Raw genomic sequence first — 70,454 nt, forward strand, 5'->3', positions numbered from 1 at the left:
AAGCTTGTGGTCATGAATTTAAAGTGACAAATTAGCTCAGGTGTGTCACATTTTCCTGCCATATTCAGATGCTCAGAAATAGAGGAGGTGGATGATAAGATCCAACCAGGGCTGGGACTTAGCTAGACCAGGGCAATGGAGGGAAAGAGGAGCAAGGGCAGGAAGAAAGGATAATGATGGACCAGGTGGATAAGGAGAGAAGTCAAGACAGGAGAGTGGTAGGTAACCGATAGTGAAAAAGCAATGGAGGTCAACTGATGGCTAAAATGAGGTACCCAAGTTAAGTGGACGAGAAAGACAAGAGAAATGATGGAGATGGGCACAGTTACTGCTAATAAGACCCACGATGCTACCAAGGGAGTGCAGGGCTAAGGGGAGGCAGAAGCGAGGACTGCTGACCGCCTGGCCAAGAAACAGACAAGACAGAGCATTTGCTGGTTGTCCTTGTGGATGCTGGAGTCACCCAGAAGGAGGAGAGAGGTAGGAGTGGAGAGAAAGACGATAAGCCAACGCCAAGGCTGCTGGTGAAGGCCACGCCCAGGAAGTCAGCAGAAAGAGGGATGGCAGAGCTGGTGACGCAGCCCTGGGAAGAACTGTGGCTCCTGAGAAGAGGGAACTCAAATGGATTGAAGGTGGCATGCCTACCACTGCCTGGCTGCAGATACAGAGACAGAGCTGAAACCACCTGTGCTTGCGAGGGCTACAGGGGGAACGGTAAGAGGAGTCACCTGGTTCCATTTCAGACAAGGAAGTCAAAGGCACTTCCAAGAAGACTGCCAGGAGAAAAGGGCCTGGCATTTGCGAACCCTGAGTGGGAAGGTTTGATAAGAAAGAGAAGTGAAGGTCTAGGTCAGAAGTACAGAGCATCTACAACAGCACGGGGTTAGAGTCTCGGTAATGACAGATGGCCTGGGAGCCCTGATGCAGCTGTGACTAAAATATTACAAGGTCTGCCTACAAAACTAGAGAGTGAGGCAGCCTCCACTTTAGCTGTTTCTCTCCTTTAATGAAAATAAACCCATCAGGCTGGAAATTACACACTCATATGAGTCTGGGTAAAGTAGTTCCTTCAAAAGATTTCTGCAACTATTCCATTATAGGGCTCTAACTACATTTGGAACTTGTGTTTTATAATGGCTTTCAGAGTCAAGTATGAGCCAAAGCAAATAAATTATTTTATTATACCCAAATTGTGTTACACAGCTGGTTCACCCACCAGGTTAAGCAGTTTGGATTCCAAATTTTTTTTAGTATTTCCAAAAATCAAAATCATCACTAGACATGAAGACGCAGCACCACTAAAGCAATTAAGAAAACATGACATGGGTGCTAAAGGCCCTGCAAGGATATCATGCTGAGGGGAAGAGACTTTAGCTGAAGTCTATGTTCTAGAACCTTTGCTGAGAAAAATCTTTCTTACCTCACTCAATAATACATTCCCCATGGGAATGAATACAATTTACAAGAATAATTAAGTGAAAAGTACCTATTGACCTTAGAGCAGCAGGCGCTTAATACTGCTGAGAAAACCAGAGGCTTTCCCCAATACTTTTCGGGAAATACAAGAATGGAGGAAGGAAAACTACTCTGGTGTGGTCTAACGTCCGGTGTTCGTTCAACCAATGTTTAACAGTCACCTCCCTGATATGGAAGAGGAATCGTGCTCTGCTCCGGGGACAGGGAAGGGATGTAGTCCCTCCCTCCAGCCTGCTTGCCAGCCTATCATGCCAGCAAGTTAGCCATCAGGATTGTGCAGACTATGCAGACTTTTTTCCTCCAAAGACCATCTCTGTATTACTGGAATATGGCTGCTCTTTAAAATGCTACATTGTAGCACTTGTATCACTGAAAGAAAACAGGGATGCATTCCCCCCCAGATGTTCTGCCAGGAAACCAAGTCACACCAGGGACAGAAAAGCTCCGCTCAGTGAAACCAGGAGCTTGAGAGGCCTCATTAGAGCTAAATGAAGTAGCAGCTCCTCTCCCGTTCAGTTCAGGCCTTAAAAAAAGGGCACAATAAAAACTCTATGGCTGCACACGATGGACTGGGAATCCGAGATCCTGTCTCAGAGAGCAGGCACAAAAAGATAATTCTCAACCAAATCCAGATTTACAAGCTCTAAAGAGAGGTCACACATAGTCTTACCGTTGCGAAAAACTTTATTAAAATCAAATCCTTGGCTTGCTAGAAAGTCAATGCTTGAGCTCTGAAACGAGTAAACAAAACATGCATTTCGGTGATGTTCGTGGCAGGTGTATGAATAGAAGCAGAGAAAGAACTCAGGCAAGTAAACAAAGGCAACCAGGCAAGGAGGCAGCATGCCAAAGGTCAGAGGACAAGGCATTTCTACTACACGGCTGCCAAATTATCCATTAATTCACTTAAACTATCTGGGCTCTTCTCCTTTATAGCCTATAAAACAAATATCCTTCGTTTCACAACATTTAAGAAAATTTTACTTAGTGAACATATATTCTCCCAATAGGCAGGAAACTCCTGGTGGCTGTACTGACTAGGAGACTATAAATAAAAATTAAATGTATTTCTATTATCTCACCCCAGGTTCAGGTTTAAGGTAGCAAACATGTGCAAGTTATAAGGTATCAATATTCACTTCAACTTAGATTCTGAAAGCCCCAAATCTTTTCTTTCTTTTTTTGGCCACGCCGTGTGGCATGTGGGATCTTAGTTCCCCGACCAGGGATTGAACCCGCACCCCCTGTTTTGGAAGTGCAGAGTCTTAACCATTGGACTGCCGAGGAAGTCCCAAGCTCTTAATTGGATGTTCTTTATATTCAAGATCAAAATAGAGAAAAATTCCCAGTAATGAGACTTATTAAATACATATCTCAAGCCTAGGGTAAGTCAAAATATATAAGTAAATGTTAGTAAAAATATTAATTAAATAATACTACACAAGAATGGGAAAATTTTCACAAAGTTCTTACTCAACTGACTGAAGAGTGGGAAACATCACTGTAGCTTCTCTAATTTTATTCTTGTTTTAAGTCAGAACATTAGAGGGCAGCACACTTGAGTCATTTTAATCTGACCCCTTATAGAACTACCTTCCTGACCTGTACTTGACATTATACCATCAGTCTAGGCTGAGGGACGCTGTGACTAGAACTGTACCAGTTCTAGTAAACTCATTACCATATTCTCTTTAGAGATGCCACTGAAGACAAGGTCTTCTTCATTAGCGATTTCTTTATGATAACAGAAGGGGAAATGTTCTGAGGTCTCTAGTCTGAGGGAAGCTGAACTTCTCCTGAGCTCTGGCCTATTTCGATCCTATGGGCCACAGATTGACTGTGTGTTCCCCCTATTCTTGGCTGGTAGGAAGCTCAGAGACAAAAAGGTGAGACTTTCTTTGACACATATTCTGTGTTCTAATCATAACACAGTAATCATATCCTCATTTTTCTTTTCTTCCAACTTTTCACTTACTTATCTTTTTAATCTTATGTTAAAAGGTTTCATATACTGTATATACTTACATATATATATACTTTTTACCCAACACAAATTGTTTTTAAAATATGATGAGATATAAAAACGCAACCTTACCAAATACACACACACACACACACACACACACACACACACACACACACACACGTGTGTGGGTTACAGGCACATCATTTTCCATCATGTCCAGGTTTCCTGTGGTTTCAAATAAGCAACCAGTCCCCGCCCATATCTTCCTTCTTTATCTTGTTCTGAACAAGACCCAGTGACTTCTGACTTGGGCCACAAGCCTTTTTATCTACCATGCCTGAGTATTCTTATAACTCTGCCCACCTAATATTCCATCACTGACAGAGGCACCAAAAGATGGATTATGGAAAGGCATTTTTGTCCCTGCTGTCACTAGACTCCAAAACATCCTAACTTCCGTCTTTAAAAATCCAGAGTCAGAGATTCACCTATCCCCTTTTTGAAGCTATTTACTTTCCACTCAAATAATACCCTCTAAGTTGCACCAAAAAAATGTACTTTATGCCACTGAACTGAAAGCCTCTTAAAATGATAAATTTTAGGTTATGTATTTTTTACCATAATAAAGAAAAAAACCCATATAGAAAAATGGTACAGACGAACCGGTTTCCAAGGCAGAAATAGAGACACAGACGTAAAGAACAAACATATGGACACCAAGGGGGGAAAGCGGCCAGGGGTTGGTGGGGGGAGGGTGTGGGATGAATTGGGAGATTGGGATTAACATATATACACTAATTTGTATAAAACAGATAACTAATAAGAACCTGCTGTAAAAAAAAAATAATAAAAGAAAATAAAGAAAAAACACTTTGAACCAACAAAATCTATTTGTGGTTTACTAACCACTATCTTTGGTTTGTCCTAAATTTACCATTTTCAGGATTCAATAGATGAGCACGGCTACTTGGGAGGACAATTTGAGGCATCTATCAAAATGTTAAATATATAAGCTCTATGAGTCAGCAATTCCCCTTCTAGGAAATCTATCCTATAAAAACATTCCTACATATAACCAAGACATGCTGCACATAGACGCTGACTATAGCATTGTTCAAAATAGGTAACCACTGGAAAACTTCTAAACTCCAATTAAATAAATTATAACATATCCATACTATGAAATATAAAGACAGTGTGTTAAGTAGAAAATGCAAGTTATATAAAATATGAATATTATGATCCTGTGTATATTACAGAAAAAAGCTAAAATTATGTATATATATGTAGATATAAGAGTATAAGAGTATATGGACATAAAAGGAGTGAAATGGGGAAGGAAGTGGCATGTGGAAGACGGGATTAAAAAAAGAAACTCGTTCTTTACTCTATAGACAGCAGCAGAGTCTCGATTTTTCACAACCATGTATGTATTTTCTTCCATGAATTCGACTACAGATGTTCGGTCAGAAAAAGGAAGTAGAAGAGAAGAAAAAGAGGAGGTGAAGACAATGCCAATTCCATGCAGTTCTGCTGTCGCCCCACTGGACGGGCACGTGCTCCAGGAGTGTGCCTGGCTCTCAGGCAGCTCACTCCTCCATATCCCGCCCAGTGTGAGCAGCTCACTATGTATACAGATGCTTATTTTTCAAAGAGCATATTATTTTGCCCCCAAATTCTCCCTGCTTTAAGGGTAATAAGAGCTTTTCAAGATTGATTTTTGACCAGACACAATTTTCACCCTACTTGCTGACTCCAGAAGCTAGTAAGTTCCTTGTAAGATGTACACTGCTGTCATCATAGAATTTTAAAGCAAAATCCACCTTAGATGGAGGACAAAAGAAAAAAATTCAAAGATACTATCATTTACCATATCCATACAATTCACAAGTTTACTTACTGAGTCTAAACCTCTTCTCTGCCTTTGCTTTTCCAGAATAGAGAATTGCACCATTTTTATCCCATTGTCCATTTTAGTCTCTGGCCTGTCTTCAAGTCTGCGATGTCTTTCTTTGTTTTAAGGAGGGGCTGGCTACTATAACTGCATTAAGTGTTCCAGGTGTAGCCCCAGAATGGCTTTGTACAATGGGTAGGGTTCTTTTGATCTGTTTCCAATTCATTTCCTAGAATAAATGTGTTTGTGTTGGTCTTTTAGAACAAAGCACCATCCCCAAGGTGTCTCATTGCCACTGTCTGCATTTGTTTGATTAACCCCTGGCTAAAGCCATGGAATCTACTTTAAATAATTGTCTTTTCCTGGTACTGTTGGAAAACTACATCCATACAAATTTCCCAACTGAGCCTATTTTTCTCTCAGTGAAAATCTACAAATACTGTTTAATTAAGTATCCTATACTAAGGTGACTGGTAAATAGCTGTTAACTGGTTGCAGGGTAAAGAAATATCAACTATGGTTTATTTGCTAATTTAAGAAAAATTCAGGTTTACAAGACCAAAATTACCTTCTCTTCAGCCCTAGATATACACTTAATGCTCAATTTCATTTGTTTATATCCTGCCTTATTACAGAAGAACCTGACATGACTCAGTCACTCAGAAGCCTACCCTCCAGGCTTTCTTAACTGCATTACTACTTACATGCAGGAAAAGGGAAAGATGGGAAGACTCAAAGGAACTAATGTTGCTACGGGGAGAGAAGCTCAGGCATAAGATCATAACGGAGAAAAGGCCAACATTCAGCTTTCATCACATATCCATTAGCTATACACTTATACACATTCACTTTATCCATTGTATCAGATTATCAAGAGAGCAGAAAGGGGAAACTGACATTCACTGAGTGACTACTAGATCAGCTACAACTCCTAATAGGGTGTTCTAAAGGGGAACCTCCTTGTGTCCTTACCTTGGCTCATAAAGTCAGCCCTCTCCTCCTCAGGAGGAAACAGTGGTCTTTATCTACCCTCTCTTTCCTAATTGGTGAGCTTGGGAAAAGAAACTGAACATATATAGCTTAGCCCCTTTTGGGCTCTCTCTTTTCAAAGAGAATATACACATACCCTCCTCTTCCAGAAAATAAAGCTCTACCCTTGGAGATGGGTGCAATGAGAATGGGGTGGAAAGAAGCCTGAAGGTCCTGATCTGTAGGTTCAATTCAGGGGTAAGACATTAAAAATTCCCAAAAGAGTCACACTATGAAGCCATGGTCTCAGATTCAGCTTTACTAATGATAAAGGTCATGTTCTCATTTCCATCTACCTGTCTCTTACATCTCATTCCTTAACTCATTCTAAAAGGGAAGATGGGAGTGTCATTAACTTACAACCTTAAAACTGAAAGTCAGAGAGGTGAAATGATTTGCGCAAAGTGCAAAGTTAGTGGTAGAACCAAATTTTAGAGAGAATTCTGATTCCACATTTCCACACTGCCTCATCAGCAATTCATAACAGAAAAAAAAACCTCAATTATACTACTAACCTGACAAACAAATTTGACATCTGGTGAAGATCTATTGAAGGGTTTCGGGAAAACATAGAAGTTAAAAGACTTTGTTATATACCTGGGGAAAATAAGATAAAAGGAGACTTAGGGCGTTACATTACGCCATGACAAAAGAATTCCCACCACGTATTAAAACAACCTACTTTGAATCTGTGTAGTCATACTTAAAAGTGCAAAGTCCAAACTGAAACAGCAAAAAGTCCATGGAATGCTGGAAAAGGGAAATAAAATATCTGTCAAAACAGTGCTCTACAGTCGACATCAGCAACAGTATTCTCAATCAGGTAGGTTTTCTGATTACTTAACTTTGGAAGAATACTTCCAATTAGAACAGATTACAGATTATCTATCAGACGCATTTTTTAAACATCTTTATTGGAGTATAATTGCTTTACAATGGTGTGTTAGTTTCTGCTTTATAACAAAGTGAATCAGTTATACATATACATATGTTCCCATATCTCTTCCCTCTTGTGTCTCCCTCCCTCCCACCCTCCCTATCCCACCCCTCTAGGTGGTCACAAAGCACCGAGCTGATCTCCCGGTGCTATGCGGCTGCTTCCCACTAGCTATCTATTTTATGTTTGGTAGTGTATGTGTCCATGCCACTCTCTCACTTTGTCACAGCTTACCCTTCCCCCCCCATATCCTCAAAGTCCATTCTCTAGTAGGTATCAGACGCATTATTAATTTATATACATTTCTTAATATTTTTCCCAACTTAGACACCTATCCACCATCCAGAGTAGCATGGTAAACCTATTTCCAAATGATTAAAATAACCACATCACATTTCCTGTAAATCAAATTAACACTGAAAATACTAAACCTTCCCCAAAATGTTTTCCAGCAAACAATTATTTTTACTGTTTTTTTAAATACCACTAAAATATCATTTTATAACTGGGGCTGAGACATTAATGAACAAGTTTAATGATTATATTCCTCTATAATTCAACATATGCAGGACCAACATAGGAAAAAAAATTTTTTTCTAGCACATCCACGTACCTTTTTAAGCTTCTGATACCTTTCTTCCGGAGTGTCAAAACCATTTGTTAATGCGGTGACCGAGGGTCCATCACTGATTCCTAGATTTTAAGAAATAAAAGTTTTTAACTTGTTAATAAATGCTAATGGAAAAATGTCAAGTCAACTATTCAATGGCGCTATAATTTCATATTTTTATGAATTAAAATTAATTGGAAGTGCTCCTTTCTTCGCTTTTTCAAAATTAGCATTAATTTCACTGGCTACCAAGCTAAACTCTATAGTAATGAATTTAGAGATGTGAATGTTTCAATTTGAGAATGGACAGTTTCAGTGTCTAAAATAGATTTCAAATATAGAAAACACTATAGAGACCTCAACAAAAAACTATTAGAACTAATAAAGGAAGTCAGTAAAGTTGCAGGATACAAAATTAATATACAGAAATCTGTTGTAAATTTCTATACACTAATAACAAACTATGAAAAACAGAAATTAAGAAAACAATCCAATCTACAATTGCATCAAAAAGAATAAAATACCTAGGAATAAACTTAACCAAGAAGGTGAAAGACCTGTACTCTGAGAACTATAAGACATTGGTGCAAGAAATTGAAGACAATGGGAATAAATGGAAAGACTGTGCTCACGAATCGGAAGAATTAATACTGTAAAAATGTCCATATTACCCAAAGCAATCTACAGATTCAAAGCAATCTCTATCAAAATACCTATGGCATTTGTCACAGAACTAGAAAAAATAATCCTTAAATTTGTATGGAACCACAAAATACCCCGAACAGCCAAAGCAATCTTGAGATGCCACCTCACGCCTGTCAGAATGGCTATTCTCAAAAACACAAGAAATAACAAGTGTTGGCAAGGATGTGGAGAAAAGGGAACCGTCGTGTACTGTTGGTGGGAAGGTCAACTGGTGCAGCCACTATAGAAAACAGTATAAAGCTTCCTCAAAATATTAAAAATAGAACTAACATGTAAGCCAACAATTCCACTTCTGGATATTTATAAGAAAACAAAAATTTTTTCTTCAATAATTCTAATTCGAAAAGATATATGCATCCCTATGTCACTACATCATTATTTACAATAGCAAAGACATAGAAGCAACCTAATTGTCCAAAGATAGATGAATGGATAATGAAGATGCCATATATACACACATATATATATAATATACACACACACATACATATAAAGAAATATGACTCAGCCATAAAAAAGAATAAAACCTTGCCATCTGCAACATGGATGGACCTAGAAGGTATTACGCTAAGTGAAACAAGTCAGAAAGAGAAAGATAAATACCATATGATTTCACTTATTGGTGAAATCTAAAAAACAAAACAAAACAAACAGAACAAAACAAAGACACTGATAGAGGGAGTAAACTAATGGTTGCCAGAGGGGAGGGGTGGGTGGAAAGGCCAAATAGGTGAAGGGGTTTAAGAGATACAAAGTTTCATTTATAAAATAAACGTCACAGCATAGGGAATATAGCCAATAATATAGCCAACAATAACTTTGTAGCTAACAGATGGTAACTAGACTTAGCATGGTGATTTCATAGTGTAAAAAAATATCAAATCACTGTTGTACACCTGAAACTGATATAATTGGTCAATTATAATTCAGTAAAAAAAAATTAGGTTTCGAAACAGTCATGATTTAAGAAAACAATCTCTATGACTGAATAAGTTTTGCTGCTTTCAAAGACTAATGCATACTCAGACATCAACAAATACGGATGTGCATTATTGTTAGAGTCTTGCTCAACAGTTTGGAGTAACAACTACACAACAGAGGTATACTCACGATCAAGAGACAATTATTTGTGGTGAAAACTCTTAGCTTTCCAGGAAATTGACTCCAACTAGAAACTGCACGCTTAATTAAAGCCAAAGATTACCCCCAGCATGGAGTCCTTTAGAAAGAGCTGAAGTCTTAGAAACATGTTAAGCTTGTAGCAAAAGCGTCATCTATACCAAAAGTGGATATCTTTGATCCAAAAAAAGAAAAAGAAAAAACCTTGCAATTATAACTGTTAGTAAAGTATTAGACACACATGCACACCCATGCCAAGGCAGGCAATGAACACTTCCACTAACGCCTAAAGGAATACCCTCATTTATCTGAAAAAGTCCGACCCTAAAGTCGGTCACAAAGGACAAATATTGTATGATTGCACTTATAGGAAATGTCTAAACTAGTCAAATTCATAGAGACAGAAACAGTGGTTGCCAGAGGCAGAGGGGAGAGAGGAGTTGGGAATGATTGTTCAATGGGTACAGTGTTTCAGTTCTGAAGATGAAAAAGTTCTGGAGATGGATGGTTGGAGATGGATACACAAAAATGTGAATGTATTTAATGCCACTGAACTTTAAAACGATAAATTTTATGTTATGTGTATTTCACCACACACACAAAAAAGCCTGACCCGAACTCCCAAGCTATCTCACACACATCCAACAGTTTTTAAGCAGCACCAAAACCTTAATCTCCATCTGCAACCCTGAGAGGTCCAACAACCACAAACGCAATCACAAAACCCACCGCACCTTTTCCGTGCTTTCGAAACGTTTAAGACGTTTAAGACGAAACGTGGAGACCCATGCAACTTGCCCAAGGCTACAAACAGGGAGGAGCGGCCAGCAGGCAGAAGTCCGGGGCAAGGGAGCAGGGGGTAGGGGGGCAGGAGTTTTGGCTATACACTGCAAGGTGCCAGCCTCAAGCTTGCAAGCGAGGAATACCTGAAAACTCCCCATCGATGGCGAAGAAGTCCGCCTCCTCTATGGCCTGGTACACTTTGTGGAGATTACTCTTAAAATCTGCGGAGAAACCGAGAAGAGGCTCAGAACCGGTGGCCTAGCTGCTTGCCCACGGGCTACTAGGTTGGGAAGGAAGGAGGGCCCGCGGAACTCCTACGTCTCCTAGGGCGGAAGGACAAGTCCCTGAGGGGTGCACAAACAGGGGCGGAAAAGAAGCCCCGCGGGGGCACAAGCCTGAGAGGGATAAGGCCCTGGGGGTACCCGGGTAAGAAAGACGACAAGGCCCCGAAGGGTGTATGGGCCAGAGAGGAATAAGGCCCCCCAACAGGCGCAAAAGGGGAGCAAACCCCTGAGGGGCTGCCTCTGCCCCGGGCCCCGCCAAGCAGACCAGCCGTGTTCCGGGCCTAGCAGGCCGGGTGAAGGGGGCCGCGGGTACGCGGGGAGGTGCAAGGCGGACACGCACTGCTCCTGATTATCTCCATTTTGCAGAGTGGCCAGGCCCCCGGCCCCGTCCGGCCCGCCTCTGCCGTTCCACTCGCGAAGTTCCACTGCCAGCAGCTCAGGCAGCAGCAGCGGAGACCGCGGGGGTGACTTCCGGAAACAGCGCGCGCCGGCGCGCCGTCACGTGTGCCTGCGTTATGGAAGGGGCGGGGCCAAGGCTGGGTTCCTTTCCCGGGACACAGGAGGGGCGTGGCTATCGAAGTCCTCCAAGGCGTGGTCTAACTGGTGAGGACGCGACTTGGACAATTTACTTTATTTATTTATTTATTTTTGGCTGCATTAGGTTTTCGTTGCTGCATGCCGGCTTCTTCTAGTTGCGGGAGCGGGGGCTACTCTTCGTTGCGGTGCGCAAGCTTCTCACTGCGGTGGCTTCTCTTGTTGCGGAGCACGGGCACTAGGCACGTGGGCTTCAGTCGTTGTGGCACATGGGCTCAGTATTTGTGGCTCGCGCGCTCTAGAGCACAGGCTCAGTAGTTGTGACGCACGGGCTTACTTGCTCCACGGCATGTGGGATCTTCCTGGACCAGGGCTCGAACCCGTGTCCCCTGCATTGGCAGGAGGATTCTTAACCACTACACCACCAGGGAAGCCCGGGCCATTTACTTAAGAAGTTTGCGTGACATGACATCCATCCAGTTGATGAATAAATATTTCTTGAGTTCCAGTTATGTGAGAGCCACCCTGAAAGGAGTGGGGATACAGTGAGGAATAGAAAAGACAAGCTCCCACTGGAGCTTAACTTGAGGGGAGAGGGGAAAGTCAGGCAGGAATCGAACTTGCCACTTGGAAACCCAAAGTTCGCTGTGAAGAGAAAGAGCAGGGTGCTGCAATAAGAATAATGGAAAAGAGGGTTACTTACAGAGGTGATGGGGAAGGCAAACCTGAGACCTTTATCTACTGCACTAGCTACTGGGAATACTACGGTGGGCAAAACAGATTAGGTCTTGCCTGATGGAGTTTTATGTTGATTTGTGGTTTGCAGTTGATTCCCAGAGCCTGCGACACTGCTGACACGTCGAGATGCTCGATAAACGTGGGTTGAGTGAATGAATTCACCTTGGTCTTTCACAAAAGCCTACTATGAAAGTTGGTTAGAAGATCTGCTTTCAAAGGCTAGCTCTGCCATTTATTAGGTCTGGAATTATTCAATCTTCCTAAACCTCGATTTTCTCATCCACTAAATAGGGCTGAGGATCAGTGGTGATAATGTATGTGAATTGTAGAGCACTGTAAAAATAAATGTAAGATATGATCAGCGTTCTGACCTGCTGTCACATTTCCCTGCATTCACACCTTAGGTTTGAGAGAAATACTGAGTATGAACCACTTGTGCTTTTTGAAAAGAAGATAACCATTTTCCCCAAAAAGAAAATATTAAGAACCCAAAAGAACAAGTAAGAGTGTGACCATATTTTCCCCACCAGGTGCCACAAGTCCATTTTCCTCTACTCATTCAAAGGAAATTTATATATAGTTAATTAGGCCCACTATTCCTAGTGTGAGCAGCAGAGAGTAAATGTGAAAACCAATATGACAAGTAGTCAAACATCAAACTTGAAATGTCTCTCTGCCTTCTAGTATCAGCTTTAAAAGTCCTAGATGGAAAGTACTGGTCACATATGGCCACTTAAATTTAAATTTTAAGTAATTTAAGTTCAATAAATATGAAAACTTACTTCAAAGCTACAGTAATCAAAACAGTGTGGTACTGACATAAAGACATAGAGACTAATGAAATAGAAAGCCCCCAAATAATCCCTTGAATATATGGTCAAATGATTTGCAACAAGGATGCCAAGACCATTCAGTGAGGGAAGGATACTCTTTTCAACAAATGGTGTTAAGAAAACTGAATATCCACATGCAAAAGAATGAAGTTAGAACCTTACCTAACACGGTATAAAACTTAATTCCAAAGAAATCAAACATCTAAATGTAAGAGCCAAAAAGGGTTTTAGAAGAAAACATAGGGCAAAAGCTTCATGATGTTGGATTAGGCAATGAGTTTTTGCTATGACACCAAAAGCATAGGCAACAAAAGAAAAAAATCGATGAACTGAATTACATCAAAATTTAAAACTTCTGTGCATCAAAGGACACTATCAGCAAGGTGAAGAGGCAACCCACAGAATGGGAGAAAAAACTTGCAAATCATATATATGATAAAGCATAAATATTCATAATATATAAAGAACTCCTACAACTCAAAAGCACAAAAACAAACAATCCAATTTAAAAATGGGCAAAGGACTTAAACATTTCTCCAAAGAAGATATAAATGGCCGACAAACTCATGAAAAGACGCTCAACATCACAAATGCAAATCAAAACCACAATGAGATATCATTTCACACCTATTAGGTAAGAAATTGGAACTTTGTGCACTGCTAGTGGGAATGTAAAATGGAAAACAGTATGGTCCTTCTTTAAAAAATTAAAAATAGTATTATCATATAATGCAGCAACTCCACTTCTGGGCATACACCCAAAATAATTGAAAGTAGAGGTTTGAATAGGTATTTGTACACCCATGTTCATAGCAGCATAATTCACAATAGCCAAAAAGTGGAAACAACCCAAGCATCTATCATCAGATGAATGGATAAACAAAATGTCACGTATACCTACAATGGAATTTTATTCTGCCTTTAAATGGAGGGAAATTCTGACACATGCTACAAAGTAGATGAACCTGGAGGACATTTGCTAAGTGAAATAAGCCAGTCACAAGACAAACACTGTATGATTCCACTTATAAGTGGTACCTAGAGTAGTGAAATTCTTGAACAGAAAGTAGAATGGTGGTTACCAGAGGCTGGGGAAGGAACTATTGGGAATTGTTAAATGGGTATGGACTTTCAGTTTGGGAAGATGATAAAGTCCTGGATGGTGGTGATGACTGCACAACAATGTGGATACAGTTAGTGCCACTGAACTGCACACTTGAAAATGGTTAAAATGGTAAATTTTGTTATGTATCTTTCACGGCAATTTTTTAAAAATATACTGATACCTATTGCCAGACTATCCTCCAGAAAATAAGTCATACACTCCTGGCACTAGCACAGAACATTACCAATCTTTTTACTCTGCCCATTTGATTGCTAGAAAAAAATAATCATCCCAAATGATCGATTTAACAATCTCCAGGCCAGTAATTTAAAACAGGCAATCCTCATGAATTCTTAACGAACCAAGACGCTGGGAAAAAAGAAACGTGGTGATAAGAAAGTCATTTTAATTCCGATTCTTCTTAATACTGCAAATGGAAATGTAGCCATGGTTCTCTGATTTTCTGCATAAATTGTAAAGGCAAAAAAAACTTGTGGCGAGTACAGTAGGGTCTTGTAATATAATTTTAATTTCCGGGCAAAGCTGTTTCCTGCAGATACAATAACAGCCACTCTGGAGGATCAAATACACACAACAGCCTCACCTTCTCGTTGTAAAGCCCTGGCTCAAGGTCTGTGCATCCAAGAGTAAGGGGCGGGACCGGCGGTAGTACGCCTGCGCGGACCTCCCCGGCCCAAGAGTGGCCGCTCTAGGCAGCGGGGAGGGCGCGGGGTCGAGGGGGTTAGGGAACGAGTGCAGCCTCTCCTCTATGGTCGCGGGCCGGGGGAACTCTCCTCCGCAGTTAGTGTAGGTTACTTCCGGAAGTGCAGCCGTTATCTCTTCCTTTGCTTACGCTGGGGTCCAGGCGGGCGTCGATGGCCAGTTCGGCCCCGGGATGAGCGCGGCGGTAAGCAGCGGTTTGGCGGAGGATGGCCAGGGGGCGGCCCGGGCTCGATTTGGGGGCGGGGTGTGGACCGCGGATGTGGAGGACGGGTTCCGAGGGGTGCACGGGCTTTCTCCTCCCAGGCCCCGGTCCTGAGCAGCCGCGGTCCTGGCCTCGGGGAGTGGACCCCCGCTTGTCCAGCTTCTCCATCCCTTCCCGAGAGCCCACCTCGGCACGGCCGGTCTCTTGGCCTCACCTGTGTCCCCTCCAGGGTCAGAGTCCGAGCCTGTAGTTCCAGGATCTCCCTAGGGCGAGAGGGAGGGGGCGTCGCTTCCACACACCTTGGAGGGAGACGACCGTGCGCTCGCCCCCGGGAGCGGGGGTCGCAGCCTGCGACAGTGCGTACAGAATTGACCAGGCTTCTGATAGACGCCAGGCTGGGCTTCAGGTCTGACTGGCCGGGCCCGTTCCGGCCCCAAGGCTGAACGATTGCTCTAGTTTTAAAAGAGGGTAACGGACGCACAGAAAGGGGAAAGTGAAATCCCGGAGTCACAGTCCCAGCTCTTGTGATTCTGAGCTCACGGCTCAGAAATCTGGACTTATGCAAAAGGGAGTTTAAAAGCAGATAGCTAAGGTATGGGTTACCTTACCTTATGGGTAACCACCAGTAGTTTTTGATCACTTTCTGAGTCATTAGGCATCTCCAGTGTTTCATACAAGATAGGTCGTTGAATATATGCCACAGAGCAGACACGAAAGAGGAGAGACCAGGACACACTTCCCTGTGTGCTCTTATCTTGCCCAACACCACTCACAGGCAGTAAATCACATGGTCTCAAATTGCAGGCAGCTAGCTGCCTTTGCCCTAGTGATTTCTGACCCTGTCTAGAAAGAAAATCTGTCTATTTGGAGTTGGAAAAACACAAAGTTTTATACAGTAAGAGCCTGGAAATGCTTCTCTTATGTTAATGAAAGCCAGTTTCCGCCACCTGCAAGAAGTACATATCATGTTCTGTTTTATTTGCCGTTTCTGACCTTTGCCTTGCTTACATTTGGACACATTTCTTTTTATCTCATAATCACTAGAAATGGGTGGTCCCTCTTTGGACATTTGATAATGTCTGTAGCGTTCTGCTAGTGTTTATAGTGGTGTCCCCAGAGGTGGACTGGGGGGGGTGCCAGAAATTGGGATTCACCCAAGCACCCTCACCCCTATTTCTCTTGTGAATATTTCTGCTTATTTATCTCATGAGGAACAGCATGCTCACCCTAACAGCCACAAGCTGGAGTTCACATGTTCCAAAATGCAGTGATGTCAGATTCTAGTTTGGATTTCTCAGCTTCGCAGTGGCCCCTCTATGATGTGGCCTAGACCAACGTAGAGTTACGAGGACAGGCTTTATGTCAGACCATCATTTAAAATGTAGCTCTGAATTTCCTGGTGGTCCATGGGTTAAGACCCCACGCTTCCACTGCAGGGGGCATGGGTCTGATCCCTGGTTGGGGATCCCGCATGCTGCGCAGCATGGCCAAAAAAAAAAAGAAAAAAATTGTGTTGTTGTTGTTTAAAAAAACAAACAAAACCTGGCTCTGTCCTATACTAATTAGGTCTCCATTTTCTCATTAGTAAAATGGAGATGATAGTAATAATTATCCCATAAGATTGTTGTGCCTCTCACATTATATAAGGGCTCAGTAAATATCAGCAATTGTAATTATTCTCTGTTGTCGGGTAATTTGTAATGAGAAGAAATAATCTAACTAGAGACCCATCTAAAGCCAAAATCTTTTTATTCTTGCAGTGAACATCTCTGGTAAGAAGTGATTGAGATCATATTTTTCAGGCCAGAATCCCAATAAATTAGCTCTTCAAAGGATTATTCCTAAAACGTTAGGTATGTATTATAGTCACAATCAGTGTTTTGTTGAGTGAAGAGGTAGAACCATAATTATATAACACTGAACCAAACAGCTTGATAATTACACTTTCTAAAGAGTTAACAGTCATCACATAATGAAGTCTTCAGAAGCTAAGGTATAAAAATTCTTAAACTCAGAATTAATGCAATCTTCTTTGATAAACTCAATAAAAATTATTATATTAATTTTCTTAAATGTGAGTTGAGTGATTAAACAATGAAATAGTTTACAGCAGTGCCCCTGCCTCCTCCTGGAGAATAACCCTATGGATAAATCCACAGAGAAGCACTTGACCAACAACTTTCCTTCCAGGGACAAAATAGCCAAATTCATTCTAGGGTCTTCAGTTACATAGAATTATTGGGACAGTATATGTGTCCCAGCCCTTTATTTTTTTCCCATGGATTTTCGGATGACTATACCATGTCAGTTAGGTATTTCTTTGGGAGAACATACATAGGGTCATGGTGATAGATATCTTGTGATAATTGTTTCCTATCAGACCTAACCCATGAACATTCTAGAAAAAGTCAGCTGTACAGTTTGTTCATATGTGCATATTCATGTCATATTTCACATGTTAATGCTAAGATTTTATGCCATTTCTTGACATTGCCACTTTAGAGATGGTATGCTCCTCTGAAAGTAATATCTCTCCAGGTGTTTTAAAAGTTACATGGTTGGGACTTCCCTGGCGGTCCAGTGGTTAGGACTCCACGCTTCCACTGCAGGGGGCACAGGTTCAATCCCTGGTCGGGGAACTAAGATCCCACATGCTGTGTGGCACAGCCAAAAAAATAAAAGTGTCCATGTCTCTTGCAATAAAAGCAAATGGTCATTTCAGTAAATAAATAAATAAATGTTACATGATAGGGGAAGTTGTTGGTTATATGGCATGGGCATGAGAACCACCAGCTTAGGGGTACCTTACTTGTATGGATTGGGAAATGTCACCCACTGGAACGTGCTGCGGAAGAAGGGACCATGTTTATTGAGCACTTCCTATGTGCTGTGCTCTTAATGCTCAGGACAGTTCTGTGAGATCAGGAGCAGTAACCCCATTGCTTATATATGCTGATGTGAGCCTTGGAGAGAATGAATAATTTGCCTGTGATCTCACGGCTCATAGTGAAGCTGGGAATCAGAACCTGTCTTCTGATTTTAAAACTGAGATGCATTACACTGTCTCTCAGAACCAGGAAGTAAGTAATACATCCAAAAAATTAAAATAAGTGTTTTAAAGGCCTCTACTGAAATATTTGATAAATAGGAAACCCCCGGACTCTCACTCATTTTGAGTTAGGTCTGTGAGAATATGATGAGAATAAAGCTGACTTAGAAGTTTTAGACTTGGCCCCTGCCCTCAGGTTCATCCACAGCCTTTCACACGCACAATCTACTGAGCCTCTGACGCTGAAGCAGCATAGAAGCGGTAATGTAGAAAAATGTGTGGGAAACCTATGGGGTTTCTCTCATAGTGAAAGCAATCACTTTCTTAGCAATAAGTAGGCTGATAGAACTCCAGAAGCTTTCTCACCTAAGGCCAGTCAGCCTAGAAATGTCATACACTCATCGGTAGACCCTGAAGGCATCACCTTATGGAATAGGTTGTGAAAACACAGATATCCACAGGGGTCAGGCAGCTAATGGAAATGAGGAGACCAGCTGGGTGAGGACTGCAGCAAACTGGAGCCAGCTGGCCCTGTGTGAAGGGGGCAGCTGCTCAGATACTCAGCTTCAGCTGATTCTTGTCACACAAACGGAGAGCCCAGTGTTGCCAGATCTTCTGATTTTCAGAAGCAGCCAGGAATCTGGGTTTTTATGTGAAATGAGATTTTTTTAAATGCTGGCACCAAATTCAATAGAAAAGAAGAGAAGAATGAAGAGGAGGAAAGAAAGAGAGAGCAAGGGGGAGGGGGAGAGAGAGAAGCACCACGTGAAGAAAAAGACTAGATGTGGCCACCAAGCAGTGGCTACCACGGTTGAGACTGACAGGTCGCAGAGGATGGCTGCCCTTGACAGTAACGCAGCTACGCTGTGGAAAGTCTCACCTGGGTTCATTACAGGCACTCTAGGAAGCCAGGGCGGTGGGTACTTTAAGAAAGCCCTTATCCCACTGGATAAACAATGATTCTTAACCTAATTTGGGTCTTGGTCCCCTTTGAGATCAAATAAAAACTATAGATTTCCTTCAGGAAAACACTCGTGTGCACAAACACAAGCTTGGCAAGTGATTTCAGAGTGTGCCCTAACACCCTGAAGTGCCAATCCAGACATCAGTTGAAGACACAACTTCAACTTTCAGAAACTGCAGCTCTTCAGAGTGACTCAGTCCAGTGGTCTCGCTGTGGTCTTCAATTATGTGGTGTTCCAGCCATCATTTTATTTTTAAATTTATTTATTTATATTTTGGCTGCGTTGGGTCTCTGTTGCTGTGCACGGGCTTTCTCTAGTTGCAGCGAGCGGGGGCTACTCTTCATTGCGGTGCACAGGCTTCTCATTGCAGTGGCTTCTCTTGTTGCAGAGCACGGGCTCTAGGCACGCGGGCTTCAGTGGTTGCAGCACGCGGGCTCTAGGGCGCAGGCTCAGTAGTTGTGGCACACGAGCTTAGTTGCTCCACGGCATGTGGGATCTTTCTGGACCAGGGATTGAACCAGTGTCCCCTGCATTGGCAGGCAGATTCTTAACTACTGCACCGCCAGGGAAGCCTCATGTGATGTTTAAGCACAAACCAAAGTGTCTCCATGTGAATAGGGCGCTGGGAGTGGGAATGGAATGATTCTCCTCGCCCCTGTCCAAACCACGTCCCCCAAGTCTTCAATGAGGCTTTGCGACGAGGTGGAAAGAGCAGTAGGCTGCGGGCGTGTTCTAACACGTGCCTCCTTGTGAAGGAGCTCAGCCAGCGAACCAGCTCCAACCTGCTGGTGTGTGTGCCGAGTTTGTAGAGAACAGTTATAAACATCCGCAAAGGAACATTGGGCCTTCTCCTCAAAGAAGCCTTTAACCATTGCCAGTGCAGGAGGGTGTGTTTATCCAAGTCAGAAGGCCACAACTTGGAACTCTAGTATCTGAGCTAGATTTTTATCACCTAAGAGGCACTTTCCTCCTCTAAAAGTACTGCTTTCTTTAATAGAAAGAACCCAAATACTTATAGACAGAAATAGCAGAAGAGATCAGCTGAATTCAGTTAAGCTGTGCATTCTTTCTCTGTTAACTTCCAGTTTTTGAATTTAGGGTAAAATGAAACGAGCAAGATTCCTAAGAAGTAATCAAAGTCCATGCAGTTCCTAGTCTGTCAAGGACAATTAAAAAACAGAGTTAGTGGCCACCTCAGCTTTTCAAAACATGACTTATTTTTTAAAAAATAGATCCTTAATGTTTTGTTCCCTCTACATTTTTTTTTTAGTATTTATTTATTTATGTGGCATGCCGGGTCTTTCGTTGCGGCACACAGGCTTCTCAAGTTGTGGCAAGTGGGCCTTAGAGTACACGGGCTCAGTAGTTGCGGCTCGCAGGCTTAGTTGCCCCACGGCATGTGGGATCTTAGTTCCCCAACCAGGGATCGAACCTGCGTCCCCTGCATTGGAAGGCGATTCTTAACCACTGGACCACCAGGGAAGTCCCAAAACATGACTTATAAAATACACTTCTGATGTCTGCGTGTGATTTGTCTTCTCTCATGAGAAGAGATCTGGTAAACTAAGAATTATTAGTGCATTCTAGTTTTAAAAGATTAATTTGTGAGAAATTAATTTCCATATATGTTGTCATTTCAAATGACTCCGAGATCCATACACCTGGCCTCCCCCTTAACTCCCAGCTCCAGTTTCAGATCTCCACCTGCTCACTAGACAGTTCTACCTGGTCATCACCAGGTAGAGATATGGTCATCACCGCAAACTCAACTTTTCCGAAATTCAACTTACTTCTCTTAAAGCTGGGCTCCGTTTGTTTACAGTGACTCATTTCTATCAGCAGAACTGTTCTTCTTCCCCAGTTCTAGAACCTAGACAACATCCTTGATCATTCTGCTCTCTAATCACCAAAGCCCATAAAGGAATTTTGTAACATCTCTTGGATAGATTGATCCCTTTCTTTGCATTTTCATGTTTGCCACCTTAGTTTCAGAAGTGACAGCACCTCATTTCTACCTTGTCCCAGCCCAGCCCGCCTTCCTGATGAGATTTATCATCCTCAAGGACAGCTTTGCTGATCTCAGTGCCTCCGAAACCTTTATGTGCTCCCATCTGCCCACCTCTCATTAACCAGGCACGCAAGACCCTGTATCAGACCTGTATCTCCAGGTATATCACTCACTGCTCCCCAGGAAACACCAAGAACAGCGCCCAATGCAAGCCCATCTCTTCTATCCCCTGTTAGAAGAGAGGCCGCCGCCGGGCCCCCCACCCTGCCCACCACGGCCACACCCCGCGCTCTGGCAGCAGGGGCGCCCGCACCCAGGAAGGCCACCCTCACACACCCGGGGAAGGCGATCCTGGCAGGTGACGTCGAAATCTGCATCACCTCCCCCACCGAGTACGTGAAGACGCAGCTGCAGCTGGACGAGCGCTTGCACCCGCCGCGCTATCAGGGCATCGGGGACTGCATGCGGTGGACAGTCCACAACCATGGCGTCCCGGTCCTGTACCGCGGCCTCATCTCCCTGCTCTATGGCTCCATCCCGAAGGCAGCCGTCCGGTTCGGGATGTTCGAGTTTCTCAGCAACCACATGCAGGACGCCCAGGGACGCCTGGACAGCACGCACGGGCTGCTGTGCGGCCTGGGCGCTGGTGTGGCAGATGCCGTGGTGGTCGTGTGCCCCGTGGAGACCATCAAAGTGAAGTTCATCCATGACCAGACCTCCCCCAGCCCCAAATACAGAGGATTCTTCCACGGGGTCAGGGAGATCGTTTGGGAACAAGGGCTGAAAGGGACATACCAGGACTTCGTGGCCACTGTGCTGAAGCAGGGATCCAACCAGGCCATTCTCGTCTTCGTCGTGACCTCCTTGCGCAACTGGTACCAAGGGGGCAAACCCAACAAGCCCATGAACCCCTCTGATCACTGGTGTGTTTGGCGCCATCACAGGCACAGCCAGTGTCCATGGGAACACTCCTCTGGACGTGATCAAGACCCGGATGCAGGGCCTGGAGGCGCTCAAGTACCACAAAATGTGGGACCGTGGCCTGCAGATCCTGAGGAACGAGGGCCCCAAAGCGTTCTACAAGGGCACCGTCCCCCGCCTGGGCCGGGTGTGCCTGGACGTGGCCATCGTGTGCGTCATGGTGAAGCTGCTCAACAAAGTGTGGAAGACGGACTGAGCCCCGGGGTCTGCACATGGGCTGCCCCCAGCGCCCCCTTCTCGTGATTCCAGTGCAGTCGTGCCAGAAGGCCCCCTTCCCCTGTCCCTCGCAGTCCATGGCCCAGGGCTTTCCCCTGTGGCCGTCGAGTCCATGTGTCCCCTGTGGTCTGTATGACACCACCATGGTGTCCATGTGTCCAGCTGAGACCAGGTGTTCCTCTGGCCTGTGAATCTGTGCTCACTTGTCCACGTGCTTACTCGTGTGCCTGTGTTTCATGTTTCGTGTCCTGTGACCCTGTGCCCCACTTCCTGGGGTGCCCGTGTGCCCTGGGTCATGGCCCCGTAGCCATGGCCTGGTCCCAGCCTGGTGCCTTCCACCCTGGGCAGCAGGGGCATCGCCCCGGCCTACCACAGCTGCCTCTGGGCCTCAGCCTGGCCTCACTGCATTCCACAGGCTGCCTATCCCCCCGCATCTCCCACCACTGGCCTTAACCGGCCCTTGGGCCCTCCCTCTCTCCCGGACAGGGTGGCACCTGCCACACTCAGGACCACCCTTCCAAGGCAGAGTAAACCGGATCCTGTTGCAGCCTCCTGTCCCTGAGTCAGCCCGTCTGTGGGTGGGCAGTGGTGGCCATGCCGCTGCTGAGGGCAGGCCCACTCCTCACCCGAGGACACTGTCGGGGCCAGGCAGGCTGGTGGGCAAGTGAGCTGCGGCCACAGTATCAGCCCTCTGGGAGGCCTGACACTAGGCCAAGGAACATCTGGCCTCCATCCAGGCCTTGCCTGTGGCCTGGGGGCAAGATCCTGCAGGGTCAGCTGGAGGGTGTGTCCTCGGGGGTCACCTGGTAGGCAACATCTAGGGGGCAGAGGAGAACTGCCCCACACTGGTGGCTGGACCTGGAGACAGTGCTCTCGGCCTCTTGTCTGCCCTGCAGCCTGTGGCCCAACCCAGCTTACTCCCTCATGGTTTCCCTGTGAAATGGTCTGCTTGAGGGGCACTGCTTTGGGGTGACCAATTTCTGGTCCCCTGAGACTCTGAGCAGGAGGCCCTTTCTTAAAAAAAAAAAAAAAAAAAAAATCCTTCTTCCAACACTGAATCAAGATGTGCTCATGAATGTACTTAAAGTGTCCGTCAGTGCCCAGCTCCCCAGAGATGGTCAATAGCTAGCAATGGTCCAATTATTATTTCCTGGGATAATACTGTCCACATGGTAGTTGTTTAATCCATAGTAGCCAAATAAAGGAACTACTTTATCAAAATGATGATTCCTTTTTCTAAAAACCTATACATATGAGATCTCCTACTTCCTTAGTAATTTGAAGAGGCTGCCCAAAGGAAAGCAGTTAGAAAATGTTTAAATGTTCCTAAACATACAAATAATGAGCAAATATGATTGCTTTTTATAATTTTCTCTATATTTTTGCAGTTATCGTAACATCATTTTCATTAAGAACAGCTTGGTGAATACAGAAAACCAAAACCAAGAAAATCACGATCCTCCCCCACCCAACCAACTACTAATACTTCATTGTATTTTCTTCTAGTCTTTGTTTATAGATTTGCTTGTTTAAAATATAGTGTTTTCATGCTCTATATAAAATTTGTGCCCTGTAAAAGGTGATAAAATTCCCTGAAAATCAGGGAAATTACTACCATTTATGGTCTACTTACCGTATGCCAGGCACTTTACTTGCATTCTCTTACTTAACTCTCAAAACCTCCCAATGGGGTAAATACTATTACCATCCCTATTTATATATGAGAAACCTGAGACTCAAAGAAATCCAGAGCGCAAAGCTAGTAAATGGCAGAGCTGGGGTAAGAATGCAGGCAGCCCAGCCCTGGGACCTGTGTTCTTAACCACTGCCTGCAAAGAGCCCTTCTCTGCGTGACCAGTGTGGGTGATTGAGAGCAATTTACCTTCTTTCCTTTAACAACAGTGAGATTGAGAAACTCTTCCCCACCAGTGCCTATGCCATGCTAGTTCCAGTAACAATCTGAATAATCATTTCTTTAGCCCCTGTTTACACCATCCACCACCCTAGTTCACTATCTCTGACCCTCACAAGAAGCTTTGAAGGTTTGTGTACTGTACGCACCATTCCACAGCTGAGGAAACAAGGCTCAGAGAGCCCAGGTAACTTAGGCACCATCCCGGAGATGGACAGTTGAGCTTCTAACTCCGGGGCACCATCATACTGCTTCTCAATAAAAAACTCCCTTAAGACCCAGATAAGAATGAGAAGAGAATGGTCCTTAGCCATTTGCATATTAGTGACATTAGTGTGTTTCTGTGGCACCAAACTGGTGGGATCCAGAAGGCAGGATGTGCATGTTTGGGTTGATTTGGGGTGGGGGGGGGTGGATATTAAGCCCCAGGCAAGTGGACGTGGCACAGGGCACCTCAGAGAACCAGGCCCCACTGTCTTCCAGGTACTGTTCCTGTGGAAGCCTCTGAAATCAGGTGTCAAAAGAAATAATTACCTAAGGGGAAGGCAGATTTGTTTGGATAAACTCTGTTATTTATATGAAGTACATCTGTTGTTGCTGACTCCAGACATTTTCACGGGCCAGGAAGCTGGCTTATTTAAAATTATGTACGTTGAAAGGACTTTAGAAATTTCATTGAGAAAACTGAGGCCAAAGAAATGACATGTTCAAAGGAAGTTAGCAGAATGGAAGGATCTAGAATTCTCCAGCCTCCCCCATCCAAGTCCATTGAACTTTCCACTACACTATTTTGCTTTATCTAATTTTTGAAAGCATGACGATAGGTCAGAAAAATTTAGTGATGTTTATGTGGTTTATGGAATGTAAATTTTTAGAAACCAAATTTGTCACATTTAAAAATCAGAGCTTTAATATCAATAGAATGACTGTAATCTCAAACACCTACTATATTATTTTTCCTATTTCTGTTGTTGTCTCTTTTTTTCTAGATTTCACGATGCTTTGCAGCAGTTTTCTGAGTCTGGAATTTTCTATGTCTGTGGATCCCAGAATTTGCTAAGAGATGGAAGAGTCTCCGCAGAATGATCTGAACATGGCAAGCCTCGAGGAAGAGGACCCTCTCCAGAGCAGCAGCCCTCGGATTTCTGTTAGGGAATTTTCCTGCCACTGCTGTTACGACATCCTGGTTAACCCAACCACCTTGAACTGTGGGCACAGCTTCTGCCGGCACTGCCTAGCTCTGTGGTGGTCCTCTTCGAAGAAAACAGAGTGTCCAGAATGCAGAGAAAAATGGGAAGGTTTCCCCAAAGTCAATATTCTCCTCAGGTAATGCTCAGCCCACGTGGGTAGCTCATTGGGCCTGTACAGTGTGGTTTCTCTTACTGGGAGCAGCCACATCTGGAAAGGCCAGAGAGGTGGAGCCCACTGCCTCAGGGGTCATTCTGGATCTGCTGGCATGTGAGTCAGGGAGCTCAAGGACCTGGAAGTCCCGAAACTCCCTTCCTCACAGGTGACCGTGATTTGTTTATTATAAATGAGGGAAAGAAAGAAACACTGGTTATCAGACCATTGTCTGTAGCCCTTTGTACATAATACTTCTTATTGATGTGTATTCACTGAGAACACCTTAGGAGAGTCTCATAGGGAAAGTGGTCTAACTGTATGATTCTCGAAAACTGGTTTGATGCTGGTTTTCATAATCTTTGACTAAACTCTGTTGCATTTATCACATTAATAGAGTTTCTCATGCATGACATCACACAACAGTTGTTAAGACCTTCAGATAGCAGGTTTTTTTCTGCTTCCATTCATAATGTTCATCATGTACCTGTGAGGTCTTTGAGGCTAAAATCCTTTTCTCTTGCCTTCTTGTTATCAACAGAATACCAGGAAGTTCCATGAAAACATTAACGCAGCATTCTCTTTTTCACAGGAGATGTATTTACACACACTTTGCTCTGACCTTTCAGCCTTGGTTTACCTGCAGGTTAACCTTAAATTGAAGAAGGGTTCTCTGATTGTGTATAATCGAAAATGAAGCGCCTACAGTATGACCTGAGGGTTGGTCTCACTCTCACTACTGAACTGCACCTTTTTTCTTTTTTATGAGTTAATTTTTAATAACATAAGCAGTACATATATAGTCATTTACATTCTTTTAAAAAAATCAGAACATTGCTGATAAAGACCCCTTCAACCCCTCCTCCCCCATCTTACAATTCTTCCTTCCTTTTTCTCAGAGTAATTTCAGTTATGACTTAGTTGTCATCTTTCAGATTTTTAAAAATACTTTGATACATTTATGTGCCAATAGGAAATGCAGATATTTCCTCACATCAGTGGTATACTGTGTTTCTGTAGTTTACTATTTCATTCAGCAATGTGGATAAATTTATTCATCTTGATACACAGTGATATCCAGTAAATTCATTTTTAAAACTATGTATGTTTCCACTGTATGAATATGCTATGTTTTATTTAGCTGTTGCCCCAACAGTGGACATATAGGTGTTTCTGATTTGTTGCTGCTACCAACAGGGCCATAACCAATCTTTATGTCCATTCTTCTAGAATCCTTGTATATTATTAAATGTTGATAGTAGTTTTATTTTGGCCTCTAAACATTATAAGTATATTTAGTCAAACAACTGTCTTGTGATTATTTTTTCTGTTCTCCATAGGGATGCCATTGAAAAATTATTTCCTGATGCAATTAGAATGCGATCTGAAGACATTCAGCAGAATAATGACGTAGTCCAGAGTCTCGCAGCCTTTCAGAAGTATGGGAATGATAAGATTCTTTCAGCTCCCAGCACGGGCCGAGTGAATCAGCAGAGGGGAGGGGGATTCTTTTCCGGAGTGCTCACAGCTTTAACTGGTGTGGCAGTAAGTTTATGTCTCTCTGTCCCCCTCCCTCCCACAGTTTCCCGTGAAGTCAGTTCTGTTGAAGTACCCCTAAATGATTAATGATGTGACCGTATGTGGTAATTCACTATGTACATTGAAACCTGGGGATGTTGCCTATGCAAGTATATACAACATAATATTCAGAGCCCAGTAAATGTTAGCTTTGTCCCTTTTCATCCTCTTCACAACCTATGCAATAGGCACTGTTATTATTCCTGCTGTAGAGAGGAGCAAACCGGTGCAGAAAGGTGTTAAGGCTGGAACTCAAGACCATGTCTTGAGCACAGCCCTTCACTGACTTCCAGTGTAGAGACTATTTTCTTTTTAAGATCTATCCATGCTACAAAAATCTAACTATTACAAATTTTCCAATAGAAAAGGCACGCGAGTCAGTTACACTGGCCAAATTGATGGGGAAAAGGGTGCAGTGCTCCCTGGTGCCCTGCAGTGAGTCCTCTTCCTGTCTCGGTTCCCTGACGACCCGAGACTCAGCAGAGATGAGCCCACCAAGGCTCGTGCTCCCCAGATCTCGGTGGCAGTGGTGTCACCGGCTTCCGTATATACGGACTTGGTATCATCCCCTTCCAGCTCAGCTTTTTCCTTCCCGGCCCCACGCTCACATATTTAGAAACTGGCATCTCTGTTCCTGCTGTGGAATAAGGGCCATGTCACTTTTCCCCAGGTGGTCCTGCTGGTGTATCACTGGAGCAGCAGGGAATCTGAGCACGACCTCCTGGTGCACAAGGCCGTGGCCACATGGACAGCAGAAGAAGTTGTTCTCTGGCTGGAGCAGCTGGGCCCTTGGGCCTCTCTCTACAGAGAAAGGTTTTTATCTGAAAGAGTAAATGGAAGGTGAGGAGCAAAATCTTCTGATACGTCACTCACATTTTTTAAACAGTTTTATTGAGACACCATCCACATAACCCCAGAAGTCACCCATTTCAAGTGTATAATCAGTGGCTTTTAATATATTCACAGATATGTGCAGCCATCGCCACAGTCTGGTTTTAGAACATTTCCATCATCCCCAAAAAGAAAGCTCCTGCTAAAGGCAGTCAATCCTCATTTTCCCCTCCCGCAGCCCCCGGGAACCACCATTCTACTTTCTGTCTCCTGGATTTGCCTGTTCCGAGTATTTCCATTCTTCATTCTTCCATTCTTCAGTTGATGGACATTTGGATTGATTCCATTTTGGGGCTGTTAGGAACAATGCTGCTGCGATCATTTGTATATAAAGGTTTTCATGTGGACGTATATTTTCAATACTCAGTACTCTCTTGGAGTGGAAATGCTGGGTCATAAGGTAACTCTGTGTTTACCTTTTGGGGAACCATTGAACTGTTTTCTAAAGCAGCTGAACCATTTTATGTCATCGACTGACATTTTAATTGTTTGTTGCTTCCTGGTTATAAAAGTAACATATATTTATTTATTTTAAAATAATAAAGTAGAATTGTAGGACATTAGAAGTGAAATACCTTCATAATCCTGCTCTTCAGAGAAAACCACTATTATCATCTTGCTGGACACCTGTCCAGATGTTTTTCAATGTTTATACAGGCATACACATAGATGTGTTAAATAACATGTTATTTATTTATTTAAACTGGAAATAGGATTGTACTAAGCAGACCTGTGTTTATATCTATATGTATAGGCTAGAGTCTATTAATCGATCTCTACCAGCACACATATGTGGTGTTTCCCTTTTTTCTGCTCCAGACGGTACCAGACTACATTGTGCAAATGCTCTGAGGACTACCCATTAGTTTGAGGAGCTCATTCATCGCTGAGCTGTGCGTCAGCCTGCTTCTGCCCATCAGCAAATCCCCTGCCCCTTCCTGAGCCCTGTCCATCTTTACTGGGGCCCCTCCCTTCCTTGAAGGGGGACCACGTAGGGGTGTTACTTAGACCACCAGGCAGCCACTCTCTAACCCATTTGAGTCACACGTGTAGTCCACTCACTGCTAGGCTGCCTGACTGCCCCACCTCCCACCCTCGTCCATTTTCTCCCCCTGAACTGAGCTTTCAACACTTGACTCTCTATTGAGGAAGCAGAGTGCTCCCACTTTGTCTGTTTTTTGTAAGAAGTTGTACCACCTCCCCACCCTCGCCCCGAATTGTGGTTAAAAAAACTTCTCTACCCAGTTAATACAATGTGTCTTTGCGTAACTCTCTTCCTTCCAGAGGAGAGATTCCAAAACTGGAATTGTTGAGTGAAAGGGAATAAACCTTTACGGGGCACTTTTAACAAGGAATCACTGTGGAGGTGAATTTGCGTCTTCTGATGAAAGGGAACAGATAAGGGATCTACAGTTATCTTTACTCAATCACTATCCCCAAACAGCTACTCTTTTTTTTTTGGGTGCATTGGGTCTTTGTTGCTGCGTGCAGGCTTTCTCTAGTTGCGGCGAGCGGGGGCTACTCTTCATTGTGGTGCATGGGCTTCTCACTGCCGTAGCTTCTCTTGTTGCAGAGCATGGGCTCTAGGTGCGCGAGCTTCAGTAGTTGTGGAGCACGGGCTTAGTTGCTCCGCAGCATGTGGGATCTTCCCGGACCAGGGATCCCACCCGTGTCCCCTGCGGATTCTTAACCACTGCACCACCAGGCAAGTCCCCAAACAACTACTCTTAATGTCATAATGTTTTATTGGATTTCTTCCCAATTTTTTTTTTCTATACACACACACTTTAAAAAATAGAGGGACTGGCAAATAGTAAGCATTCAGTTGTTTGCTGTTATTAATCTTATTTCATATGTTAGGTGTCTTACCTCAAGCCTAAAGTGTTTATCTGTGTTGGTAAGGTGGAACTCCGACTGTGTAAAGTTTGCTTCCAGGATGTAATCTCAAAAGACATCTCCTCCTATCTCTTCGCCCACACCCTAGGTTGCTTTTAACTTTGACAGAGGAAGAATTTTCCAGGGCACCATATACCATAGAAAACAGCAGCCACCGAAGAGCCATCCTCATGGAACTGGAGCGAGTCAAAGCACTGGGTGTGAAGCCCCCGCAAAACCTCTGGGAATACAAGGTGAACTCTAATTTTTCAATGGAAAATAAGTATTGAGCACCAGATATCAGTTATCTGCCTGCCCACTGCTCATGAATACATCAGACAAAAGCGAAGCCCCCTGCGTCCCCACTTTCCCTATGCCTGTGTATCCTTCCTGAGCCTGTTTTCCTACTTGTGTTATGGGTATATATCCATAGCTCTAGGAACAATGTTCTAGGTTTTTAACCTTAACATAAAAGGCATGAACTAATCTTATTATCCTTCTGCAAGTAGCTTTTGTCTCTGGCTCTGGCTTTTTTTCTCTTGTGCCATATTCCACTGCACAAGTGCGTGACCATTTATACATTCTCGCAATGATGGCCACTGAGATTATTTCCCTTTTTGCTATGAGAAACAGGGCTGCTGTGGACATTCTTGGAAAGTTCGTGTGCTCATGTGTAAGACTTTCTTTGTGCTATACACTGAGGAACAGGATTACTGGGTCCCAAGTAACGCACATCTTCAGCTTTACTAGATGCTGATAAATTGTTCTTCAGTGTGACTGTACCTGGTTCTGCTTCACAGAGAGAATTTAGTGAATACTGTACTGTAAAACGAATACTCTGTTTTTTATTAGTCATAGAATGTCTGGAGTACACAGACCTATACCCTAAAAAAGACATCATGGAGAAAAGTAAATACAAATAACCAATAAGTTTCTGGGGGGAAAACGCTCACTGATAATTATGGTACAAATGAGACAACCCGCTGGCATCATTCTCACCTATGACATTGTCAAGGATAAGAACTTTCATAGCGTGAGGAAAGAGGCACTCATGTTTGCGGTTCCTAAATTGGTGCAGTCGCTTTGGAGAGCGGTTTGTCAATAACTATTAAAATTTAAACGCCCCTACTCTTTGGTCTACAATTTCACGTCTTTGCATTTAGAGCACAGGCAGCATAGCGCTGTGATCAAGAGAGGGCTCGGCAGCCTGACTCCCGGGCTCCTCGCCAGGCTCCAGGACACACTGGGGGAACGCCAGCAAGTCCCTGGGCCTCCTGGTCCCATTTCCTCCTCAGCCAGTGACCTCAGAGAGTCACAGTGACAACTGAATGTTTGAGTCACAGAAATTATTAAACAAGATGTTGACCACAGTGTCATTGGTAATAGCACGTGGGAAACCACCTCAGCACCCATTGTTAGGAACAGGTTAAATAAATACAGCTCACCCATACATGTAGCCATTACAAAGGAACGAGGTGACCCTGGGTGCGCTAACAAGAAATGATACCCAAGTTGTTAACTGAAAATAAAGAAAAACATGTTAGAAAACCTACACATTTGTATGTGTCAAAGAAAATCTCTGGAAGGATACACAGACTGTTAACAATGTTTTCATCTAGGGATTGAGACTTGGATGGAAGGGTGAATTGTATTTGTCATTTAATATAATTCTGTGCCGTTTGAAAAAAATTGTGTTTATTTTGTGCATGTATTGCTTTAAAACTGAAAAAACACTAGTTTCAGAATTTTTGAAGAATGGGGATAGGGTCCTAATATAGAAGATTTGTTGTTTTCTGTGTTGTTGTTGTTTGTCAGTTTAAAAAAAAATCCCTACTTCTCTTTTATCATAAATTATTAGTTTTGTTAATGCAGTCAAACTCTGGACTTCTTGTAGCCAGTGTTAGTCCTATGGTGGGTTTTAATATCTGACAGAACCTTTCTGGGTCCTGTATCCAGCAATGACCCTCTATTTAGAATCTGTCAAAGTAACCTTAATATTAACCAGAGTGAATGGGGATGGTATTGTGGTCCCACTGTAAAGAGCAAGCAGAATCTTATCATCAGTCTGCTCCTTCAGGTCTGTGCTTCAGCCCCTCCCCAAGGGCGGTCACTTGATGTTCAGCCTGCAGGCTGTGTGGTAAGACCCCTCGGTGCGGCTGCTCCTGAAGGCCACTGTTCTCGTCAGACTTGAGAGGGACAGCTCCCCACAGCAGTGCTGTCATCGTAACCACCTAACTGGGAGGTTGGTTTATCCTCCTTCTCTGATAGAAGGTAGCCCCAGAGTTGGGATATTTTGGTCCAGCTGATCCCAGCCCTACAAACATGTAACCCGGTCATCTCCCTTTCTCTCGTACTAACCAAGATGTGGCTGGGTGCCTTCGGGCTCTATTTCTGGGACCTGTGTTCCTTTAGAGCCTGCACACCCAATAGGAGCAGCATTGCCCCCAAGGCCATTGGTTCTTGAGGGGTGAAAAGCGTTAAGTATTGCAGTGACTTGTGGCCCTCCAAAGACCACAGGACATAAACAGATACAAGGTATATCTGTGGTATTAACGTTTCATGGGGCAGGGGAGGGCTTATGAAAAAAAAATGTCTTTAAAAGGCTCCTTAAGGGGTAATAATGAAAAAAAGTTTGGGAAACATTGCTTTAAAATGAAGAACTACTGCCATATTTCTATGTCTCACCTAAGTTACAATATAGAGATAATTTTTAGAAGTTAGATTTTTCAAAAAACTTTTACTATGGAAAATTTCACATATACCCAAAATCAGGATAATAGTACAAAACTTCCATCAACCCGTACGACAGTAACTCATGGCTATGTTTATTTCAGTAATACCTACTCCTGCTACCCCTGATTATTTTGAATCTGAGATAGCATGTATTTCATAAGTAAATATTTTATTGAATCTCTAAAAAGTAAAGACTTTTTTTTAAAATTTATGTGGCTGCGTCAGGTCTTAGTTGCGGCATGCGGGATCTTCGTTGTGGCACTCAGGCTTCTCTCTAGTTGCAGCGCACGGGCTCCACAGGGTGCAGGCTCAGTAGTTGCGGCACGCAGGCTTAGTTGCCCTGCGGCATGTGGGATCTTAGTTCCCCAACCAGGGATCGAACCCGCGTCCCCTGCATTGGAAGGCGGATTCTTAACCACTGGACCACCAGGGAAGTCCCTAAAAAGTAAAGACTTCTTGAAAAACAAAACTAAAATACCACAGTATACCCCCCCAGGATGAATAATTCTCTGATATTATCAAATAATTTGTCAGTATTCAAATACCCTCCTTTTTTTTTTCAGTTGATTTGTTCCACCCAGGGTCCCAACAAGGTCCACATTTGGTTGTCATGTCTTTTTTTTTTTTTTTAATTGAGGTAAAGTTGGTTTTCAATATTATATTAGTTTCAGGTGTACAACATAGTGATTCAATATTTTTATAGATCATACCCCACTTAAAGTTATTATAAAAATATTTGCTATATTCCCTGTGCTAAACAGTATATTCTTATAGCTTACTTATTTTATATACAGTAGTTTGTACCTCTTAATCCCCTACCCCTGTCTTGCCCCTCCCACCTTCCCTCTCCCCACTGGTAACCACTAGTTGGTTCTCTATATCTGTGAGTTGGTTTCTGTTTTGTTATAGGCGTTTGTTTGTTTTAATTTTTAGATTCCACATATAAATCAAAATATACCTACTTATTTTTCTGTCTGACTTATTTCACTAAGCATAATACCCCCAGGTCCATCCATGTTGTTGCAAAATGGCAAAGTTTCATTCTTTTTATGGAAGGGTAGTATTCTAGTGTGTGTGTGTGTGTGTGTGTGTGTGTGTGTGTATTTATATGCCACATCATCTTTACCCATTCATCTGTTGATGGATACTTAGGTTGCTTCCATATCTTGGCAATTGCAAATAATGCTCTTATGAACATTGGGGCGCCTGCATCTTTTCAAATTAGTGTTTTTGTTTTCTTTGGATATATTCCAAGGAGTGGGATTGATGGATCATATGGTAGTTCTATTTTTAGTTTTTTGAGGACCATCCATACTGTTTTCCACAGTGGCTGCAGCAATTTACATTCCCACCAACGGTGTACAGGGGTTCCCGTTTCTCCACACCCTCTCCAGCATTTGTTATCTGTGGTGCTTTTGGTGATGGCTTTTCTGACAAGTGTGAGGTGATATCTCATTGTGGTTTTGATGTGCATCTTTCTGATAATTAGTGATGTTGAGCATCTTTTCATGGGCCTATTGGCCATCTCACTGTCTTCTTTGGAAAAATGTCTCTGCAAGTCTTCTGAATTTTTTTCAGTTGGGTTGTTTGTTGGTTGTCATGTCTCTTAAGTCTCTCAGTCTGTAGATTCTCCCTTCCTCTTGTCATTACCCTGCATTTATTTGTTGAAGAAACCAGATCATTTTCTCCTGTAGTTTTCTGACGTTTTGTACTTTGCCAGTTGTCTCTCTGTGGTGTCACCTAACAGGTCCCTTCTTTCCCTGCATATCCTATAATCTAGGAGTTAGGACTAGAGGCTTACTTTGGTTTAGGTTTGGTGTTTTGGCAAGGCTGCTTTATAGGTGTGGTATTTTCTTCCATCAAGAGGCTTATAATGTCCCATGATCATTGACTGTTTAGATCCATTAGTTCATTAAGGGTTGCCAAATGGTGATACTGTAACTCTCTCATTTCTTTTTCATCTTGTTCGCTGAAATAACATCTCTAATAAAAAGGAAGTCTTCTGTCAACAGCCATTTTGATTATCCTAAGTACAGTTTATACCAGAAGGGCAGGTTAAATGCTTGATCTTCTCTGCTTACTTACCAGTTTCAGAATTTGCTTCCCTGTTGTCCTCCAAAAGTGACCGATTTCTTTCTTTAGGATTATTAATAACTGAGTATTTTGACATTCTTGATGTATTTGAATACGTTTCAATAGTTATTCTAATTGATGCTCCGACTGTCCCATCTTTTTTGAGTAGGAGTCTCCTCAAATTATTCTGAGTCCCTTTTTTAAATTTAACTTTTGAATTGAGGTACAGCGTACTTGCTAATGAGTCCTTTTAACATGATTTATTAGTCTTTGATAGTTTCCGTTCTCACACGACAAGATGTTCAAGTTACTCATGTACCTTTCCTGCCCCAGACCTGGAATCAGCCATTTCACAAGTTGGACCTCTTAAAAATTTTTTTAAATATAGAAAATGTTAGGTACATACAAAAATAGAGGGAAGAGAGTACTCATACCCAGCTTCAACGAGTATCGACTCATGGTCACTCCTAATTCATCTGTACCCCTCCACCCTCTCCCCACACCCCCAGTCCTGGAATTATATTAAAGCATATCCACACATCATATTATTTCACCCCTGAATACTTTAGTGTGAAGCTCTAAAGAGAAGGACTCTCTTCTTAAATGTAACTGTTATCACACTTTAAAATTTTTATTGGTAAGCCACTAATAGCATCAAATAAGTTGAATATGTTTTAACAGTTTTGTTGAGCTATAATTGACATACACATATTTAAAGTGTACAATTTGCTAAGTTTTGACATGTACACACCTGTGAAACCATCACCACAATCAAGATAGTGAACGTATACATCACTCCCAAAAGCTTCTTCCCGCCCCTTTGTAAGCCCTCCTTCCCATCCCTCCCCTTTTTAATTAGTGTACAGTGGTATCTCACTGGCTTAATTTGCATTTCTCTAAGGATTAGTAATAATGAGCATCTTTTCATGTGCTTATTTGCCATCCTATCTTCTTTGGTGAAGTGTCCATTCACATCTTTTGCCCATTTTACTTGATGCTTAGTAGCATCAAGTAAGTTGAATCATTTTTAAGTTTCTTTTATAATCAGGAAAAATATAAAGGTACATTCATTATAGCAAAATTTACAGAAGTGAAGAAAATGAAAATAAATTGACCCTAATCCCACCTGAGATTCAGACATGGGTAACATTGCGTTTTGCTCTGTTTTCTTCTAGACAATTTTCTGAGTGTACTTAAAACAGCTGTTTTATTTTTGTATTCATTCCACAAACATGTACTGACATCTCTTGTGAGCCAGGTGGTCCTTTAGAAAAGGGATCTCAGTCCTGAATCAGGCAGGCCCTGCTTTCACGGCACTGACACTGTGGAGGTGGATGGCTACACATCTTAGATCTTTTCTTCACCTAACATTGTAACATGAGCATTATCCAATGCTCCTCCTATACATTCCTCCATGGCTGTATGAATTCTGGGCTAAATATCTACTGTAACTTCAGGACTGAGGTCACAGATTTCACTTTTTCTCTTTTATGCACGATGCAACACTAAATATTTTGTGCATGAGGCCTTCTGATTTTTTTATTAAGTGGTGCCCACTGATTACTTTCCCGAAAGGTTGTGTTCTTCTAAATGTGCCTAGGAGCTTGCTTCTCATCCCCCTATCCCTCTCCACCCATGGAGAGAGACTGGATCTTTCTATAATGTAGCCTAACAGATGGATTACTTGGCCTCTTCTTCCCATTCATTCATTCATTCATTACCAGTGCATACCACGTGGAGGAGGGCGTGAGACTGCGGAAGGAGCATGGGTGGGGAGCGGGCAGCTATTGTTGTAATGAGTCCCTGCACCCGCCTCATCCTCTTCAGGCCGTGAACCCAGGCAGGTCCCTGTTCCTGCTGTACGCCCTCAAGAGCTCCCCGAGACTCTGTCTGCTGTACCTCTACCTGTTTGACTACACAGACACCTTCCTGCCCTTCATCCATACCATCTGCCCTCTACAAGAAGACAGCTCCGGGGAGGACATCATCACCAAGCTTCTGGTGGGTCTGGAGAGGGCCTTGAGTGGCTTCATGCTGCCATTCCTCAGTGTGGGATGGAATTGGAGACATGCCTGGGGCCTGTCGGGGAAGAGGAAACAACATGAGACTTCATTTGAATTTTGCAAGGAGAGCCCCTACGAAAGAAAATACAGCAGGAACTTCCCCACTCCCAGAAGCCTGTTTTGTTTCCTGCATTGCATAGCAAGAGGGGTTACCCTCTGGACTTGAAATATTTAGGGGAAAAAAACCCAGCTTTGCTTCTGTTATAAAAGAAGATAGAGTAGGTCCAGATTGCCCAGGGGTTAGATGTGGGCCCTCCAGCTTGGTAATCTGTCTCTTAACAGGATCCTCAAAGGATGATTATTTGTCCTGCCACAAGGCAGGGTTAGTATCCGTCCTGTTGGCCTCAGAATAGTAAGCCGTCATCCAGCTCACTGATGGGAGTCATCACGTCAGCTGACCACAGGGCCTTTGGCAGGGGTAGTTACCCACCACGGCTCTGATGGATTCCTTCAGAATTGTCAGTGGATCCCATTGACTCAGGGTGATTGTGTCTAGGTGGTCATCAGAGGGTAATGTCCTTTACATTGGTACTTTTGGGGCAGTCCCTCTGATCCGTTTATATCGAAAGTCACATGGATATAGGAATCGTTGTATATGATGTTGAAACAGAATTCCTAAATCTCCAAAGACCCTTTTCTAAACGCTTGAATCAAGTGCCTACCTAACTGACCGCAGCCTTGGGTATAGTTTTAAGCCTGCAGGTTAGCCCCTTTGCACAGTGTTTCTCTAATTACCCAGTTTTCAGCTGTTCCCTGCCCTTGCTGGACTGGGAGCACAGAGACCCCCTGACCTTTCTGTTTTAAAAAGCCCCATCAACCCCTGCCCGCTCATCAGGCTGACTTTCTTCTTGGGATGCTCAGTGTCTGCTCCATTGTACACAGTCTTGCTTGGCTTTCATTAGCCTCTGGATGCCTATGAGTTGTTTAAATACTCTTGTTACAGATTACCTGCTAATTCTGTAATGAAAGTTTTTCATTTTCCCAAAATTACTTTTTAAAGGTATATGTTTAATTTTCCCATGACCTGTTTTCATTCTACCACAGATGAGCTGTTGAATTGAAATTGTTTGAGCTACCCTTGCAGTGGTGAAGAAATTGTAAAGTTGGTTAATGTTTATTCATTTCAACCTCATTATTAATAATGCTTAGATTACTCATGCTTAGATTTTTTTACTTCTGAGCTTCCACAATTATATAACAAGCATCTCAGTTCAGCCTCTTTGGTAACATTTATCCAGTGTAAGATTAATTATTACAGGGTGAGCTTATGGATGGAAATCTCATTTTAGATTGTTGCATATGTGTGTATGTATATGTATGTTTTAATAAATGTAAAACTCACTGGGATAACCACAGTATTTTGTGTAAAAGTCAATCCTCATGATTTTTTGTGTCCATTTTTATGTAGTTTTATTTACTTGTGTGTTATTTTTAAAGGATCTTAGAGAGCCCACATGGAAGCAGTGGAGAGAATTCCTTGTCAAGTACTCCTTCCTTCCATACCAGCTGATTGCTGAATTTGCTTGGGACTGGCTGGAGGTCCATTACTGGACGTCACGGTTTCTCATCGTCGATGCCATGTTACTCTCAGTTCTGGAATTATTCTCCTTTTGGAGGACCTGGTCAAGAGGTGAACTGAAGTAAGTGTGTTTTTATGTAGGAGACGGTTGGAGCAACAGAGACTGGGAAATAAATACCAAGTGGAGGAGAAGTCCTCTGTGGAGTGTTGTTCAGACTCGAGAAGACGCCCCGGGCTCTGGTTTAGAAATACTGTTTAAGCAGCAAACAGGAAAATGCCTTTGTGTTGGGGCTGGGGTGGCTCTGGTGGCGCTCACTGTCAAAGTGCGTCCCATGCGCCTTCTCCCCATGCGATATGCCGGCTAATTCCTGCGGCGCGGGGCGTGAAGGGGTTCAGTGATTGAGGAATAAACAAGTGAGGAGAAGAGGGTACTTTACGGAAAGCAGCAGTGTGGCAGAGCATAAAGGGATCTGATGAGGAATTCTGTAGGCATGAGTTGTAATCCTGCACTGCCACGAGCTGGGACGGTGATAATTTCTCTGGATTAACGCATAAAATGAGAGAGTTGGACTAGACAGTCACTGAGTCAAGTAACTCTTGGTTGTAAGTGAGAGAAACCAACCTAAATTGGCTTTCCTACCAAGGGACATGCCCAGTGAAGGCTTCCTGCATGGCTGGACCCAGAGACCCGAATGCTGTCATCAGGACCACCCTCTCCCTCTCTCTCTCTCCCTCTCTCTCTCTCCCTCTCTCTCCCTCCCCCTCCCCCCTCCCTCCCTCCCTCTCCCCCCCTCCCCTCTCTCTCTCTCTTACAGCTCTGCTCTGTTCAGCCTCAACAGCATCTTTGTCTGGGGACCCTTGATCACTCTGGGTGTCAATCTGAGCAGCTTAGCAGCCCTGGAGGAAAGAGAGCACTTCTGTCTCTCCCTCCCTCTCTCTCTCTCCCTCTCTCTCCCTCCCCCTCCCCCCTCCCTCCCTCCCTCTCCCCCCCTCCCCTCTCTCTCTCTCTCTTACAGCTCTGCTCTGTTCAGCCTCAACAGCATCTTTGTCTGGGGACCCTTGATCACTCTGGGTGTCAATCTGAGCAGCTTAGCAGCCCTGGAGGAAAGAGAGCACTTCTGAGGCTTGTGAAAGCCTGAGGCTCACATGCCTTTGCTCTGATTGGCCCAGCCTGGGTCACAGCCTCCCCCTGCCACCCCGAACCCATCACAAGTGCAGGGGTTTGTGGGCTCCCCGTGTCCAGATGCAGGTGTGCACTCACAGCCTCTCCCCCAACCAAGGGCTGGCTGATGCCCCAACCAGACCACATGGAAGAGAACAGGGGAGGGAGACACCCTAAAGGGAAACTCAAAAGGTGCTTCCAGAAGACAGGGTATGGCTGCTGGGCAGGCAGAAGTAATGCATCAGCACACCAGCATCCTTTCAGCCTGAAACAGCCCATGACGTGAAGGGGTCTTGGCCTTATCCATCAGGAGCAGCCTTATAAATTGTTCTGAGAACCTGACAAGAATCTCCCTCATTTATTTCAATTCCGTGAACTCACTTATTCAGGCACAGTTGATTGAGCCCCTACTCTGCCCCTGGTTCTCTGCTGGACACCACAGATCTTTTGGTAAAGAAGACAGTTTATACTCTGAAGGCCTGCAGCCTAGCAGAGAAAATATTATGTTAAATATGTACAAGAGCGACCCAGCGAAGAAGCGGGTGGAGTTGGGACTGTGCTGGGGAGGCCTCGCCTGGGGGACCAGGTGTGGGGACTGGGTGACAGTGCCCTGAGGAGGCACCCTCTAGGCTGCGTCCTGGGAGTTGAAGGTGGAGCAGTCAGGAAAGGTATCTCTGGGGCACTGGGGACAGCAAACAAGGTCTCTGCAGCACTGGCAGCCAGACTGCATCAGGGAAAGGCCCAGGGTCTGAGCACCTCGGCGCTGTCGTTAGAAACGCCATCACTCTTCTGCCTCTCAAACGCTTCTCTTCCTTTTTCAGGACTGTGCCTCAGAGGATGTGGAGCCACTTTTGGAAAGTATCAACGCAGGGGCTTTTTGTGGCCATGTTCTGGCCCCTCATCCCTCAATTTGTTTGCAACTGTCTGTTTTACTGGGCCCTGTACTTTAACCCAATTATTAACATTGATCTCGTGGTTAAGGAGGTCCGACGGCTGGAAACCCAGGTGTTGTGACTGACGCTGCCCAGGCTCTGAGGGACTCTTCCAGCCTCTCTGCCAGCCAAGCTCTGATGCTTAAGTGCAGCGAAGGGGAGGGGGAGCGGACATCCTATTTTCTGCCCCTAGTAAACAAGGTGCTGCTTTGTCTGTCAAAGGCTACAGCCAGGCCTTCTCCCTCTGCCTGTGGCAGCAGGGACTGGCGCCCCAGCGCTTGGCTGACAAAGCCGCCGCGCCTCCCACCCAGCCACCTTCCTCGTGGGGTCTTGGGAGGCCCAGTCCACGACACCTGGCAGGGACCCAGGCTTCTCAGAGGACACGGAGTGGGTCTCAGTCCCGCTTGCGCTAATAACCTCAGTGATTGACACAAGGCTCCCAGGGCAAGTTGAAGCCCTGAGACTGAGCCCAGGGCCAGGCCTGTCCTCTAAGTTAAGTTTAGGAGAACAGAAGATTTCGTCATAGGCATGGCAGTTGCATAGAAAAAACACAGAGGAAAAACCAAACTCCAGTTGACGACTCTGTCTTGTTTAAGAGTTGCTAGAAGGTTTCAGAGTTAAACCTCTGAAAGGATTCAGTTCAAGATTAGAATGATGGTGGTTAGACTTGCCATCACTGTTTTCTACTTGTAATCATTGAAAGTTTGGATCTCTTTTTCTGGGGGAATTGAGTGGGATGTCAGGCAGTTAATGGAGAGAAATTCACATCAGGCCGAGCTGCTTCAGTGCTACTTAAAATTGTTGTTCTGGGGTTTACTTTGTTTTGTTTTTAAGAATTTAATTTGTAAAATCCAGGCTAGTCCGTTTGTTTAAGGAAACATTTTGTACATTGACCTCCCACTGTACACTCTGTTCTGATGTATAAAACAACAAGTATAATTACACCAAGTGCTGTAATTGTAAATATGAAATGAACTGTGGCCTTTGATTCCCTTCCAGTGTGACAGCAGCAGGTGTGAAAGGCAGTCAACCTGAAGACTGGCCCTGCAGAGATAAGCTTGCATCCAAAATGTTTTTTTGTGACTCCACGAACCATTCATTAACCCTCTGTATCTTTGAAGATTTCACTCAAACTTTGCTTCTGAAAGGTTGAAGAAGTTACTTGAAATAAAAATAAAGATTCTTTTATACAGGTAAAGCTTCTATGTAGAGAAAAATAAACTGTTTAGGAAGCATGAAGAAAATCTGCATTGCTCAGTACGACCTACTGGTCACACTTAAGTCCCCCAGCCTGATGTGGACATTGAGCCAAGGAGGAGCCACGGAAGGTTTCTTAAGTGAAAGGAGGGAGAATGTTTTCTTTCCTCCTGTGTCTGCTCATCAGGCCCTGAGGCTGCCTGACTTTACCTGTTTAACCCTCGTGACCTGCCGGATACACTGATAGCCTAGCCGATCTGCAGTACCTGCAAGTCCCTGGCCTCATGCCTCGCAGGGTTACTCTTCTCCTTTTCAGATGAAGAGATGGCACTGGCGGAGCTGGGCCCAGGCCAGACTCCCAGTCCAGCACTCCCCACCCGCCCCCCTTGGCCTCCCCCCACACCATCCCCACCACTCCCCAAATCATGCTTCAAAGATGAGTAATACCCACACGTGCTCTGTCTGGAGAGGATCCTAAAGCACTCTTGGCGGAGAGCAAACAGGCTGGGCTGGGCTCTCCCTCCTTATCGCCTGCAGGAGGGACAGGCATATCAGAGCCAGGACCACCGGCTGCCTCTCTGCCCTCAGACCCTCTTGGCTTGGTGTGTCAAAATGGGGAGGCTACTTAAAATATCAGACCCTTTAATGCGAGAATTCCATTTCTGCAAATCTCAGTTAAGGAATAATAAAAAGGTGGGAGGGGAGCAAAGATTCATTCACAAACATCCTCATCACATCAGTAATTGATAAAAATAGGAAATATCACCAATGTCTAAAAGGTAGCAGTCTATAAAATAGTATCTAATACAGCTGGAAATGTATCTAATACATTTGGAAATGAAGTTTCCAAAGATTTTTTTTAAAGACATGGAGAAATGGAAAAAAGCTTATGAAAATCATACAGTATAGAGTCTCAATTACATTTTTAACACATTATAGACAAGACCAATGGGCAGCACACGAAGATACTAAAAGTGGTTCTTGTGGACTGTGAGAATTGGAGTGGGGGGTTTTCTCCTTTATATATTTCTCAATTTTCCTTTTTTTTTTTTTTTTTTTTAGCAATGCATAGTACTACTTTTGTGATCAGGAAATAAATTTTAACTGTTAAAGGTGGAGTGGGATAGCTCGAGAAGACTCGAGCTAACAACTACTAGACTTGAACTTCACAAGGTTGGGCATCATGTGGCCATTTTGTTTATTGCTTCAGCCCAGAATCAAAAGCAAGGCCAAGCACATGGTAGGTGTTTGCTCACTTTTGACTACCTGCCATCGGGAGCAGGTTAGAAGACAAGGCTCAGCTCTTTTCATAAAGGTTGAACCTCAAATGGTACCAAACCTAATACAGTCATAAATACAGTTGTGGTTTTATAAAATAGGCATGGGGCTTTTGACATGATCAAGCTGGAAACAAAACTGGCTCTAGCCCCAAGTTGCAGGACAGGAGTGAAAGCAAACACAGGGGTTTCAGCTTTAACAATTGGCCCCAGCTTCCTCCTGCAAAGAACTGAATAAGGCTGTTGATCCGCAAAAAGAAGTTTTATTTCCTTGTGCAAAAAAGACATTTCAAGTCAGGCTAGTCAGTCACACTTGGGTGAGTCCTTCCCACACAAGAAACGGGGGTAAAGGAGGTACTTTAAGTTGTACTCAGTTTTGGCTAAACAGTAAGCAATCTCCCGGTCACACTTGCACATGAGTTCTTGGCATTTGTCCTCCACTGGTCCTGAAAAAAGTGGGAAAACTGAGGTTAGAGCAGGGACTTGCAGAGACTTGAAGATAAATGCAAGGGAAGCCAGTAAAGCTGGGGACAAGGAAGGGCATAAATTGCATCTGGGTGACACTTTGACAGTTCACCGCGTGATCTCTCTCGTCATAACTCCCTAGGGAGGTGATGTTCAGCCCATTTTAGAGAAAAGGAAATTGAAGTTGCCAGGGGAGTGTTTTCAGAGAGGAAGTCCAAAGTCCATATGCCCTTTTAGCTTCTCTTCTGCATCAGTATTACACTAGTGCATTTAAGGATCCATTTAGATAAGCAGTAGGTGCCTGGGAACCATCCAGGCTTTTTTTTTTTTTTTTTTTTGGAATGCCTTCTCTGCTAGTTCCTAGCTGTGTGGTCTTACCTAAACTTTCTGAGCCAAGTCCTCATGTAGATGGGGGCACCATCCATTTTGCAGGTTTATTGGGAAGCACGGGTGAGAAAGCCTATGTAAAGTGCCCGGCAGGGGCTTGGCCCTACGCGTGTACTCCACCAATGTTGGTTCTACCTGCATTTCTCCACCTTTTCTCTCCAGGTCTCTTTCAGATGCTCCTTCAAGAAAACAGTCTGTTCCCACAGCCAACATAATACTCAATGGTGAAAAGCTAAAAGACTTCCCTCTGAAATCTGGAACATGACAAGGATGCCCACTCTTGCCACTTCTATTCAACATAGTATTGGAAGTCCTAGCCACAGCAATCAGACAAGAAAAAGAAATAAAAGGTATCCAAATTGGAAAAGAAGAGGTAAAATGTCATTATATGCACATGACATGATACTGTATAAGAAAACAGTTTGTTTTAGGTAACAATCATATTCCATCTCTTCCTTCCATCCTGAGCCTACCTTATACAGAGATGCAAAGGTTGCCACCCAAAGATAAATCTCCTCTGCCTTGGGAATTCCACTGCTAGAGAGTCATTCCTTTTGGCTGGAAAGATTTTGTGATCTTCAAGTTGAATCTTATTAATCTAGAAGGTATAACAGCTATGGATATGTCATCTGCCTTTGACTGTGGGTTTTTAATTATCCACAAAATGGGGGAGAAAAAAACACCCACTATTAAATCTTTCCAAATTTATTCCAGAGGCACAGTGAAGCATGAACTTTGAAGGTAGCCAGCTCGGCCATGGATATAGTTCCTTTGGACACATCACTTAATCCTTCCCAGGCTGTTTCCACAGGGGCCACTTTTAGGATACTAAAAGTACCTACTTCTAAGGGCTGTTGGGAGAATGAAAAGAGACCAAGTCAGTAAAATGCAGGGCATACAGCAGGTGCTTATGAGCTGCAGCTGACCTCCTTAAGCTGTCGGCTAATCTTTAAAGATCCCCTCTTAAAATGCACAAGTTCCATGGAGATCCTAGCAAGGTGAAGCATGAGACTCAGAAAATTCATCAGCTTCTCTCAGGGCAACACTCGGAGAGCTTGGCAGCACCAGGAGGGGACGGAGCGATGAGCGGGGGAAGGGTGGGGGATGTCAAGCAGGAGGCAGGGGGCCCGGGACCCCCTGTAATGAGCTGAGTTGATTAAAGGTGTTTATCTGCATGACTGCACACAGGGTTTCCCAATCTCGGACCCATGGCAGCTTCAAGATGCTAGCTTTAAATCCCCTTTATTTCTAATAGTAAGTCAATTATTAAATAAATTATGATTTACTTATATTAAATGGTATTAAATTGCATTAAATAAATTCTATCACTGACATAAATGGAAAACCAAAATCTTATACCACAAATATAAGAAACTGACTAAAAAACAAAGAAAGCAAAAACAACAAAAACCAATGAAGATAAAGTCCTAATATCAAAGTCTAGTTAAATGCTGTTGCCCACCTGAAAGCTGTGAGCCCCCAAATTGGAGTGTCTTGGTTTAAAAAAAAAGGGAGATTAGCAAGTGTAAGAGAGGTTTACCCTCTCTAGCAGTCAGACTATCGTGCAACTGATACTTCCTCCTTGCCTAATTGGAAAAATTAACAAAGGACTGAAAGGGAAAATCTTTCTCCCTTAAATTCATTTATTAAGCTTCCCAGGGACTTACTTCCCTGGTGGTCCAGTGAGTAAGACACTACGCTCCCAATGCAGGGGGCCCGGGTTTGATCCCTGGTCAGGGAAGTAAGATTGCAAGCCACGCGGCGTGGCGCAGCCCAGAAAAAAAAAACTGCCTTGGTTATAATTCAGTAAATGGATAACAACAGAAAAAGTCAGGATGATGGGAGCTGGCGTTAACTGTGCAGTTATGCGGAGCCAGGCACTGGGCAAAGGGCTGGCTCCATGGTCCCCATCTCACCCAGTCCTCTCAGGGCAGTGCCATTGGCACCCCAACCTTACAGAGGAAAAATCCAGGAAGGGGTGTGGGGACTGGGCCCCAACTCAGCCCTGCCCGACCCCAGGCCTCCTGGCTTGTCTGCAGGAAGGGAGTAGGGTGTCAACTCGAGGCACTCGCCCACCCTTACAAATTCAAGTTTGTAACAGAGGATTGTTTAAGAGAGTTTTTTTAAAATTTTTATTTTATATTGGAGTATAGTTGATGTTTAGTTAGTTGATTTTGTTAGTTTCAGGTGTACAGCAAGTGACTCAGTTATACATATATCTATTCTTTTAATAGAGTTTTAATGACATGGAAAAGAACTTATACTTAAGAGGAAAATAAGGGTTACAAAACACACTGCTATGTTTTTTATGTATTATGCACTCAAAAAAGACAAAACAACACCACCACCACCAGAAGGTTAATCAAATGGATGTCTGGGTAGTGTCAATGGGAGTTTTATTTCCCACCAAACTTTTACATTTTGTAATTTGAAACTCTTCTACTTTGAGCCATACGGTGCTTTCATCATGGAAAAAGCAATCTCAGTTAACCAAATTTGAAGGGCAGCTATTTCAAAGGTTAGTTTACGTTATTTGTTAGACTTAAAATATCTATACCACTCAGTGCCGAAAGGAGGTGGCTTGTGGGGACTTTGGTGGCCTTCCTCCTCCCTCATCTCTACCAGGTCTCCCTTTAGCCCCTCCCCAGCCTCTACAATAAACACCATTTACATTTTTTAAATGCTCTTGCCGAGTAAATACCCTCCAGGACAAGTTCTCTAACCCCCTTTCAGGCTGCTCTCCCGTCCTTTCTACATATAAATTCTAAGGGCACCTCAGATACACCATTTGACCCAACAGTTCTAGGACTCCATGCTACAAAACCCTGTCACAAGTGCACAAAGACTTAGGAACAGCCATGGTCTCTGCAAAATTAAGTACGTTCGTGTCACTGGCCATTCTCAGTTGGGGCCCCCGGGGGGCATTTGGCAGTATGCGGAGACATCTTTGGTTGTCACGTGGGGGATTGGGGGTGCTACTGGCATCTGGTTGGTAGAGGCCAGGGACGCCGCTAAACTCTACGATGCCCAGGACGGCCCCCTCACCGGAGAACTGTCCGGCCCCAAATGTCCAAAGTGTTAAGATGGAGACACTCTGCCATAGGTGATTGTCTGGCTTTAAAAGAATGAGGCTGACCTAGATGTTCCAAGATGTCCAAGACACTATATTAAGTGAAAAAATATATATATGTAGTGTGATCTGATTTTTGTTATTGTTTGTTTGTTTACACATGCACAAATCTGGAGGAAAAGATGCCAAACTTAACAGAAGCTAGTTAACTCTGGTGGATGGAGTGTAACTTTCTACATTACAGTGTTTCCGGAATGTTTTAATTTTTCACAACAAAGGTGGATTAGGTTTGAATCAGAAAAAGCATGTGGATGAATGGATGGACAGATAGATAGATAAAAATAATATGTAAAAATTGGTAAAGGAACCAGCTGGTGCAGGAGCCAGCCCTTCTGCCTGTAAAATTTCCACGGGCTGCTGCACAACAGAGACACGCACACCCTCGGAGCAACATGACCTGGTGGGGTAGGAACTTCTGAGGAAAGAGCCATTGAAGCTCCAGGGTTGCAACCGGAGGACAGCTGTCTAAGGACAGGGTGACTCGCATGAACATTCCAGCCAGTTCCCCTTCCCTCCCCCATCCACGAGCAAGTCCCCCAGCTCCACCTTCCAGCCAAACATGTCCAAAAGCCCCCCTCTTCCACCATCTCCACTGCCACCACCTGCCCAAGCCACCTCTCACCCAGATCCCTGGGACAGCTTCATACAGGTGCCTGGGTTCCACCCTTGCTCCCACCAGCATATGTTCCATGCAGCAGCCAAAAATGCAGTACGGTTAAAATGCAGATTGGATCATGTCCCTCCTCTGCTCAAAACCCTCCCTGGCTCTCCATCTCCCTCAGAGGAAAGCCTCCAATGCCCTGGGGGATCTGGCCCTCATCATTCTATTATCACCTACTACTCTCTCCCTGGATGACTCTGCTCCAGCCTCACCCTCCTCAAACCACCCAGATATTCATCCCTACCTCAGGGCCTTTGCACTGGCTGTTCCCACCACCTCTTCCCACGGCTCCTTCATTCCCCAAGTCTCTGCTTCAATGGCATTTTGTCAGTGAGACCTTCTCTGACCCCTGAGCATTCTGGGGTGAGGATACATTTTTACTGAGGCAAAATTCCCATAACAAAATTTAACACTTTAAAGTGACAAGTCAGTGGTATTTAGTACATTCACAATCTTCTGCCACCATTCCCTCTATCTAGTTCCAAAACATTTTTATCAGCCCAAAAGAAACCCATATTTATTAAGTCACTCCCCAGTTCCACTCTCCGGAGTCCCTGGTAACCACAAATATGCATTCTGTCTGTCGATTTGCCTAGTCTGGACATTTCATATACATGGAATCATACAATGGGTGACCTTTTGTGTCTGGCTTTTTTTTACTGAGCTTCATGTTTTCAAGGTTCATCTATGTTGTAGTTTGTATAATACTTCACTGCTTTCTCTTCCGACACAGCACTTGTAAAAACAATTGGCACAGACGCTATTCTCCTCTTTTTACAGCACAGAGCCTTGCTTCTCTGTTTTGCCCAAAACCTAGCAAGGAGCCTGACGCAGAGCAGATTCTCAATAATAATTTTTGGGAGAATACAGAAAAGCCATACATTGTTTCTGATTCTTATACAAACCCAGCACCAGAGTTTTATTATTCCCATTTTACAGATGAGGAAAGTGAGGCTCAGAGGGATTTAGTAAGTTGTCCAAGGCCACAGAGCTGACCCAATGCCTATGCCTCCTTTGTGCTCCCACCCTTTTCCCTGAGCAAGAAAGAACCTTTCAAAAGCAAGGCTGGGTCTCACTGCTCCATGGCCTCGGGAGCCCAACAGCTTCATGTTATTCAAGAATAGTAAAAACTGAAGAGGAAACCTAGCTCCGAAGGGTTAAGTTTAAAATAAAGGCCTGCCAGTAAATATTATTATATGCTTAACATTTAAAATAAATATATTTAAGTCAGGCCCATAAATGGAAAATGGGCCACACCTGTAATTAAGCAAACAACTATGTTCAGAATGTTTCCAAACAGAATAAGAATATTTTTAGCAAAAAAAAAAAGCATAATAGATATTTTGGTTCTCTTCGTTTGGTTCAGGGAGGGCACTTCTGTAAACAGTCACAGACTCCACCAGCAGACACACCAATAAATATTTTACAAACATCATTTTTACATGGTTAGGGGCAAGCAGAACATGCAGATTGAAGGAAGAAGAGAAAGGTCTTTAACACATTTCCCATTCAAGGCCCACTTCTCCATTCCACCCACAGTGGAAGGGGGCAGTTTGGGGACAGGGAATATGCCCAGAAGTGGGCTTATCACCACCATGTTAAGCAAGTCACTTCTTTCCCTGGGCTTCATCTTCCCCAATTCTAAGTGAGAGGGTTGGATGAGATGATGTCTGGGGCATTTTCAGTCCTTGATGTTATGTCTCCATATAAATTCAGTTTTGCTCTGTGCCAACTCCTAATTCAGACTCAGAGGATACAGTTGAGAATCCATGCATATCTAAGAACATCTTTCTACGTAACCCTTATGATAGCCTCCTTCCCTCTAGAGGAGAACAAGTCTGCAGAAGCTGGGGTTTTAGTGGAGAATCACACCAGATCCTCAGTTCTCTCAGGTGGAGGTAGTGGAGGTCAGAGAGAGGTTCAGATGAGGATGAGGGATGAAGAAGAGGGTAGGGAAGAAAGTGACAACTTCCGGTTATCACATTATAAACCTTCTTCCATCTTTGCAACACCCATCTTCCAGGTAAGGAAACAGGCTCAGAGACATCACTGATCTAAGAGCCAAGTGATTTTCAACAAGAGTACCAAGACTGGGCTTCCCTGGTGGCACAGTGGTTAAGAATCCGCCTGCCAGTGCAGGGGACACAGGTTCAAGCCCTGGCCCAGGAAGATCCCACATGCCGCAGAGCAACTAAGCCCATGTGCCACAACTACTGAGCCTGTGCTCTAGAGCCCGCGAGCCACAACTACTGAAGCCCTGGCACCTAGAGCCCGTGCTCTGCAACGAGAAGCCACGACAATGAGCCCGCGCACCGCAACGAAGAGTAGCCCCCGCTCACCGCAACTAGAGAAAGCCCGCGTGCAGCAACGAAGACCCAACGCAGCCAAAAAAAAAAAGAGTACCAAGACTACTTAATTGGGGAAAAAGAGTCTCTTCAACAAATGGTGCTGGAACAACTGGATATTCACATGCAAAAGAATAGAGCTGGACCCCTACCACCGACCATATACAAAAATTTAACTCAAGGTGGATCAGTGACCTAAATTTAAGAGTTCAAACCATAAAACTATTAGAAGAAAACAGTGGTAAATCTTCATGACCTTGGATCTGGCAATGGCTACTTAGGACACCAAAAACAGTCAGCAAAAGACAAAGTAGATAAATTGGGCTTTATCAAAATTAAAACTTTTGTATATCAAAGACATTATCAAGAAAATGAAAAGACAATAGAATCGTAGGAAATACTTGCAAATCACATATATGATAGAGTCCAGTGTCCAGAACAGATAAAGGACTCTTAGAATTCAAGAACAAAAAGACAACTCAATTAAAAATGAGCAGGGCTTCCCTGGTGGCGCAGTGGTTGAGAGTCCGCCTGCCGATGCAGGGGACACGGAGGTAGTGGAGGTCAGAGAGAGGTTCAGATGAGGATGAGGGATGAAGAAGAGGGTAGGGAAGAAAGTGACAACTTCCGGTTATCACATTATAAACCTTCTTCCATCTTTGCAACACCCATCTTCCAGGTAAGGAAACAGGCTCAGAGACATCACTGATCTAAGAGCCAAGTGATTTTCAACAAGAGTACCAAGACTGGGCTTCCCTGGTGGCACAGTGGTTAAGAATCCGCCTGCCAGTGCAGGGGACACAGGTTCAAGCCCTGGCCCAGGAAGATCCCACATGCCGCAGAGCAACTAAGCCCATGTGCCACAACTACTGAGCCTGTGCTCTAGAGCCCGCGAGCCACAACTACTGAAGCCCTGGCACCTAGAGCCCGTGCTCTGCAACGAGAAGCCACGACAATGAGCCCGCGCACCGCAACGAAGAGTAGCCCCCGCTCACCGCAACTAGAGAAAGCCCGCGTGCAGCAACGAAGACCCAACGCAGCCAAAAAAAAAAAGAGTACCAAGACTACTTAATTGGGGAAAAAGAGTCTCTTCAACAAATGGTGCTGGAACAACTGGATATTCACATGCAAAAGAATAGAGCTGGACCCCTACCACCGACCATATACAAAAATTTAACTCAAGGTGGATCAGTGACCTAAATTTAAGAGTTCAAACCATAAAACTATTAGAAGAAAACAGTGGTAAATCTTCATGACCTTGGATCTGGCAATGGCTACTTAGGACACCAAAAACAGTCAGCAAAAGACAAAGTAGATAAATTGGGCTTTATCAAAATTAAAACTTTTGTATATCAAAGACATTATCAAGAAAATGAAAAGACAATAGAATCGTAGGAAATACTTGCAAATCACATATATGATAGAGTCCAGTGTCCAGAACAGATAAAGGACTCTTAGAATTCAAGAACAAAAAGACAACTCAATTAAAAATGAGCAGGGCTTCCCTGGTGGCGCAGTGGTTGAGAGTCCGCCTGCCGATGCAGGGGACACAGGTTCGTGCCCCAGTCCCGGAGGATCCCACATGCTGCGGAGTGGCTGGGCCCGTGAGCCACGGCCGCTGAGCCTGCGTGTCCGGAGGCTGTGCTCCGCAACGGGAGAGGCCACAACGGTGAGAGGCCTGCGTACCGCAAAAAAAAAAAAATGAGCAGAAGACTTGAATAGACATTTCTCCAAAAAGATATAAACATGGCCAACAAGCACATGAAAAGATGCTCAACATCATTAGTCATTAGGGAAAGGCAGATGAAAACCACAATGAGGGGCTTCCCTGGTGGCGCAGTGGTTGAGAGTCCGCCTGCCGATGCAGGGGACACGGGTTCATGCCCCAGTCTGGGAAGATCCCACATGCCACGGAGCAGCTGGGCCCATGAGCCATGGCCGCTGAGCCTGCACGTCCGGAGCCTGTGATCCGCAACGGGAGAGGCCACAACAGTGAGAGGCCCGCATACCGCAAAAAAACAAAAACAAAAACAAACAAAAAAAACCCACAATGAGATACACTAATCACCTCCACTAATTAAAAAAAAAAGAAAAATAGCAAATGTTGGCAAGGCTGTGGAGAAATTGGATCCCCTATACATTGCTAATAAGAATGTAAAATAGTGCAGCATCTATAGAAAGGTTTGGTGGTTCCTCAAAAAGTAAAACACAGAATTACCAGATGAGACCTAACAATTCCACTCCTAGCTATGTACCCCAAAGACACAATAACAGGTATTCAAACAAATACTTGTTCACAAATGTTCACAGCAGCACTATTCCCAGTAGTCAAAAGGTGCAAACAACCCAAAGTCCACCAATGGATGAATGGATAGACACAACGTGGTACCTACCTAGAATGGAATATTATTCAGCCATAAAAAGGAATGAAGTTCAGATACATCCTATAACATGGATGAACCTTGAAAACGAGATGCTAAGTGAAAGAAGCCAGACACAAAAGGCCACATATCATATGATTTCATTTATATGAAATATCTAGAATAGGTAAATATATAGAGATGGAAAGAAAATTGGTGGTTGCCACGTGCTGGAGGGAGGGAGAATGGGGACTGAGTGCTTAATGGGTACAGGATTTTGGGGGAGGGATGTTGATGCAAATGTTCTGGAACTAGATGGAGGTGGTGGTTGGAGGACATTGTGAAATGTACACTTTAAAATGGTTACTTTTATGTTATGCTATTCTCTATTAAAAGTAAAAGAAAAAAGTTATGGAACCAGTTGTCTGCATTTTTCATTTCTAACTCCTCAGATAACTTGGAGGCTCACTGCCCAAACCCCAGCCTTACCAACATTGTGCCTGTACTATCACTTCCTGTTTTTTCCCTTGATTCGGCTTTTTAATTTGTTTGAAAAGAAACTGTAAATACAAAATACCATCCATCAGAAGGTAATCTTAAAAACAAACACCTCACTCCTTTTCTTATTGCTTTGTTTTAAAAACCAGTAAAGGTGCCCCAAGGGACACAACATTTTTAACCACAGTTTTATTTTTCTTTCAGCTTCAGAAGTGGCTGGTCAGGACTTCCCTGGTGGAACAGTGGTTAAGAATCCGCCTGCCAACGGGTTCCAGCCCCGGTCCGGGAAGATCCCACATGCCGTGGAGCAACTAAGTCCGTGCGCAGCCAACTACTGAGCTTGCGCTCTAGAGCCCGTGAGCCACAACTAGTGAAGCCCGCGCCTAGAGCTGTGCTCTGCAACAAGAGAAGCCACTGCAGTGAGAAGCCCGCACACCGCAATGAAGAGTAGCCCCCGCTCGCCACAACTAGAGAAAGCCCACGCATAGCAATGGAGACCCAACGCAGCCATAAATAAACAAACAAACAAACAAATAAATAAAATGATATGGAGCAAGTTAACAATAGTTTAAAAAAAAAAGAAGTGGCCGGTCATGTAAAATGTACAGTGATATCAGATTATGTTATAATTATCCTCATTAAATACACGCTGCTTGTGGTTAAAGATAGATGATAGGTAGATAAACAGATAGTTAGATAATGAAGAATTATTTTAAGGCCAGAATTAAATTTAGGAATAGAATGGGTTTTGAATAACGTTTTAAGCCAGAAACCTACTCTCTTGGTTAAAAAGGACCAGCAAGTGACCCAGGCATGTTTTATTTATTATTTTTATTTTTTTCAGAGATATTTTTTATTTCATACTCTCACTAACGCTCTTTGGAGATAAATCATTTCATTTATATGGGCCTTAGTTTTTTTGGCTTTTCTTTTTAACATCTTTATTGGAGTATAATTGCTTTACAATGGTGTGTTAGTTTCTGCTTTATAACAAAGTGAATCAGTTATACATATACATATGTTCCCATATCTCTTCCCTCTTGCGTCTCCCTCCCTCCCACCCTCCCTATCCCACCCCTCTAGGTGGTCACAAAGCACCGAGCTGATCTCCCTGTGCTATGTGGCTGCTTCCCACTAGCTATCTATTTTACATTTGGTAGTGTATATATGTCTATGCCACTCTCTCACTTCGTCCCAGCTTACCCTTCCCCCTCCCCGTATCCTCAAGTCCATGCTCTAGTAAGTCTGTGCCCAGGGATGTTTTAGCTAACGTAACACTGAACTGAGACTTTCTCCTAATTTCACAAAATTAGAAGGATTAAAAGAAAATTGAAAGAAAAATTACTTTCTCTTGGGGGGTTCAGGGTTACACAGAACTGTCTTCTTGTCCTTCCCCAAATCCTGTGCTCAGTGAAATAGTGCCTGGTCATCTTCACCGGAGGGTCTGTGTTGGGTCATTTCTTCACCAGACATTAATGACATCATTAAGCACAGTGACACTGTCACTTCATCCTTACAATAGGCCGGCTTTATTTCCGCCCCCAGTTTACCAATGAGGAAACTGAGGCCCTGAGAGATCAGGGCTTGGCAACGTCACAGAATCTGAATCATGGACTAAGCTGTTGGCCAGAGGCCAGGGTTTGCAAACTCAGATATCCCCTGGGGCAGGCAGTGCTAACGAGGGAAGCAAAGGGGATACATCAGACCCAGGTGTACTCTTCATTTTGACAAATAAATGGGCTCACCATTCCCATTTTTCTTGAAGCATTCAGCCTTTTGACCTACCTTCTGTTTTCCTGGGTCTGATAGAATTATTCCTTTTCCATAACAAAATCAACAGCACAGGAGAAATGAACTATAGTAATTGACACTTGGCCTCAATGTCAGGCAGACAATGGGGCATGGTGGAGACTGGGGCAAGATGGGGAGCGATGGGCCCTGCCTATACTTGGAAGTCCCTCTATGCTCCAGCCAGTTGTTGCTACCGGGTCTGATGCTGGGAACTCACCACACAGGATGTGCTGATTGACACACTGCCAGGAATAGCGCTCCATCTTGGGACTGCAGCCAGCATCCTCAGCACGTCTGTAGCAGCAGTCGTGGGAATGACAGCACCTGTGGGTGGCAGACAGGCAGACCGGCGGGTGGGTGAAGGCAGGGATGCTCTCTTGGCCATCCTCCTGTGCCAGGACTTCAGGTGAGTGAGGACCCACAGGGGGACAGCATCTTCTGGTCCAAGCCTTCTCCCTGAGAATCCCCATCCTGGGAAACAATTCCACCGCCCCCAGTGTGTCCTGCACTGCCTCCATCCCTCTGCCACACTCGAGCCTGGCCCCTGCCTGCCTCACTCTGTGAGTCTCCGAGCTCCAGCCACAGCGGTCTCTTCTCTGTTCCTGGAGCGAGCCACACCCTCCCCACCTCCTGACTTTGCCCACACTCTGCCCCCTGCCTGGGAGAACTTCATGCCCACTCTTCCTGCTCTAGGTCTCAGCCCGAGTACCCGCCCCCACCCCCAGGATGCCATCCAGATCCCACATCTCCCCAGGCTCTGACAGTCTCCTGATCACACCCTCTCCTAAGCCCAGGTTCCTTCCCTCCGGGCAGGTTTATGATGAGACCCTAATTAGGGAGAAGACTGATTAGCAGCTGTCCTCCCTGACCCAGACCTCTGTGAGGGCGGGGCCATTTCTGTCCTGCTCCCCACAGTGTCACCGGTGTCCAGTCTGCCACATAAGAGCACCTCGAAAACAATAGTAATGATAATAATAACATACAAATTCCCTGAGAAACACCCACCAATGTCTGTAAACTTGTCCATCGTGCAATCATCCACTGCTCTTGCTTCCATCCAGCCAGCAGCCCCACCCTGCGCTGAGCCCTCAGTAGGGTCTGGCAGGGAGACGTCAGCCAGATTCCACTCTGCCCTCAAGGAGCTCCCAGTCTGGCGGGGAGAGGCAGACAAGCCACCAGATGTCACGTGTGTGGCGAGAAGTGCTGGGATGTGGGGTAAGGAGAGGGGCTTCTGGGAGCCAGAGAAGTGCCAGGCCCAGCTGGGCTGCAGGGAAGGCTTCCTAGAGGAGGTGAGGCCTGGGCTGCACCTGGAAAGATGTGCAGGAACTAGACAACCAGAGCGTGGGAGGGAGGACAGGGGCCATGGCAGGAGCCTTCGAGGCACGAGGCTGGATGAAGACCTGTCAGTGACAGCTACATCCTCTGAGCTCCAGAAGAGACAGTCACATTCCACGCCCCTGCCCCCCACCAGCACTAAGTGGAAATGGTGAGTGGCTGTGTCTCTTTAAGCCTCAGGGACCTCATCTGTAAAACGAGGATCACCATCATACCTGCCTCCACGGATGGCCGTGGCCCTGAGGGCAAATGAAAGGAAGTCGTGGCAAGATCCAAGCACACAGCCTGGCACAGAACAGGCCCTTCTCCCACAGCAGCAGAGGGCAGTGATGGGGGCGTGAATCTAGCCAGGCTGCCTGGGTTCAAATCCCAGTCCCCACACCTCACTCTCTGTGCGGCCCCAGGCAAGTTGATCTCTCTGTGCCTCACTTTCCTCATCTCTGAAATGGGGTTTTGTGAGGACTCAAAGGGGTTCTCAGAACAGTTCTGATGCATAATAAGTCTGATCAATGATGTGCCATTTTTCTTCAGCTAACATAATCAATCACTCCATGGCCAGACGGGGCGGTGGGGGGGCAGCTGGCAGCACAGTTTGGCCTCATTGGCCGTGTTGCTCAGGAGGCCCTCTGCCTGCAAGTAGTACCGCGTGCTGGGATCTTCCTAGCCCAAACCCTAACCTCATTTTTGGGTATTTCCTCATAGGTGATATTTCCTTAATGACCCCAGGGGGTGGGATCTTCTGGCCCCAGCGTGCACTCACCAGTCAATGGCATCCCTGGGCTGGCCATGGCCACCCAGGCCACAATAGCAGCCGTAGTTCATGTAGGCCATGGCGGTGCGGGTGCCAGCACAGTGCACAGTCCCTGCCAGTTCTATGAGCCCACGTCGGTGCACATGTGACCTCTGGGAAGCTGGGGTGGGTAGGCGGAGACAAAGGTTAGAGGCTGCAGGTGGGGGCTGCCCTGGCCCTGGGGAAGGTCACCAGCCTGAAAAGGGCCTAGATGACTGTATCAGTTTGAATCCTGCTTCTTATTCGTAGCTGTGTGACCTTGGAAGCTCAAACTCTCTGTGCCTTGGTTTCCTCATCTGTGAAACAGGGGAATAAGGCGGGGGGGGGGGAATCTCACTCCCAGGAATGGAATGAGATCATGCATGTAAAGCACCCGGCACACAATAAGCTCTAACTATTGTTATCCATATATTCAAGGCAGCCATGAAGGAGAAAACAGGTCACAGAGCCACAGCATCTGAAAAAACTCACACCTCTGGGCCTTTGCACAGGCTGTTCCCTCTTCCTGGAATGCCCTGATTCCCAATCCTTTGCCCTTATCAACTCCAGAGTCAGATTGCAAGTCGCCCATCAAATGTCTGTCCAGTTGCCTGTGCTGGGCACTGGACATCAGAAATGAGCTGAACAGAGTCCCTGCCATCAAGGTGGGCTCCTCTGCAGGGGCTTCCCTCTCCCTGGGTTTCCACTGCCTCCACCACTGCCCTCCAGACTCTGGCTCAGGGCCCTTTGCATCTCTTATTTTCACTGCCCGGCACAGCTTCCTCCCACACGGGGAGGCCCTGCGGCCACATCCCAGACATTTTTCTGGATCCCCCATGTGGCTGTGACACATAACAGTACATAGTTGGTACGACTGGAACCCCTGCATCTCACATGGAAGAAAGAGGAGGCCCAGGTGGGAAGGACAACTCTAAAGTCACACAGCCCACAAGAACCTGACCTGACAGGGGGCTTCTGACTCCCAATCCAGTGCTCCTTCCTCCTTGCCCAAGGAGGAAGGGAGCCCTGCCAGGGTGACAGAGCTTACGGGCATCAAGGGGTCCACTGCTCGGGGTAAGGGGCCTCCAAACCTGCTGTGAGCTGGGCATCAGAGAATCCCAGAGCCACTCCTTCTTCTGGTGAGGGCCATGAGTCCACTCTGGCGTTTAGTCAAAAAACACAATCAGAGCCACAGTAAGGAGATGCTATCACTGGGACCTCGCCCTGCACTGGGCACTGTGCTCCCCAATTTATAGGCGACATCTGTTGTCAACTTCCTTGTCTCGCGGGTGGCTATTCTCCCATTTACAGATGGAGAGACTGAGGCTACGAGAAGCAAAAGGACCCATCCCAGGTCTCAGAGCTGGTGAGCTGCTGAGCAAAAACTCGTGCCCAGGCCGGCCTGATTCCTGGGAGCCCGCTCTCTGCCCACTGCTCCAGGACTGAGGACCCAGAGGAGATGTTTGCATTGCCTTTAATCATCATGTCTGTTTCATGTCTTTTTATCTAGAACAAGAATTTATCATGCTGACTTTTTTGAAGAGTCCAAACCAAAATTCAATTCAATTTTTTTTTTTTTTTTTTTTTTTTTTGGCTGTGCCGCGTGGCTTGCGGGATCTTAGTTCCCCGATCAGGGATAAAACTGGTGCCCCCAGCAGTGGAAACTCGGAGTCCTAACCACTGGACCACCAGAGAATTCCCTCAATTTTGTTTTTTTCTCAGTGGGAAAAGCAGCATATTCGTGTAGGGGAGTGGAGATAAGTTAAATAGAAACAAAATGTAAAAACGAGTTTAGAGTTAAAAGCTTTGCCTTCCTCTCTGGATGACCCGTCCTCCTCTCACAGGACTTCCTGAGTGCTGCTCCCAGTTGCCCACACCTCTGCTTGAAACCTCCCCAGGCTCCCGTCCCCCTCCAGGTAAAGCTCAGGGTCCTCACTGATCAGAGGCCCTGCAGGAGCTGACCCTCCCCCCGCTCCATCACCCTCTCTCAACATGCCCCACATGGACCCCATTCATCATGTCCTGTTCCTCCAGTTAAACTGCCTGTCACATACACCCTGCGCTGCAAGTGCCCTCACCCCATCCTCACCCAGCTCACCCATCACCTCCTTCTAGAATCTGCTTCACCCCCACGTGACCACAGGGGCCCTTGTCACGCTGTGCCACTGTCTGCTCATGGGCATGACCCTTCAGCCTGGACAGATCTCTGCCGCAGGCAACTCCGGATCCCCTGGCATGCAGTGGGCTTTCAGAAAAGCTTCCTTGACCCATGGATCCACCAAGCCCCATGGAACACTCCCTGTCTAAGCACATCTGGGGACTTCCCTGGAGGTCCAGTGGTTAAGACTCTGAGCTGCCACTGCAGGGGCGTGGGTTCCATCCCTGGTCGGGGAACTAAGATTCTGCGTGCCACGTGGCACAGCCAAAAACAAATAAAATTAAAACTTGAAAAAGAAATAAGCACATCTGACAGGACCCCAGTTCCAAACCCACACCCCAAAACTGTCCCCAGAGGTCCCCCCACCCTGACCTGACCCATACCTGTCCTGGACTCAGCCCTAGGGAAAACCCAGGCATGGGTGGACACCCAGCACTGGATTTGTAACCGAGGCAAACACTCCCTCCGTGCCAGCTTAGGTGTGGCAGGTCATTCTGGGGGCTGTTTGCTGTGTCTGCCCACGACAGCCTCTGCTGGGAGTGCCAAGGCTGTCCAGGCTTCCTGTGGGCCTGAGGGTGTGCGTGTGTTTGTGTGTGTGTGCTTCTCTCTGTATGTGTGTCCATATGGGGCTGTGTCGGTATCCCTGAGTGTGGGTGTGTGGGTGTGTGCATTTCCCTTGTGGTGTCTTTGCCTGTGTCTGTGTGTGAGCCTGTCCGTGAGCCCAGCACCTGAGCGTCCAGATGAGGCTGGGGGCGTGCTGTGCCTGTGTGTCTCTGTGCTTGTGGCGTCCGCACATGTCCCTGTGGGTAATATGCCAAGGGGACCTATCCAAGGGTGACTTTCAGGGGTGGTTGAGAAGGGGACATTGTGTTTTTCCCCAACCCCAGGTAGGGCTGGGCCCCTTCTTCCCCTGCTCCTTTCAGCCTCTCGTGTCCCCCTGGTGGTCCTACTGCAGACCCCAGCGACAGGTGGAGTGAAGGCTCAGTTCACAGGGCACCAGGCCAGGTGGATGGGGAGGTCTGGTCACTGGAGAGGGTGCCAGTGAGTGGAGAGGGTTTGGGGGAAGGACACTGCGGCCCTGGGGGAGGACTGGGCTAGTTCTGGGTCCCTGGAAGCAGTGAATGAGGGGGCTCTAGGGGAGGACCGGGGGCGGGGGTGGAGGGGGACAGGGCTCCCAGGAAGCTGGGAAGCAACGTGTGGGTGGACCACAGAAAGGAGGGCCGGGGGCTGTAAGGCTCCTGGGTCCCCTGGGAGGGCTGGGGAGGCAGGGCTCCTGGCACCCTGGGGAGGACTGGAGGAGCCCCAGGAACTCCTGGGTCCTTGGAGGGGGCCCATCCCTCACTCACCTGAGCTGAGCCCGAGTCCGGGTCCCAGTAGCAGCAACAGCGACAGCCCTACTGGCAGGCACAAAGGCAGTGGACCCATCGGAGGGTGGCAAGAGTGGGGCGGTCTGGCGGGCCAGTGTAGTCACCGAGCCCGGCCAAACCCCCTCCCGGAGGCCCCGCGCAGCCCCGCCCCCGGTCTCTCTCTCGCGGGCCCGGGCAGAGCCGCCAGGGGCGGCACGTGGGGCGGTGCTGGGAGGCCGTCGGGACCTCTGCATCTTGATCACCGAAAGGGGGCCGGGCCCGCGGGGCGAATTCGGCCCCGGGATGTCTCGGATTGGGGATTGCGGAGAATTACGGAGGAAAGGAGTTTAGCACAGGTCGGGTCGCGGAGCAAATGCGAGGTACTCTGTTGGTATTATCATTACCTGCGGGCAGCTCCCAGAGCTCACCTGGGCGTCCGACGGGAGGAGACTTGGGGGAGGGGGAGGGACTGGAACGCTCTTTAAAACTTTAAATGTGGGAAGCCTGGCGTCCCTGATTCCCCTGAAACCAGCTCTTCCGAGGGGGGCAAAGACTTGCTCAACGTCACAGAGTGAGTTCTGGTAAAAGACAGAGCACCAGTGGTGGGAAAGGGGTGTGAGCTGCAGCTGGGTCTGAGCAAGCCCCCCACTCCGCTCCCTCCGCTCCTCGGGCTCTTCATCTGGTCGAGGGCAACAAGGCCTCTGAGGGACCTTGTGAGGCCGGGAGGAGGTACACAGTAGGTGCTCAGTATCAAAAAGAGATGACAGTCGTGGCACACATCTGTCCCCCTTTGTCCCTGGTGCTAGCCCTACCCAATTAGTCATAACTACTTCTGAGAGTGGAACCCTAGACCCCTCCCCATCCCCACTGCCAAGCCCTCCTAAAGATACTGGCACCTAAGGTGACGTCACATCTCACCTGCTACAGTGTGCTAAGGGCATCAGGTGCATGATCTTATCACAACCTCAGACCCCTGGTGTCCCCATTTTCACAGGAAGAAACTGAGGCTCAGAGAAGCTAAGAACCAAGAAGCAGGGGAAGCCAGACTCAAATTCATTTCTACATGGTGCCAAACCCCTGTCTGCCTCCTATGAAAACCTGCGGCATCAGGGCATCCGTGTGCCACACTCTGAGGTTACTCTCTCCCCACGGGAGTGAGCTCCTCAAGGCGAGACCTAGGTCTCTCCTCTTGAACGCCCAGCACTGGCTTGCCTGGCACAAAACAGGTATCCAATTAAGGCTTGTCCAAACAGATTATGGGTTTCAGACTCTCCGAAACATGGGGTAAAAACCATTTTCTTTCTTCCGAAGGTCTCCATGGGCAACGGGATAAAACATCCCACATAAATCTAGGGAGAAAGACTTTTTTTTTATGAATCAGAAAAGCAATTTAGTGTCAATAATGTATTAATCCGGGGACTTCCCTGGTGCCACAGTGGTTAAGAATCCTCCTGCCAATGCAGCGGACACGGGTTCGATCCCTGGTCCGGGAAGATCCCACATGCTGCGGAGCAACTAAGCCCGTGCACCACAACTACTGAGCCTGTGCTCTAGAGCCCACGAGCCACAACTACTGAGCCCGCATGCCACAACTACTGAAGCCTGCACACCACAACTACTGAAGCCTGCATGCCTAGAGCCCATGCTCCGCAACAAGAGAAGCCACCGCAATGAGAAGCCCACATACCACAATGAAGAGTAGACCCCACTCGCCACAACTAGAGAAAGCCCATGCGCAGCAACGGAGACCCAAAACAACCAAAAATAAATAAATTTTTTAAAAATATATTAATCCGGTTGATGAAGAGTCCATACCTTGCACTGCCCTCCTTCAAATGCGAAGATGCTGCTGTGTCTGTCTCACCTCTGCAAGGCTTTGTGCCTGAGATCCTCTTCTGGTTTAGGGAGAAAGACTTTTACTTTCAGGGAGTTCCCAATCACTATGCATGGAGGAAAACTCATTTATACTGATGGATCCATTATAATTAAGAAGTCAGGAAATCTGTTCTCAGTATTGGAACTTTTGTACCCCAAACTACTGCTTTAACTGGTTATCCTCAATCATCTGCAAAGCTCATTTATGCAGAATAATTTGTTCCCAAATATGTTAAATAATTGGAGCATTGAGACCATCACCAAATATACTAATGACCTACTCTCTCCTTAATTAACATATTTAAAATAACCTAAATTATAAGTCTGGTCCAGAGGTGCCTCCGTTGAATGTGCTGAGAGATGAGGGGAAATGACACAATGTGAATGGAGCCAAATCATCTCACTGCTAAGGGTGAGTTAAGCATATCAGTTAACTGTGTCCTAGTGTTGGTCTCAGTCTAACTACCTCTTCAGTTTTCATCCTGATCTATGACAAAAGGCAGCTACAATGTTTGGTGAGTAAAATGATTTCTTCTAGGTGATCGAAGTGGGTGCTCTTCTATGATTAGAAGATAAAATAACTCTATACATACAGTGGAGCATGTGAATCTATGCACATGCTCCAGCTTTTGAGACCACAAATAATAGAGCAGTGAATCCTGATACAGACCAGCACACCCTTTAACCCAGCAACCCATTTCTAGAAATAGCTCTAAGAAAATAAACTCCTCAGACAAGATTTATACACAAAGTTGATCCTTAACAAAGAGTAAAAACCTAGAAACAACCTAAATATACAACAATTAAAAGGTAGTTAAATTATGAGATTTTCATATGGTAGAATATGCATTCATTCTAATATAGAGTGTTTTTGAAGAATATTTAATGGTCATTTTAAAATACTTTAAAAAGTAGAAATTTACAGTATAATACTGCCTTTATACTTACAGATCATACAACAGAGAGTCATATATAAACATATCTATATGCATATACCCACTACACATGCTTACATGGGGCTGTCTCTGGAACAAGCAGAAGAGTGAAGAAGAAAAATCTGGAAAATGAATGAAGCATATCGAAACGGTTACTGGTTATCTTCTATTGGTGGAATTGCATGATCCTTATTTTTATCTTTGTATCTTTATTTTCCAAATTTCTATGAGAACCTAAACTCTTGTGATTCAGAGAAAAAAATTAAAATTAAAACAAAATCAGATTAATAAACTGTAATTCAAGAAAGCTTGTCTATTGAAAAATTATCTTGATATTATTCTGAAAACTCAGAGACACAGATATAAGGATAAAGATACCCATCCGTTTTGGGTTTCTGTTTTGCGGTTTTTGAAAAAACTTTATATCCCTGTGGTTACCAGGGGCTGCAGGGAAGAAGAGGGGAGTTGTTGTTTAATGAGTACAGAGTAAAAAAATATGCATTTACCTCTTGATTCAGGAATCCCATTCTAAGAATCTATCACAAAAATATACTGGCAAAAAAATGAAATGGCATATGCTCAAGGCTATTCATTTTAACAGTTTTATAACAGCAAAGTAATGGAAAAAACATAAATGCCTATCAATAGGGGAATAAATAGGGTACAACCTTACAATTTTAATAAGTTTTCATCAGAAACAGTACAATTTCTTAATTGAAGTAGAGTTAATATACAATATTATGTAAGTTACAGGTGTATAATATAGTGATTCACAATTTTTAAAGGTTATACTTTATTTATAGTTTTTTCAAAAGTTTCACACGTGATTTTATATAATCCCATAATAACCCTTTTTTCCCCCATTACCCCTATATTGCCCCTCCCCCCTTCCTTCTTCCCACTGGTAACCACCAGTTTGTCCTCCAGATCTGTGAATCTGTTTCTTTTTTGTTATATTCACTAGTTTGTTGTATTTTTTAGATTCCACATATAAGTGATATCATACAGATCCTGAATAGCCAAAACAATCCTGAGAAAGAAGAAAAGAGCTGAAGGAATTATGCTCCCTGGCTTCAGACTATGCTTCAAAGCTACAGTAATCAAAACAGTATGGTACTGGCACAAAAACAGACACATAGATCAATGGAACAGAATAGAGAGCCCAGAAATAAACCTATGCACTCATGGTCAATTATTCTACAACAAAGGAGGCAAGAATATACAATGGAGAAAAGACAGTCTCTTTAATAAATGGTGCTCTGGAAAACTGTACAGATACCTGTAAAGGAATGAAATTAGAGCTTAATCCGGTTGATGAAGAGTCCATACCTTGCACTGCCCTCCTTCAAATGCGAAGATGCTGCTGTGTCTGTCTCACCTCTGCAAGGCTTTGTGCCTGAGATCCTCTTCTGGTTTAGGGAGAAAGACTTTTACTTTCAGGGAGTTCCCAATCACTATGCATGGAGGAAAACTCATTTATACTGATGGATCCATTATAATTAAGAAGTCAGGAAATCTGTTCTCAGTATTGGAACTTTTGTACCCCAAACTACTGCTTTAACTGGTTATCCTCAATCATCTGCAAAGCTCATTTATGCAGAATAATTTGTTCCCAAATATGTTAAATAATTGGAGCATTGAGACCATCACCAAATATACTAATGACCTACTCTCTCCTTAATTAACATATTTAAAATAACCTAAATTATAAGTCTGGTCCAGAGGTGCCTCCGTTGAATGTGCTGAGAGATGAGGGGAAATGACACAATGTGAATGGAGCCAAATCATCTCACTGCTAAGGGTGAGTTAAGCATATCAGTTAACTGTGTCCTAGTGTTGGTCTCAGTCTAACTACCTCTTCAGTTTTCATCCTGATCTATGACAAAAGGCAGCTACAATGTTTGGTGAGTAAAATGATTTCTTCTAGGTGATCGAAGTGGGTGCTCTTCTATGATTAGAAGATAAAATAACTCTATACATACAGTGGAGCATGTGAATCTATGCACATGCTCCAGCTTTTGAGACCACAAATAATAGAGCAGTGAATCCTGATACAGACCAGCACACCCTTTAACCCAGCAACCCATTTCTAGAAATAGCTCTAAGAAAATAAACTCCTCAGACAAGATTTATACACAAAGTTGATCCTTAACAAAGAGTAAAAACCTAGAAACAACCTAAATATACAACAATTAAAAGGTAGTTAAATTATGAGATTTTCATATGGTAGAATATGCATTCATTCTAATATAGAGTGTTTTTGAAGAATATTTAATGGTCATTTTAAAATACTTTAAAAAGTAGGAATTTACAGTATAATACTGCCTTTATACTTACAGATCATACAACAGAGAGTCATATATAAACATATCTATATGCATATACCCACTACACATGCTTACATGGGGCTGTCTCTGGAACAAGCAGAAGAGTGAAGAAGAAAAATCTGGAAAATGAATGAAGCATATCGAAACGGTTACTGGTTATCTTCTATTGGTGGAATTGCATGATCCTTATTTTTATCTTTGTATCTTTATTTTCCAAATTTCTATGAGAACCTAAACTCTTGTGATTCAGAGAAAAAAATTAAAATTAAAACAAAATCAGATTAATAAACTGTAATTCAAGAAAGCTTGTCTATTGAAAAATTATCTTGATATTATTCTGAAAACTCAGAGACACAGATATAAGGATAAAGATACCCATCCGTTTTGGGTTTCTGTTTTGCGGTTTTTGAAAAAACTTTATATCCCTGTGGTTACCAGGGGCTGCAGGGAAGAAGAGGGGAGTTGTTGTTTAATGAGTACAGAGTAAAAAAATATGCATTTACCTCTTGATTCAGGAATCCCATTCTAAGAATCTATCACAAAAATATACTGGCAAAAAAATGAAATGGCATATGCTCAAGGCTATTCATTTTAACAGTTTTATAACAGCAAAGTAATGGAAAAAACATAAATGCCTATCAATAGGGGAATAAATAGGGTACAACCTTACAATTTTAATAAGTTTTCATCAGAAACAGTACAATTTCTTAATTGAAGTAGAGTTAATATACAATATTATGTAAGTTACAGGTGTATAATATAGTGATTCACAATTTTTAAAGGTTATACTTTATTTATAGTTATTATAAAATATTGGCTATATTCTCCATATTGTACAATATATACTTGTAGATTATTTTATACATAATAATTTGTACCTCTTAATCCCCTGTCCCTATATTGCCCCTCCCCCCTTCCTTCTCCCCACTGGTAACCACCAGTTTGTCCTCCAGATCTGTGAATCTGTTTCTTTTTTGTTATATTCACTAGTTTGTTGTATTTTTTAGATTCCACATATAAGTGATATCATACAGATCCTGAATAGCCAAAACAATCCTGAGAAAGAAGAAAAGAGCTGAAGGAATTATGCTCCCTGGCTTCAGACTATGCTTCAAAGCTACAGTAATCAAAACAGTATGGTACTGGCACAAAAACAGACACATAGATCAATGGAACAGAATAGAGAGCCCAGAAATAAACCTATGCACTCATGGTCAATTATTCTACAACAAAGGAGGCAAGAATATACAATGGAGAAAAGACAGTCTCTTTAATAAATGGTGCTCTGGAAAACTGTACAGATACCTGTAAAGGAATGAAATTAGAGCATTCTCTAAGACCATATACAAAAATAAACTCAAAATGGATTAAATACCTAAATTAAAACTGAAAACCATAAACCTCCTAGAGGAAAACACAGGCAGAACACTCTTTGACATAAATCGTAGCAATATTCTTTTGGATCTGTCTCCTAAAGCAATAAGGAGCAATAAGGAAATAAAACCAAAAATAAGCAAATGGGACCTAATTAAACTTAAAAGCTTTTGCACAGCAAAGGAAATCATCAACAAAACAAAATGACAACATACTGAATGGGAGAAAATATTTGCAAATTATATGACCAATGCTAATATTCAACATATGTAAACAGCTCATACAGCTCAACATCAAAAAACAAACAACCTGATTTTAAAATGGGCAGAAGAAATGGATAGACATGTTTCCAAAGAGGAAATGCAGATGGCCAACAGGCACATGAAAATATGCTCAACATTGCTAATCAACGGGGAATGCAAATCAAAACTGCAATGAGCTATCACCTCACACCTGTCAGAATGGCTATCACCAAAAAGAATAACAAATAACAAATGTTGGTGAGGATGTGGAGAAATGGGAACCCTCATTCACTCTTGGTGGGGATGTAAATTGGTGCAGTCACTATGGAAAACAATGTGGAGGTTTCTCAAAAAACTAAAAATAGAACTACCATATGACCCAGAATTTCCACTCCTGGGTATATATCGAAAAATCAAACAAAAACAAAAACACTAATTCAAAAAGATACATGCACCCCAATGTTTGTAGCAGCACTATTTACAATCGCCAAGATATGGAAGCAACCTAAGTGTCCATCACAGATGAATGGATAAAGAAGATGTGGTATATATACAATGGAATAGTGCTCAGACCTATATATACAATGGAATAAAGTTTTGCCATTTGCAGCAATGGATGGCATTGGAGGGTATTATGCTAAGTGAAGTAAGTCAGAGAAAGACAAATACTGTAAGAAGCAGTACAGTTTTAATGGGAAAGAACTCTGCATATAGCTATGAGTGATCACCAGGATATACTGTCAAGTGAAAAAAAGCAAGGTGTAAAAGAGTATGTATAGTAGAACCTGTTTTGTTTAAGGGGAAAGGCTATAAATACATCTACATATGAATTTTTCTATATATAAGAGTAACAATGGAAAGATGAAACAAGAGTCCCCTTAAAACCAAGTTCCTTTACTGAGTTTATGATTAATCTCTCTGTCCAAAACTTTATTCCCTTTCTTGTCCCCTCTGCCCTCAATTCTGTGCTAACTGAACACTAATCAACCAGAGTCAGATGACTAAAATTGCTGTTGTCAATAACATGGTTAATGACTAAAATTACTCTCATAGATGTCATCATTAACCTTGTTTCTCCAGGGCCAGATAAGCTCACAGACCCCAGAGCCATGAACCATCTGGCCGGAGAATTGTAAACCAGAGATATCCTGACTTCCAAAAAACGAGTAAGAGATGTCACAGAAACATTATATGACAGTGATTAATCCCAGCCTCTTTGTTCTTCCCCTTAAAAAAACCCTAACTCAAGACCAAATTAGAGTGGATCTGAAGCTTGTTGCCCATTCCCTTGCTCGGCACCCTGCAATTAACACTGCACTTTCCTTCACATCCCCGTGTCAGTAGACTGGCTTTGCGTGACCATGAAGGCATCTCGCCCATGGCACATCAACCCCTGGCCGGTGGTGGCTCTTGGGATCCTGCCCAGCAGTTGCCTGAGCACCCTTGTCTCAGGACCTGCCCTGAGTGCTTGCCACTGACAGGGTGTCATTGGCCCACAGCACTTTTGATTTTGTGGTGAAAGAAACAAGGCATTGGCTGATTGAGACGTCTCCGGTAAGTAGTGGAGCCTGTGTGTGACAACACCAGGGTATTCTTCCCTATTGCATTTGGCTTCATCTTTGGTGAGGCACTGGTTGGGATTTTCCCTTTTGCATTAGGGAACTGTGACCCTGATAAACTACTCTGCATTGGTCTGTTTGTTTGCTTGATATTTGACAACAACAGCCTTGAACAAATAATAGTTGGGTAACCAGAGTTTTTTTCTGTTCCATCTTGCAGTCCCCTAGTGTATTTTGCAGAAATGGGAAACTTTTACTTATGAAAATGAAAAAAATAGTATTTTATTTTAACATTACTTAACCTCAGTACTCCTTAAAATCTGGAGAACAATGGCCCTTAATGGCTCTCTAAATTATAACACCATGTGTCAACTAGAACTGTTTTGTAAAAGCGAAGGAAAAAGAGATGAAATTCCTTACATATAAGCTTTTATGCTATTGTATAAGAGTGAGCCTTTTGGAATTGGTTTGGTTTTATCTTGTGCGTGTGTGTGTGTGTGTGCGCGTGTGTGTGTGTGAGTGTTTATTTGTGGTAAAGAAGGTGCACTATTCTATTTGACAAGCATGGGGAAGAAATGTTCATTTCCTAAAAATATCCCTTTAGGATGGTTCCTATAAAATTGGACAACCTTTACTTCTGGTTCCAAGACTAAAGCCCAAAAGATAATTTTTGTAACACCACATGGCCACAATATTTTTTAGACTGGAGAAAAATGCCCAAAGTGAGGTTCATTTGACAATCCAAAACTGATTTTTCCAGCTTGTTGAAACATCTCTTCAGAATTCTGACCCTAAAGGAACAAGACTTCTAGGAGGAACTTGCTTTTCTCTCCCTGTGCCTCTGAGATGTAAATGGTCTATTAGGGCTCTCAGGAACTCATCTTAGTCTTATCTAGACCACCTCCAATTCCTGAGACTGAGGGGGAATTTAACCTATTCCAACTGTTATTTATAAACTATTGAGTTTTATATTATAATACCTGATTCATAACTAAGTTTTAAAATGAAGCTATGAGATCTTTGGCTTTGTCTATCTATCTGTGTGTGCATTATAAATATGTCTTTATGTTTGGATGGTCTTACCAAAATTAATTTCTAAATGAGCTCTATTTAACTGACTTAAAGGAAATTAAGCACTTAAATAAATTCTCAGAAATATAAAACAAACTAACCGGAATGAACTTCAGGTTCACGTGACCTGGGAAATATTCAGTATTAAATTAATATCTGGTATTAAAGCTTATTGAGTTAATTGATATACATATGTCTTTAGAGTCATCAGCATTAAGTATAATACTTTTATTGTACCTAGGTTTACTAGAAGTCAAATAAAATCTTAATATTCTGTTGCAAAATTGGTTGACAATAAAAATTAACTTGGCAAAATGAAAAGACAACCTACAGACTGGGAGAAAATATTTGCAAATGATACAACTGACAAGGGCTTAATATCCAAACTATATAAAGAGCTCATATAACTCAACAACAATGAAAAAATAAACAACCCAATTAAAAAATAGGCAGAATACCTAAATAGACATTTCTCCAAAGAAGACATACAGATGGCCAACAGGCACGTGAAAAGATGTACAACACTGCTAATTATTAGAGAAATGCAAATCAAAACTTCAGTGAGGTATCACCTCACACCAGTCAGAATGGCCATCATGAAAAAGTCTACAAATAATAAATGCTGGAGAGGGTGTGGAGAAAAGGGAACCCTCCTACACTGAGGGTGACAATGTAAATTGATACAGCCACTATGGAAAACAGTATGGAGGCTCCTTAAAAAAGTAAAAATAGAGCTACCGTATGACCCAGCAATCCCACTCCTGGGTATATATCTGGAGAAAACTAATCCAAAAAGATACATGCATCTCAATTTTCATGGCAGCACTGCTTACAATAGCCAAGACATGGGAGCAACGTAAATGTCCATCAATTGATGAACAGATAAAGAAGATGTGGTGTATATATACACAATAGAATATTACTCAGCCATAAAACAGAATGAAATAATGCCATTTGCAGCAATATGGATGGACCTAGAGATTATCATACTAAGTGAAGTAACTCAGACAGAGAAAGATAAGTATATGATATCACTTATATGTGGAATCTAAAAAAAATGATACAAATGAACTTATTTACAAAACAGAAACAGACTCACAGACATAGAAAACAAAC

General features: G+C 44.0%; 5 protein-coding genes, 1 long non-coding RNA gene and 1 pseudogene across 11 annotated transcripts in view; 3 read left to right on the plus strand and 4 right to left on the minus strand.

The window, feature by feature from the left end:
* The window catches only part of PARN (poly(A)-specific ribonuclease), a 159,233-nt gene extending 147,944 nt beyond the window's left edge, over positions 1-11,289 (minus strand). For all 3 annotated transcript variants that reach the window (XM_055090007.1, XM_007106145.3, XM_028499783.1), the window contains exons 1-6: positions 11,144-11,289; positions 10,663-10,740; positions 7,916-7,995; positions 7,048-7,115; positions 6,881-6,962; positions 2,147-2,207 (exon numbers count right to left, since the gene is read on the minus strand). In XM_055090007.1, coding sequence (XP_054945982.1) covers positions 2,147-2,207; positions 6,881-6,962; positions 7,048-7,115; positions 7,916-7,995; positions 10,663-10,740; positions 11,144-11,162 — 388 coding nt within the window. In that variant the 5' untranslated portion in view covers positions 11,163-11,289. The remainder of the gene's footprint in view (positions 1-2,146; positions 2,208-6,880; positions 6,963-7,047; positions 7,116-7,915; positions 7,996-10,662; positions 10,741-11,143) is intronic.
* Positions 11,290-14,829: 3,540 nt separating this feature from the next.
* BFAR (bifunctional apoptosis regulator) lies at positions 14,830-41,428 on the plus strand. 3 transcript variants are annotated; one of them, XM_055089997.1, is made up of 9 exons: positions 14,834-14,920; positions 16,699-16,791; positions 25,059-25,395; positions 26,751-26,955; positions 27,659-27,828; positions 29,864-30,008; positions 36,388-36,561; positions 38,061-38,263; positions 40,126-41,428. In XM_055089997.1, exons 3-9 carry the CDS (start codon positions 25,133-25,135, stop codon positions 40,316-40,318), a joined length of 1,353 nt encoding a protein of 450 aa, XP_054945972.1. In that variant the 5' UTR covers positions 14,834-14,920; positions 16,699-16,791; positions 25,059-25,132; the 3' UTR covers positions 40,319-41,428. The 3 variants fall into 3 exon arrangements, with proteins under 3 accessions (XP_028355585.1, XP_028355586.1, XP_054945972.1); XM_028499784.2 differs by lacking the exon at positions 16,699-16,791 and having other exon boundaries at positions 14,830-14,920; XM_028499785.2 differs by lacking the exons at positions 16,699-16,791; positions 36,388-36,561 and having other exon boundaries at positions 14,830-14,920.
* Positions 14,847-15,690, minus strand: LOC114487546 (collagen alpha-1(I) chain-like). 2 transcript variants are annotated; one of them, XM_028498022.1, is made up of 2 exons: positions 15,547-15,690; positions 14,847-15,390 (listed from the first exon to the last, which is right to left on the minus strand). In XM_028498022.1, the coding sequence occupies exons 1-2, from the start codon at positions 15,609-15,611 to the stop codon at positions 14,847-14,849; spliced, it is 609 nt and encodes a 202-aa protein (XP_028353823.1). In that variant the 5' UTR covers positions 15,612-15,690. The 2 variants fall into 2 exon arrangements, with proteins under 2 accessions (XP_028353823.1, XP_054945973.1); XM_055089998.1 differs by having other exon boundaries at positions 14,863-15,201.
* Positions 18,822-25,043, plus strand: LOC102976025 (tricarboxylate transport protein, mitochondrial-like). Its single transcript, XM_055089743.1, is given in 4 exon segments — positions 18,822-18,837; positions 19,571-19,740; positions 21,036-21,869; positions 21,871-25,043. Coding segments are annotated over 4 exon segments (1,287 nt in total). The 3' UTR covers positions 22,138-25,043.
* Positions 41,429-42,505: 1,077 nt separating the features above from the next.
* Positions 42,506-53,445, plus strand: LOC114487763 (uncharacterized). Its single transcript, XR_008619145.1, has 3 exons — positions 42,506-42,673; positions 43,725-43,912; positions 52,761-53,445. It is a non-coding gene; the product is annotated as an uncharacterized lncRNA (long non-coding RNA).
* Positions 42,688-60,034, minus strand: PLA2G10 (phospholipase A2 group X). Its single transcript, XM_007106147.2, has 4 exons — positions 59,956-60,034; positions 56,443-56,593; positions 54,565-54,671; positions 42,688-43,156 (listed from the first exon to the last, which is right to left on the minus strand). Exons 1-4 carry the CDS (start codon positions 60,032-60,034, stop codon positions 43,014-43,016), a joined length of 480 nt encoding a protein of 159 aa, XP_007106209.1. The 3' UTR covers positions 42,688-43,013.
* An 8,727-nt stretch (positions 60,035-68,761) lies between these two features.
* The window catches only part of LOC102974568 (vacuolar-sorting protein SNF8-like), a 3,038-nt pseudogene continuing 1,345 nt past the window's right edge, over positions 68,762-70,454 (minus strand).

This window comes from Physeter macrocephalus, chromosome 14 (assembly GCF_002837175.3).
Source record: "Physeter macrocephalus isolate SW-GA chromosome 14, ASM283717v5, whole genome shotgun sequence".
Classification (NCBI taxonomy): Eukaryota; Metazoa; Chordata; class Mammalia; order Artiodactyla; family Physeteridae; genus Physeter; species Physeter macrocephalus.

Excerpts from the sequence above, each read along its gene's own strand:
- LOC114487546 (XM_028498022.1), bottom strand. The coding sequence starts at position 15,611 with ATGAAACACTGGAGATGCCTAATGACTCAGAAAGTGATCAAAAACTAC. Across the intron at positions 15,391-15,546 it reads TACTGGTGGTTACCCATAAG|AGCAATCGTTCAGCCTTGGG; the intron begins GTAAGGTAACCC and ends TTTTAAAACTAG.
- PLA2G10 (XM_007106147.2), bottom strand. The coding sequence starts at position 60,034 with ATGGGTCCACTGCCTTTGTGCCTGCCAGTAGGGCTGTCGCTGTTGCTG. Across the intron at positions 56,594-59,955 it reads CGGACTCGGGCTCAGCTCAG|CTTCCCAGAGGTCACATGTG; the intron begins GTGAGTGAGGGA and ends TACCCACCCCAG. Across the intron at positions 43,157-54,564 it reads CAATCAGCACATCCTGTGTG|GACCAGTGGAGGACAAATGC; the intron begins GTGAGTTCCCAG and ends CACTTTTTTCAG.
- BFAR (XM_028499784.2), top strand. The coding sequence starts at position 25,133 with ATGGAAGAGTCTCCGCAGAATGATCTGAACATGGCAAGCCTCGAGGAA. Across the intron at positions 25,396-26,750 it reads AAAGTCAATATTCTCCTCAG|GGATGCCATTGAAAAATTAT; the intron begins GTAATGCTCAGC and ends TGTTCTCCATAG. Across the intron at positions 30,009-36,387 it reads AAAACCTCTGGGAATACAAG|GCCGTGAACCCAGGCAGGTC; the intron begins GTGAACTCTAAT and ends CATCCTCTTCAG.